Raw genomic sequence first — 55,162 nt, 5'->3', positions numbered from 1 at the left:
CGCTCCCGGCCCTCTCTCCGGAGTATTCCCAGCTCTCCCTGTGCTGTCCCAACACCTCCCCCCTCTCCCGGAGTATTCCCAGCTCTCTCCCCTGTGCTGTCCCAGACACCTCCCCCATCTCCCGGAGTATTCCCAGCTCGGTCTTCCCTGTGCTGGTCCCAGACACCTCCCCCCTCCCCCGGAGTATTCCCAGCTCTCTCCCTGTGCTGTCCCAGTCACCCCCCCCCTCTCCCCGGAGTAGTCCCAGCTTCTCCCTGTGCTGTCCCAGACACCCTCCCCCTCTCCCCGGAGTATTCCCAGCTCTCCCCTGTGCTGTCCCAGACACCTCCCCCTCTCCCCGGAGTATTCCCAGCTCTCGTCCCTGTGCTGTCCAGACACTCCCCCTCTCCCCGGAGTAGTCCCAGCTCTCTCCCTGTGCTGTCCCAGACACCTCCCCCCTCTCCCCGGAGTATTCCCAGCTCTCTCCCTGTGCTGTCCCAGACACCTCCCCCTCTCCCCGGAGTATTCCCAGCTCTCTCCCTGTGCTGTCCCAGACACCTCCCCCCTCTCCCCGGAGTATTCCCAGCTCTCTCCCTGTGCTGTCCCAGACACCTCCCCCCTCTCCCCGGAGTATTCCCAGCTCTCTCCCTGTGCTGTCCAGACACCTCCCCCTCTCCCCGGAGTATTCCCAGCTCTCTCCTGTGCTGTCCCAGACACCCCCCCCCCTCTCCCGGAGTATTCCCAGCTCTCTCCCTGTGCTGTCCCAGACACCTCCCACTCTCCCCGGAGTATTCCCAGCTCTCTCCCTGTGCTGTCCCAGACACCCCCCCCCTCTCCCCGGAGTATTCCAGCTCTCTCCCTGTGCTGTCCAGACACCTCCCCCCTCTCCCCGGAGTATTCCCAGCTCTCTCCCTGTGCTGTCCCAGACACCTCCCCCCTCTCCCGGAGTATTCCCAGCTCTCTCCCTGTGCTGTCCCAGACACCTCCCCCCTCTCCCCGGAGTATTCCCAGCTCTCTCCCTGTGCTGTCCCAGACACCTCCCCCCTCTCCCCGGAGTATTCCCAGCTCTCTCCCTGTGCTGTCCCAGACACCCCTCCCCCCTCTCCCCGGAGTATTCCCAGCTCTCTCCCTGTGCTGTCCCAGACACCCCCCCCTCTCCCCGGAGTATTCCCAGCTCTTCCCTGTGCTGTCCCAGACACCTCCCCCCCTCTCCCCGGAGTATTCCCAGCTCTCTCCCTGTGCTGTCCCAGACACCTCCCCCCTCTCCCGGAGTATTCCCAGCTCTCTCCCTGTGCTGTCCCAGACACCTCCCCCCTCTCCCCGGAGTATTCCCAGCTCTCTCCCTGTGCTGTCCCAGACACCTCCCCCCATCTCCCCGGAGTATTCCCAGCTCTCTCCCTGTGCTGTCCCAGACACCTCCCCCCTCTCCCCGGAGTATTCCCAGCTCTCTCCCTGTGCTGTCCCAGACACCTCCCTCCTCTCCCCGGAGTATTCCCAGCTCTCTCCCTGTGCTGTCCCAGGCACCTCCCCCCTCCCCTCCCCGGAGTATTCCCAGCTCTCTCCCTGTGCTGTCCCAGACACCTCCCCCCTCTCCCCGGAGTATTCCCAGCTCTCTCCCTGTGCTGTCCCAGACACCTCCCCCCCCCTCTCCCCGGAGTATTCCCAGCTCTCTCCCTGTGCTGTCCCAGACACCCCCCCCTCTCCCCGGAGTATTCCCAGCTCTCTCCCTATGCTGTCCCAGACACCTCCCCCCCTCTCCCCGGAGTATTCCCAGTCTCTCTCCCTGTGCTGTCCCAGACACCCCCCCCCTCTCCCCGGAGTATTCCCAGCCTCTCCCTGTGCTGTCCCAGACACCTCCCCCCCTCCCCGGAATATTCCCAGCTCTCTCCCTGTGCTGTCCCAGACACCCCCCCTCTCCCCGGAGTATTCCCAGCTCTCTCCCTGTGCTGTCCCAGACACCCCCCCCTCTCCCCGGAGTATTCCCAGCTCTCTCCCTGTGCTGTCCCAGACACCTCCCCCCCTCTCCCCGGAGTATTCCCAGCTCTCTCCCTGTGCTGTCCCAGGCACCTCCCCCCTCTCCCCGGAGTATTCCCAGCTCTCTCCCTGTGCTGTCCCAGACACCCCCCCCTCTCCCCGGAGTATTCCCAGCTCTCTCCCTGTGCTGTCCCAGACACCTCCCCCCTCTCCCCGGAGTATTCCCAGCTCTCTCCCTGTGCTGTCCCAGACACCTCCCCCATCTCCCCGGAGTATTCCCAGCTCTCTCCCTGTGCTGTCCCAGACACCTCCCCCCTCTCCCCGGAGTATTCCCAGCTCTCTCCCTGTGCTGTCCCAGACACCTCCCCCCCTCTCCCCGGAGTATTCCCAGCTCTCTCCCTGTGCTGTCCCAGACACCTCCACCCTCTCCCGGAGTATTCCCAGCTCTCTCCCTGTGCTGTCCCAGACACCCCCCCTCTCCCGGAGTATTCCCAGCTCTCTCCCTGTGCTGTCCCAGACACCTCCCCCTCTCCCCGAGTATTCCCAGCTCTCTCCCTGTGCTGTCCCAGACACCTCCCCCCTCTCCCCGGAGTATTCCCAGCTCTCTCCCTGTGCTGTCCAGACACCCCCCCTCTCCCCGAGTATTCCCAGCTCTCTCCCTGTGCTGTCCCAGACACCTCCCCCCTCTCCCCGGAGTATTCCCAGCTCTCTCCCTGTGCTGTCCCAGACACCTCCCCCCTCTCCCCGGAGTATTCCCAGCTCTCTCCCTGTGCTGTCCCAGACACCTCCCCCCCTCTCCCCGGAGTATTCCCAGCTCTCTCCCTGTGCTGTCCCAGACACCTCCCCCCCTCTCCCCGGAGTATTCCCAGCTCTCTCCCTGTGCTGTCCCAGACACCTCCCCCCTCTCCCCGAGTATTCCCAGCTCTCTCCCTGTGCTGTCCCAGACACCTCCCCCCTCTCCCCGGAGTATTCCCAGCTCTCTCCCTGTGCTGTCCCAGACACCTCCCCCCTCTCCCCGGAGTATTCCCAGCTCTCTCCCTGTGCTGTCCCAGACACCTCCCCCCCTCCCCGGAGTATTCCCAGCTCTCTCCCTGTGCTGTCCCAGACACCTCCCCCCCCTCTCCCCGGAGTATTCCCAGCTCTCTCCCTGTGCTGTCCCAGACACCCCCCCCTATCCCCAGAGTATTCCCAGCTCCCTCCCTGTGCTGTCCCAGACACCCCCCCCCCCTCTCCCCGGAGTATTCCCAGCTCTCTCCCTGTGCTGTCCCAGACACCCCCCCTCTCCCCGGAGTATTCCCAGCTCTCTCCCTGTGCTGTCCCAGACACCTCCCCCCCTCTCCCCGGAGTATTCCCAGCTCTCTCCCTGTGCTGTCCCAGACACCTGCCCCTCTCCCCGGAGTATTCCCAGCTCTCTCCCTGTGCTGTCGCAGACACCTCCCCCTCTCCCCGGAGTATTCCAGCTCTCTCCCTGTGCTGTCCCAGACACCTCCCCCTCTCCCCGGAGTATTCCCAGCTCTCTCCCTGTGCTGTCCCAGACACCTCCCCCCTCTCCCCGGAGTATTCCCAGCTCTCTCCCTGTGCTGTCCCAGACACCTCCCCCCCTCCCCGGAGTATTCCCAGCTCTCTCCCTGTGCTGTCCCAGACACCTCCCCCATCTCCCCTGAGTATTCCCAGCTCTCTCCCTGTGCTGTCCCAGACACCTCCCCCCTCTCCCCGGAGTATTCCCAGCTCTCTCCCTGTGCTGTCCCAGACACCTCCCCTTCTCCCCGGAGTATTCCCAGCTCTCTCCCTGTGCTGTCCCAGACACCTCCCCCCCTCTCCCCGGAGTATTCCCAGCTCTCTCCCTGTGCTGTCCCAGACACCTCCCCCTCTCCCCGGAGTATTCCCAGCTCTCTCCTGTGCTGTCCCAGACACCCCCCCCTCTCCCCGGAGTATTCCCAGCTCTCTCCCTGTGCTGTCCCAGACACCCCCCCCTCTCCCCGGAGTATTCCAGCTCTCTCACTGTGCTGTCCCAGACACCCCCCCCTCTCCCCGGAGTATTCCCAGCTCTCTCACTGTGCTGTCCCAGACACCTCCCCCCTCTCCCCGGAGTATTCCCAGCTCTCTCACTGTGCTGTCCCAGACACCTCCCCCCTCTCCCCGGAGTATTCCCAGCTCTCTCCCTGTGCTGTCCCAGACACCCTCCCCCTCTCCCCGGAGTATTCCCAGCTCTCTCCCTGTGCTGTCCCAGACACCTCCCCCTCTCCCCGGAGTATTCCCAGCTCTCTCCCTGTGCTGTCCCAGGCACCTCCCCCCTCTCCCCGGAGTATTCCCAGCTCTCTCCTGTGCTGTCCCAGACAACTCCCCCCTCTCCCCGGAGTATTCCAGCTTTCTCCCTGTGCTGTCCCAGACACCCCCCCCCTCTCCCCGGAGTATTCCCAGCTCTCTCCCTGTGCTGTCCCAGACACCTCCCCCCTCTCCCCGGAGTATTCCTGCTCTCTCCCTGTGCTGTCCCAGACACCTCCCCCCTCTCCCCGGAGTATTCCCAGCTCTCTCCCTGTGCTGTCCCAGACACCTCCCCCCTCTCCCCGGAGTATTCCCAGCTCTCTCCTGTGCTGTCCAGACACCCCCCCCCCTCTCCCGGAGTATTCCCAGCTCTCTCCCTGTGCTGTCCCAGACACCTCCCCCCCTCTCCCCGGAGTATTCCCAGCTCTCTCCTGTGCTGTCCCAGACACCCCCCCCCCCTCTCCCCGGAGTATTCCCAGCTCTCTCCCTGTGCTGTCCCAGACACCCCCCCCCCTCCCCGGAGTATTCCCAGCTCTCTCCCTGTGCTGTCCCAGACACCCCCCCCCCTCTCCCCGGAGTATTCCCAGCTCTCTCCCTGTGCTGTCCCAGACACCCCCCCCCCTCTCCCCGAAGTATTCCCAGCTCTCTCCCTGTGCTGTCCCAGACACCTCCCCCCTCTCCCCGGAGTATTCCCAGCTCTCTCCCTGTGCTGTCCCAGACACCTCCCCCCTCTCCCCGGAGTATTCCCAGCTCTCTCCCTTGCTGTCCCAGACACCTGCCCCCTCTCCCCGAGTATTCCCAGCTCTCTCCCTGTGCTGTCCCAGACACCCGCCCCTCTCCCCGGAGTATTCCCAGCTCTCTCCCTGTGCTGTCGCAGACACCTCCCCCTCTCCCCGGAGTATTCCCAGCTCTCTCCCTGTGCTGTCCCAGACACCCCCCCCCCTCTCCCCGGAGTATTCCCAGCTCTCTCCCTGTGCTGTCCCAGACACCTCCCCCCTCTCCCCGGAGTATTCCCAGCTCTCTCCCTGTGCTGTCCCAGACACCTCCCCCCTCTCCCCGGAGTATTCCCAGCTCTCTCCCTGTGCTGTCCCAGACACCCCCCCCTCTCCCCGGAGTATTCCCAGCTCTCTCCCTGTGCTGTCCCAGACACCTCCCCCCTCTCCCCGGAGTATTCCCAGCTCTCTCCCTGTGCTGTCCCAGACACCTCCCCCCTCTCCCCGGAGTATTCCAGCTCTCTCCCTGTGATATCCCAGACACCTCCCCCCTCTCCCCGGAGTATTCCCAGCTCTCTCCCTGTGCTGTCCCAGACACCTCCCCCCTCTCCCCGGAGTATTCCCAGCTCTCTCCCTGTGCTGTCCCAGACACCTCCCCCTCTCCCCGGAGTATTCCCAGCTCTCTCCCTGTGCTGTCCCAGACACCTCCCCCCTCTCCCCGGAGTATTCCCAGCTCTCTCCCTGTGCTGTCCCAGACACCTCCCCCCCTCTCCCGGAGTATTCCCAGCTCTCTCCCTGTGCTGTCCCAGACACCTCCCCCCTCTCCCCGGAGTATTCCCAGCTCTCTCCTGGTGCTGTCCCAACACCTCCCCTCTCCCCGGAGTATTCCCAGCTCTCTCCCTGTGCTGTCCCAGACACCTCCCCCTCTCCCCGGAGTATTCCCAGCTCTCTCCCTGTGCTGTCCCAGACACCTCCCCCCTCTCCCCGGAGTATTCCCAGCTCTCTCCCTGTGCTGTCCCAGACACCCCCCCCTCTCCCCGGAGTATTCCCAGCTCTCTCCCGGTGCTGTCCCAGACACCTCCCCCCTCTCCCCGGAGTATTCCCAGCTCTCTCCCTGTGCTGTCCCAGACACCTCCCCCCCCTCCCGGAGTATTCCCAGCTCTCTCCCCTGTGCTGTCCCAGACACCTCCCCCCATCTCCCCTGAGTATTCCCAGCTCTCTCCCTGTGCTGTCCCAGACACCTCCCCCCTCTCCCCGGAGTATTCCCAGCTCTCTCCCTGTGCTGTCCCAGACACCTCCCCCCCTCTCCCCGGAGTATTCCCACGCTCTCCCTCTGCTGTCCCAGACACCCCCCCCCCTCTCCCGGAGTATTCCCAGCTCTCTCCCTGTGCTGTCCCAGACACCTCCCCCCTCTCCCCGGAGTATTCCCAGCTCTCTCCTGTGCTGTCCCAGACACCTCCCCCCTCTCCCCGGAGTATTCCCAGCTCTCCCTGTGCTGTCCCAGACACCTCCCCCATCTCCCCGGAGTATTCCCAGCTCTCTCCCTGTGCTGTCCCAGACACCCCCGCCCCTCTCCCCGGAGTATCCCAGCTCTCTCCCTGTGCTGTCCCAGACACCTCCCCCCTCTCCCCGGAGTATTCCCAGCTCTCTCCCTGTGCTGTCCCAGACACCTCCCCCCTCTCCCCGGAGTATTCCCAGCTCTCTCCCTGTGCTGTCCCAGACACCTCCCCCCTCCCCGGAGTATTCCCAGCTCTCTCCCTGTGCTGTCCAGACACCTCCCCCATCTCCCCGGAGTATTCCCAGCTCTCTCCCTGTGCTGTCCCAGACACCCGCCCCCCTCTCCCCGGAGTATTCCCAGCTCTCTCCCTGTGCTGTCCCAGACACCTCCCCCTCTCCCCGGAGTATTCCCAGCTCTCTCCCTGTGCTGTCCAAGCACCTCCCCCCTCTCCCCGGAGTATTCCCAGCTCTCTCCCTGTGCTGTCCCAGACACCTCCCCCCCTCTCCCCGGAGTATTCCCAGCTCTCTCCCTGTGCTGTCCCAGACACCTCCCCCCTCTCCCCGGAGTATTCCCAGCTCTCTCCCTGTGCTGTCCCAGACACCTCCCCCCTCTCCCCGGAGTATTCCCAGCTCTCTCCCTGTGCTGTCCCAGACACCTCCCCCCCTCTCCCCGGAGTATTCCCAGCTCTCTCCCTGTGCTGTCCCAGACACCCCCCCCCCTCTCCCCGGAGTATTCCCAGCTCTCTCCCTGTGCTGTCCCAGACACCTCCCCCCTCTCCCCGGAGTATTCCCAGCTCTCTCCCTGTGCTGTCCCAGACACCTCCCCCCTCTCCCCGGAGTATTCCCAGCTCTCTCCCTGTGCTGTCCCAGACACCTGCCCCCCTCTCCCCGGAGTATTCCCAGCTCTCTCCCTGTGCTGTCCCAGACACCTCCCCCCCTCTCCCCGGAGTATTCCCAGCTCTCTCCCTGTGCTGTCCAGACATCTCCCCCTCTCCCCGGAGTATTCCCAGCTCTCTCCCTGTGCTGTCCCAGACACCCCCCCCCTCTCCCCGGAGTATTCCCAGCTCTCTCCCTGTGCTGTCCAGACACCTCCCCCCTCTCCCCGAGTATTCCCAGCTCTCTCCCTGTGCTGTCCCAGACACCTCCCCTCTCCCCCGGAGTATTCCCAGCTCTCTCCCTGTGCTGTCCCAGACACCCCCCCCTCTCCCCGGAGTATTCCCAGCTTTCTCCCTGTGCTGTCCCAGACACCTCCCCCCTCTCCCGGAGTATTCCCCAGCTCTCTCCCTGTGCTGTCCCAGACACCTCCCCCCTCTCCCCGGAGTATTCCAGCTCTACCTGTGCTGTCCCAGACACCCCCCCCTCTCCCCGGAGTATTCCCAGCTCTCTCCCTGTGCTGTCCCAGACACCTCCCCCCTCTCCCCGGAGTATTCCCAGCTCTCTCCCTGTGCTGTCCCAGACACCTCCCCCCTCTCCCCGGAGTATTCCCAGCTCTCTCCCTGTGCTGTCCCAGACACCTCCCCCCTCTCCCCGGAGTATTCCCAGCTCTCTCCCTGTGCTGTCCCAGACACCTCCCCCACTCTCCCCGGAGTATTCCCAGCTCTCTCCCTGTGCTGTCCCAGACACCTCCCCCTCTCCCCGGAGTATTCCCAGCTCTCTCCCTGTGCTGTCCCAGACACCTCCCCCCTCTCCCCGGAGTATTCCCAGCTCTCTCCCTGTGCTGTCCCAGACACCCCCCCCCCCCCCTCTCCCCGGAGTATTCCCAGCTCTCTCCCTGTGCTGTCCCAGACACCCCCCCCCTCTCCCCGAGTATTCCCAGCTGTCTCCCTGTGCTGTCCCAGACACCCCCCCCTCTCCCCGGAGTATTCCCAGCTCTCTCCCTGTGCTGTCCCAGACACCTCCCTCTCTCCCCGCAGTATTCCCAGCTCTCTCCCTGTGCTGTCCCACACACCTCCCCTTCTCCCGGAGTATTCCAGCTCTCTCCCTGTGCTGTCGCAGACACCTCCCCTCTCCCCGGAGTATTCCCAGCTCTCTCCCTGTGCTGTCGCAGACACCCCCCCCCTCTCCCCGGAGTATTCCCAGCTCTCTCCCTGTGCTGTCCCAGACACCTCCCCCCTCTCCCCGAGTATTCCCAGCTCTCTCCCTGTGCTGTCCCAGACACCCCCCCCTCTCCCCGGAGTATTCCCAGCTCCCTCCCTGTGCTGTCCCAGACACCTCCCCCCTCTCCCCGGAGTATTCCCAGCTCTCTCCCTGTGCTGTCCCAGACACCTCCCCCCTCTCCCCGGAGTATTCCCAGCTCTCTCCCTGTGCTGTCCCACACACCTCCCCTTCTCCCCGGAGTATTCCCAGCTCTCTCCCTGTGCTGTCCCAGACACCTCCCCCCCTCTCCCCGGAGTATTCCCAGCTCTCTCCCTGTGCTGTCCCAGACACCTCCCCCCTCTCCCCGGAGTATTCCCAGCTCTCTCCCTGTGCTGTCCCACACACCTCCCCCCCTCTCCCCGGAGTATTCCCAGCTCTCTCCCTGTGCTGTCCCAGACACCTCCCCCCCTCTCCCCGGAGTATTCCCAGCTCTCTCCCTGTGCTGTCCCAGAAACCTCCCCCCCTCCCCGGAGTATTCCCAGCTCTCTCCCTGTGCTGTCCCAGACACCTCCCCCTCTCCCCGGAGTATTCCCAGCTCTCTCCCTGTGCTGTCCCAGACACCTCCCCCATCTCCCCGGAGTATTCCCAGCTCTCTCCCTGTGCTGTCCCAGACACCCGCCCCTCTCCCCGGAGTATTCCCAGTTCTCTCCCTGTGCTGTCCCAGACACCTCCCTCCTCTCCCCGGAGTATTCCCAGCTCTCTCCCTGTGCTGTCCCAGACACCTCCCCCCTCTCCCCGGAGTATTCCCAGCTCTCTCCCTGTGCTGTCCCAGACACCTCCCCCCCCCCTCTCCCCGGAGTATTCCCAGCTCTCTCCCTGTGCTGTCCCAGACACCCCCCCCCTCTCCCCGGAGTATTCCCAGCTCTCTCCCTATGCTGTCCCAGACACCTCCCCCCCTCTCCCCGAGTATTCCCAGCTCTCTCCCTGTGCTGTCCCAGACACCCCCCCCCCCTCTCCCCGGAGTATTCCCAGCTCTCTCCCTGTGCTGTCCCAGACACCCCCCCCTCTCCCCGGAGTATTCCCAGCTCCCTCCCTGTGCTGTCCCAGACACCCCCCCCCTCTCCCCGGAGTATTCCCAGCTCTCTCCCTGTGCTGTCCCAGACACCCCCCCCCCCTCTCCCGGAGTATTCCCAGCTCTCTCCCTGTGCTGTCCCAGACACCCCCCCCCTCTCCCCGGAGTATTCCCAGCTCTCTCCCTGTGCTGTCCCAGACACCTCCCTCCTCTCCCCGGAGTATTCCCAGCTCTCTCCCTGTGCTGTCCCAGACACCTCCCCCCTCTCCCCGGAGTATTCCCAGCTCTCTCCCCTGTGCTGTCCCAGACACCTCCCCCCCTCTCCCCGGAGTATTCCCAGCTCTCTCCCTGTGCTGTCGCAGACACCTCCCCCTCTCCCCGGAGTATTCCCAGCTCTCTCCCTGTGCTGTCCCAGACACCCCCCCCCCTCTCCCCGGAGTATTCCCAGCTCTCTCCCTGTGCTGTCCCAGACACCTCCCCCTCTCCCCGGAGTATTCCCAGCTCTCTCCCTGTGCTGTCCCAGACACCTCACCCCCCCTCTCCCCGGAGTATTCCCAGCTCTCTCCCTGTGCTGTCCCAGACACCTCCCTCCTCTCCCCGGAGTATTCCCAGCTCTCTCCCTGTGCTGTCCCAGACACCTCCCCCCCTCTCCCCGGAGTATTCCCAGCTCTCTCCCTGTGCTGTCCCAGACACCTCCCCCCTCTCCCCGGAGTATTCCCAGCTCTCTCCTGTGCTGTCCCAGACACCTCTCCCCTCTCCCCGGAGTATTCCCAGCTCTCTCCCTGTGCTGTCCCAGACACCTCCCCCCTCTCCCCGGAGTATTCCCAGCTCTCTCCCTGTGCTGTCCCAGACACCTCCCCCCTCTCCCGGAGTATTCCCAGCTCTCTCCCTGTGCTGTCCCAGACACCCCCCCCTCTCCCCGGAGTATTCCCAGCTCCCTCCCTGTGCTGTCCCAGACACCCACCCCTCTCCCCGGAGTATTCCCAGCTCTCTCCTGTGCTGTCCCAGACACCTCCCCCCCTTCTCCCGGAGTATTCCCAGCTCTCTCCCTGTGCTGTCCCAGACACCTCCCCCCCCCTCTCCCCGGAGTATTCCCAGCTCTCTCCCTGTGCTGTCCCAGACACCTCCCCCCTCTCCCCGGAGTATTCCCAGCTCTCTCCCTGTGCTGTCCCAGACACCTCACCCCCCCTCTCCCCGGAGTATTCCCAGCTCTCTCCCTGTGCTGTCCCAGACACCTCCCCCCTCTCCCCGGAGTATTCCCAGCTCTCTCCCTGTGCTGTCCCAGACACCTCCCCCCTCTCCCCGGAGTATTCCCAGCTCTCTCCCTGTGCTGTCCCAGACACCTCCCCCCTCTCCCCGGAGTATTCCCAGCTCTCTCCCTGTGCTGTCCCAGACACCCCCCCCCCCCTCTCCCCGGAGTATTCCCAGCTCTCTCCCTGTGCTGTCCCAGACACCTCCCCCCTCTCCCCGGAGTATTCCCAGCTCTCTCCCTGTGCTGTCCCACACACCTCCCCTTCTCCCGGAGTATTCCCAGCTCTCTCCCTGTGCTGTCCCAGACACCCCCCCCTCTCCCCGAGTATTCCCAGCTTTCTCCCTGTGCTGTCCCAGACACCCCCCCCTCTCCCCGGAGTATTCCCAGCTCTCTCCCTGTGCTGTCCCAGACACCTCCCCCCTCTCCCCGGAGTATTCCCAGCTCTCTACCTGTGCTGTCCCAGACACCCCCCCCTCTCCCCGGAGTATTCCCAGCTCTCTCCCTGTGCTGTCCCAGACACCTCCCCCCTCTCCCCGGAGTATTCCCAGCTCTCTCCCTGTGCTGTCGCAGACACCTCCCCCTCTCCCCGGAGTATTCCCAGCTCTCTCCCTGTGCTGTCCCAGACACCTCCCCCCTCTCCCCGGAGTATTCCCAGCTCTCTCCCTGTGCTGTCCCAGACACCTCCCCCCCTCTCCCCGGAGTATTCCCAGCTCTCTCCCTGTGCTGTCCAGACACCTCCCCATCTCCCCGGAGTATTCCCAGCTCTCTCCCTGTGCTGTCCCAGACACCTCCCCCTCTCCCCGGAGTATTCCCAGCTCTCTCCCTGTGCTGTCCCAGACACCTCCCCCCTCTCCCCGGAGTATTCCCAGCTCTCTCCCTGTGCTGTCCCAGACACCTCCCCCCTCTCCCCGGAGTATTCCCAGCTCTCTCCCTGTGCTGTCCCAGACACCTCCCCCCTCTCCCGGAGTATTCCCAGCTCTCTCCCTGTGCTGTCGCAGACACCTCCCCCTCTCCCCGGAGTATTCCCAGCTCTCTCCCTGTGCTGTCCCAGACACCTCCCCCCTCTCCCCGGAGTATTCCCAGCTCTCTCCCTGTGCTGTCCCACACACCTCCCTTCTCCCCGGAGTATTCCCAGCTCTCTCCCTGTGCTGTCCCAGACACCTCCCCCCTCTCCCCGGAGTATTCCCAGCTCTCTCCCTGTGCTGTCCCAGACACCTCCCCCCTCTCCCCGGAGTATTCCCAGCTCTCTCCCTGTGCTGTCCCAGACACCTCCCCCCTCTCCCCGGAGTATTCCCAGCTCTCTCCCTGTGCTGTCCCAGACACCTCCCCCTCTCCCCGGAGTATTCCCAGCTCTCTCCCTGTGCTGTCCCAGACACCCCCCCCCCTCTCCCCGGAGTATTCCCAGCTCTCTCCCTGTGCTGTCCCAGACACCTCCCCCCTCTCCCCGGAGTATTCCCAGCTCTCTCCTGTGCTGTCCCAGACACCTCCCCCCTCTCCCCGGAGTATTCCCAGCTCTCTCCCTGTGCTGTCCCAGACACCTCCCCCCTCTCCCCGGAGTATTCCCAGCTCTCTCCCTGTGCTGTCCCAGACACCCCCCCCCTCTCCCCGGAGTATTCCCAGCTCTCTCCCTGTGCTGTCCCAGACACCTCCCCCCCTCTCCCCGGAGTATTCCCAGCTCTCTCCCTGTGCTGTCCCAGACACCCCCCCCCTCTCCCCGGAGTATTCCCAGCTCTCTCCCTGTGCTGTCCCAGACACCCCCCCCCTCTCCCCGGAGTATTCCCAGCTCTCTCCCTGTGCTGTCCCAGACACCTCCCCCCCTCTCCCCGGAGTATTCCCAGCTCTCTCCCTGTGCTGTCCCAGACACCCCCCCCTCTCCCTGGAGTATTCCCAGCTCTCTCCCTGTGCTGTCCCAGACACCTCCTCCTCTCCCCGGAGTATTCCCAGCTCTCTCCCTGTGCTGTCCCAGACACCCCCCCCCCTCTCCCCGGAGTATTCCCAGCTCTCTCCCTGTGCTGTCCCAGACACCTCCCCCCTCTCCCCGGAGTATTCCCAGCTCTCTCCCTGTGCTGTCCCAGACACCTCCCCCCTCTCCCCGGAGTATTCCCAGCTCTCTCCCTGTGCTGTCCCAGACACCCCCCCCTCTCCCTGGAGTATTCCCAGCTCTCTCCCTGTGCTGTCCCAGACACCTCCCCCCTCTCCCCGGAGTATTCCCAGCTCTCTCCCTGTGCTGTCCCAGACACCCCCCCCTCTCCCTGGAGTATTCCCAGCTCTCTCCCTGTGCTGTCCCAGACACCTCCCCTTCTCCCCGGAGTATTCCCAGCTCTCTCCCTGTGCTGTCCCAGACACCCCCCCCCTCTCCCCGGAGTATTCCCAGCTTTCTCCCTGTGCTGTCCCAGACACCCCCCCCTCTCCCCGGAGTATTCCCAGCTCTCTCCCTGTGCTGTCCCAGACACCTCCCCCCTCTCCCCGGAGTATTCCCAGCTCTCTCCCTGTGCTGTCCCAGACACCCCCCCCTCTCCCCGGAGTATTCCCAGCTCTCTCCCTGTGCTGTCCCAGACACCTCCCCCCTCTCCCCGGAGTATTCCCAGCTCTCTCCCTGTGCTGTCCCAGACACCTCCCCCCTCTCCCCGGAGTATTCCCAGCTCTCTCCCTGTGCTGTCCCAGACACCTCCCCCCTCTCCCCGGAGTATTTCCAGCTCTCTCCCTGTGCTGTCCCAGACACCTCCCCCATCTCCCCGGAGTATTCCCAGCTCTCTCCCTGTGCTGTCCCAGACACCTCCCCCATCTCCCCGGAGTATTCCCAGCTCTCTCCCTGTGCTGTCCACAGACACCTCCCCCCTCTCCCCGGAGTATTCCCAGCTCTCTCCCTGTGCTGTCCCAGACACCTCCCCCCCTCTCCCCGGAGTATTCCCAGCTCTCTCCCTGTGCTGTCCCAGACACCTCCCCCCCCCTCTCCCCGGAGTATTCCCAGCTCTCTCCCTGTGCTGTCCCAGACACCCCCCCTCTCCCCGGAGTATTCCCAGCTCTCTCCCTGTGCTGTCCCAGACACCTGCCCCCTCTCCCCGGAGTATTCCCAGCTCTCTCCCTGTGCTGTCCCAGACACCCCCCCCCTCTCCCCGGAGTATTCCCAGCTCTCTCCCTGTGCTGTCCCAGACACCCCCCCTCTCCCCGGAGTATTCCCAGCTCTCTCCCTGTGCTGTCCCAGACACCCCCCCATCTCCCCGGAGTATTCCCAGCTCTCTCCCTGTGCTGTCCCAGACACCCCCCCCCCTCTCCCCGGAGTATTCCCAGCTCTCTCCCTGTGCTGTCCCAGGGACCTCCCCCCTCTCCCCGGTGTATTCCCAGCTCTCTCCCTGTGCTGTCCCAGACACCTCCCCCTCTCCCCGGAGTATTCCCAGCTCTCTCCCTGTGCTGTCCCAGACACCCCCCCCCCTCTCCCCGGAGTATTCCCAGCTCTCTCCCTGTGCTGTCCCAGACACCCCCCCTCTCCCCGGAGTATTCCCAGCTCTCTCCCTGTGCTGTCCCAGACACCTCCCCCTCTCCCCGGAGTATTCCCAGCTCTCTCCCTGTGCTGTCCCAGACACCTCCCCCCCTCTCCCCGGAGTATTCCCAGCTCTCTCCCTGTGCTGTCCCAGACACCTCCCCCCTCTCCCCGGAGTATTCCCAGCTCTCTCCCTGTGCTGTCCCAGACACCCGCCCCTCTCCCCGGAGTATTCCCAGCTCTCTCCCTGTGCTGTCCCAGACACCTCCCCCTCTCCCCGGAGTATTCCCAGCTCTCTCCCTGTGCTGTCCCAGACACCCCCCCCCTCTCCCCGGAGTATTCCCAGCTCTCTCCCTGTGCTGTCCCAGACACCTCCCCCCTCTCCCCGGAGTATTCCCAGCTCTCTCCCTGTGCTGTCCCAGACACCTCCCCCCCTCTCCCCGGAGTATTCCCAGCTCTCTCCCTGTGCTTTCCCAGACACCTCCCCCCTCTCCCCGGAGTATTCCCAGCTCCCTCCCTGTTCTGTCCCAGACACCTCCCCCCTGAGGGGTGAGGGTTAAGGACGGAGGGTGAGGGGTGATGGTTAAGGACAGAGGGTGAGGGTTAAGGACGGAGGGTGAGGGGTGTGGGATAAGGACGGGGGGGTGGGTTAAGGACGGGGCGTGTGGGTTAAGGACGGGGGGGTGGGTTAAGGACGGGGGGGTGAGGGTTAAGGACGGGGGGGTGAGGGTTTAGGACGGGGGGTGAGGGTTAAGGACGGGGGTGAGGGTTAAGGACGGGGGGTGAGGGTTAAGGACGGGGGGTGAGGGTTAAGGATGGGGGGTGAGGGTTAAGGACGGGGGGTGAGGGTTAAGAACGGGGGGTGAGGGTTAAGAACGGGGGGTGAGGGTTAAGGACGGGGGGTGAGGGTTAAGGACGGGGGGTGAGGGTTAAGGACGGGGGTGAGGGTTAAGGACGGGGGGTGAGGGTTAAGGACGGGGGGTGAGGGTTAGGACGGCGAGTGAGGGTTAAGGACGGGGGTGAGGGGGGTTCTCACCTGAGCATCAGTCCGGTTCCGAAAAGCATCAAAGATTTTTTTCACAGCAACAATTTCTCCAGTTCTCCGGTCAATGGCTTTCCAGACGATGCCGTATGCCTGAGGGGACATGACAGTGTCAAAAGGGACAGCCTGAGATGAGGGGGGGGTGTGACGATAGAGCCCCTAAATAGTGCTGGGTCTGAAGGGGTAAATGTGTGAACTGTGTGTAATAACTTGCAATCCCCTTCACCATCTGAATTTGTCCCAGATTGCAGCTGAATTTCCCAGCTGCAATGCGTTTTAAACGGAGTGCCCCATAATCATCTTGGGGGGAAAGGGTTAACTGTATTGGGTGTATAATCCTGTGTTCCCTGCCCTAAAACGCGATTCACTGGAAAATGTATTTTAGAACTTGTCAATGTTTTTTCTATAAGTTATAATATAGCGCAGAGCTCACCAAATGGAGCGTTGATGGGTTAAGTGTATGCCAGGGGAGAACACTTAAAGTCCTTTTGTGATTGTCATGGGAGAGGGGGTTTGGCCCGGTATTAAAGGGGTTACACCCCTTTTGGCCACCCCCTGCTCTCACTTGGGAAGCAAGGGGTTAACTGGACTGCGGTCCAGTAATGTGTTTTTACTCTGCTTCCACAACCAAATGTGTTTTCCCCTGTAAATGTGTATTGTTCCCACTCTAGTGTTTGCACCAACACATACACTGGGATTGATGCGGGAGGGAAAGGGTTAAGGTTAATTCAGTGTTTATAGCCCTTTGTCCCATTTTCCCGCCTTATCAGGCTCCAGTTTGCAGCCTCCCATAGGTCGCCATTGCAGCTCCATTCAATCCAATGGCGGATCTAGTGGTTTTGGGCCTGTTTCCAGCGAAGACCAGCAAGTGGTGTCCAAGAGGAGGAGCGGCGATTTCCCATTGTAAGTCAATGGGGCCATTGACTTCAATGGGGATTCCTCGACGCCGACCTCCAGGAACGGGTTGGCAGCCATCCAAACCGCAGACCGCAAGAGCGGATCCAATGTCTTTAAAAAGAGCTTTTATCACTGAGTTCAAGTTCAAATACAATTGGCGTGGGAACCTTAGGTTCTAGGGCACCCAGAAATAAAATTATTTTTGCCCCAAGGAACCCCACACACGACCACCATCGGGCTCCAGGAATGAGGGACCCCCATAAAGGGTAGCACTCACGAAGAGGGTCGCGCCATTGACTCTAATGGCGGAGCGGAGGTCCCATTGAATCCAATGGCAGCGCTCGCCCATGCATTGTCTATGGCTGCGCCGGCCATTGATTCCAATGGGGAAAAGCCGCGTGGCGTTAAAACGGCTAAGTCTGAAAATGTAAAAGTGTGAGTCCATATCTCCGGTTCTGTGAGGACCAGAGGGCTGGGATTTGGGTCGCATGTAGTCACTGTTCCGGCATGAATGCATGGCCATTTCCAGCCCTCTCCGAACAACCACACGGAGTATGGGCAAATGTAAAAATTGTGGTTTTCCTATAGATTTCAATGGCGGAGTTGCTCCATTGAAAGCCTATAGCGGCGGATCCCGTTGATTTCAATGGGAAAGAGTGAAAAGCAGAGATTTATTCTTAGAGCGGAGAATCCTGCATTAAAGTAATAAGGGTTCTAAATTGTATTTGTGTATCTCCGGTTCTGGGGGTTGCAGAGAGCTGAAACTTGGCCACCAGGGATAGTCACCTTCGGCATGAGGGACTGGCAAGTTGTATTGTATTGTATGTCTTTATTTATATAGCGCCATTAGTGTACATAGCGCATCACAGTAGTAATACATGTGGTAATCAAATAAGTAACAGATAATATAAATAACAGATCATGGGAATAAGTGCTTCAGGCATAAAAGTAACATTAAGGAAGAGGAGTCCCTGCCCCGAGCAGCTTACAGTCTAATTGGTAGGTAGGGAGAACGTACAGAGACAGTAGGAGGGAGTTCTGGTAAGTGCGTCTGCAGGGGGCCAAGCTTTATGTATCCTGTGTTCAGAATATCCACAGTGCTATTCATACTGCTGCGGCCGAGTTTATTCGAGCATTTGCCCGTTCTCGGCCGCAGCAGTAACCTGGCGCGCGCCGGAGGGTGCCGGGCGCGCGCCGAAGCCTCGGAGGAGAGGCCCGCCGATCGGGGCTTCCCCCTCTCCTTACCGGGTCCGCCGGGTCCCCCGGAACGTCCCGCCGCCGTCAGTACATCCACGCGACACCAGGGCTCCCTCGGGGAGCCCTGGGCACGCGTACAGGCGGCACAGGCACCCGATGATGCGTGACCGCGCATCGGTGATGCGCGGCACGCTGAGGGAGTGCGGCTCGCAAGCCGGGACATTTCCCGGCTTGCGGAATGAGCCGCACTCGAATAAAGTGTGCCGCCTGTGTATGCTTTTTTAAGCAAGTGTGTCTTAAGGTGGGTCTTAAAGGTGGATAGAGAGGGTGCTAGTCGGGTACTGAGGGGAAGGGCATTCCAGAGGTGTGGGGCAGTCAGTGAGAAAGATTTAAGGCGGGAGAGGGCTTTAGATACAAAGGGGGTAGAAAGAAGACATCCTTGAGCAGAACGCAAGAGTCGGGATGGTGCATAACTAGAAATTAGGGATGAGATGTAAGGAGGGGCAGAAGAGTGTAAAGCTTTAAAAGTGAGGAGAAGAATGGAGTGTGAGATGCGGGATTTGATCGGAAGCCAGGAGAGGGATTTCAGGAGGGGAGATGCTGAGACAGATCTAGGAAAGAGTAGAGTGATTCTGGCAGCAGCATTTAGGATAGATTGTAGGGGAGACAGGTGAGAGGCAGGAAGGCCAGACAGCAGGAGGTTTAAGGCGGTGGAGGGCCATCCAGGATGATATAGCAGAGAGACATTCAGAAACTTTGGTTTGTACAGCAGGTGTAAGGTCAAGTTTCAGCCCACTGGGCCCAGCAGAACGGATTATTTTAATATGTGAAGGTATTAAAGTATGAATACTTTAATAAGGGTCTGTTATGAAAACTCAGAGCCCAGATGCTATGTTAATGATCCGGATGGGAGACAAATGGTTGATCATAAACTCCTGATCAAAGGCTCCCCCACCCTGCTTGTGTATGCGAGCACAAAGGAATGCAGGACATGGGTACTTGATATTAAGTGTTGTAATTCACACTCGGGAACAAAGGGTATCCTGGCAAAGCCAGACTTTAAGACGCCAGTCTTGTAGGAGGGGGGCTGAGTAAAGAAGCCCCCTGATTAGAATATTACCCACCCAGTGGGCAGGTATTACGTTCCCGTGACAGTGATGTCCTACACTTCCCGACCCCTGTAGATAAGTAACACCAGAGGTGAGACAATATGCTGATCAAAGGGGCTATGACTCACCTCATTGAATATACAGACCTTGTCTCACAACTAGGTGATAACCATTTTGCTTGTCAAAGATGACACCCTGAGACAAAGCTTTGACAGTCCACTGACACTTCAGCCAGACTTTCGGACTCCAGATATTCTGGGCCCTTTTTACTAAGCAGTGCTATCAAGCTGCTCACTGAGCATGCTCAGAGTTACCTGGGCTGGCCTTATGACCATTTCCCACGTTACCTGGCAGGATCTGATAGGTGCAAGATAATTCATTGCCAATCCGATGAGGCTCATGTTAAAAACCAGGTCCCTTAGCTTTAAAAGGTGCTGCAGCCCCATCCCTGTGCTGTTCGTGATGTCCTGAATTCACAGGTGCACTGCTATCCCTGCATCGGGATATTTCGCCCTATACCATCTTGTAATGAACTAAATGGAATAGATGAGGATACAAGGTGGTATGGAGGTAGAATGGGGGCAAGTGCGAGTTTGACAAGCAGTGAGACACCCATAGTAAATAGAGATAATACTAGAAAACTTCTAAAGTCTAAACCAAGTGGGAGCAGAAAGGAAGGAGCAGATAAGATAATAGTACAGGCTGAAAACAAACTTAAATGCATGCTTGCTAATGCAAGAAGCCTGACAGATAAAATGGGGGAGCTTGAATTAATAGCTGCAAGGGAGCAGTATGATATCATAGGCATTACTGAAACATGGTGGGATGAAACTCATGACTGGACAGTTAATTGAGAGGGTATTCTCTTTTTCGGAAGGATCGAACAAATAGAAGGGGAGGTGGAGTATGTTTATATGTTAAACCGGATCTAACACCTATTATAAGGGATGATGTCTATGAAGGGAATGATGAAAATGTAGAGACCTTGTGGATAGAAATTAGCAGTGGAGGTAAAAGTATAAAGAAAATGTTTGTGGGTATATGCTATAAACCACCAAATATCTGTGAGATTGAGGAAGCTAAAATACTTTTGCAAATGGACAAGGCATCAAAACTGGGTCATGTTTGCATAATGGGGGATTTTAATTATCCAGACATAGACTGGGGCAATGAGATTAGCGTCACAACAAAAGGAAACAGGTTTTTGGGGGTGCTTAAAGACAATTATATGACCCAAATTATTGAGGAACCAACCAGGAGAGGGGCAGTTCTGGATTTGGTCATATCAAACAATGTAGAAGTAATAACAAATATTCACGTCCTGGAACATTTGGGTAACAGTGATCATAACATGGTCTCATTTGAAATAAATTATCAAAAAACAGATTACTTGGGTTCAACAAAGACCTTAAACTTTAGAAAGGCCGATATTTAATAAACTGAGGTCTAATCTAGTAGTAATACAATGGGATGATGTTTTTGCAGGAAAAATGTAGAAGATAAATGGGCAGTCTTTAAAACATTGTTAGAAAAGCACACTTATCAGTGTATACCCTTGGGTAATAAGTATAAAAGAAATAAGTCAAAACCAATGTGGCTAAATAAACAGGTAGGGGAGGAAATGGACAAGAAGAGGAAGGCGTTTAGATTCTTTAAGTCAGAAGGGACAGAGACATCGTATCAGAATTATAAGGAATGTAACACAAATTGCAAAAGGGCAATCAAATTAGCAAAAATGGATAATGAAAAAAGGATTGCAATAGAAAGTAAGGTCAACCCTAAAAAGTTCTTTAAGTACCTTAAAAAAAAAAAAATGAGAAAAGAAAGTATAGGACCCTTTCAGTGTGAGATGGGTAGGCAGATTATTGGAGATAAGGAAAAAGCTGAGGTATTAAATACATTCTTTGCCTCTGTGTTTACCAGGGAAGAATCAAGTTCAATAGTAGTGCCGCAGGAGGAAGCCACAACCTCCATATTAATGACCAATTGGGTAACTGAGGAAGAAGTTCATAAGCGACTTGAAAAAATTAAAGTAAATAAGGCACCTGGCCCCGATGGCATACATCCAAGAGTTCTCAAGGAGTTAAGCTCAGTAATAGCCAAACCATTATATGTAATATTCAAGGACTCCATTTCCACAGGCTCAGTACCACAAGATTGGCGTAAAGCAGATGTGGTGACTATATTTAAAAAGGGAGCTAGATCACAATCGGGGAATTACAGACCTGTAAGCCTGACTTCAATAGTGGGGAAACTTCTTGAAGGTTTAATACGGGATAATATTCAGGAATACCTACTGTCCTGGCCAGCTTTAATCTAAAGCGGCTGCCTCCGCGGGTTAAAAATAGCCACGGACGACGCGCGGCTATCTTCGGCTGTTTTCGGCCGGTTTTCCCGCGCCGCGGGCGCTTTCAATAATAAGCGCCATTAGCGCTTATCTATTGAAGCGGCCGCCGCACGGGAAACTCCGTTCAAAACGGAGAAAAGCCCCGCGGTTGGCCCGCATTTAACCCGGCATGCTTTAGAATAAAGCTGGCCGTGACAGTAATGGAAAACAAAATTATTAGTAATAGTCAGCGTGGATTTATGAAGGATCGATCTTGCCAAACTAACCTTATTTGTTTCTTTGAGGAGGTAAGTAGGAATTTAGATCAGGGTAATGCAGTTGATGTGGTCTACTTAGATTTTGCAAAGGCTTTTGATACGGTTTCACACAAGAGGTTGGTGTACAAAATAAAGAAAGTTGGACTCAGTAATAATATATGCACCTGGATTGAAAACTGGTTAAAGGACAGACAACAGAGGGATGTCATAAATGGAACTTTTTCAGGTTGGGCTAAAGTCGTGAGTGGAGTACCTCAGGGATCGGTACTGGGACCCCTGCTTTTTAACCTGTTTATTAATGACCTTGAGGTTGGCACCGAGAGCAAAGTCTCCATCTTTGCTGATGATACTAAATTGTGTAAGGTAATAGAATCAGAGCAGGATGAAATTTCTCTTCAGAAGGACTTGGAGAGACTGGAAACGTGGGCAGGTAAATGGCAGATGAGGTTTAATACAGATAAATGTAAGGTTATGCATTTGGGATGCAAGAATAAAAAGGCGACTTACAAATTAAATGGAGATATATTGGGGGAATCATTGATGGAGAAGGATTTAGGAGTGCTTGTAGACAGCAGGCTTAGCAATAGTGTAGAGGGAGAAAGGGGGTGGCCCGGTATTAAAGGGTTTGCACCCCATTTGGCCACCCCTGACCCCACCAGGGAGACAAGGGGTTAACTGGACTGAGGTCCAGAAATGTGATTTCACCCCTGTTATAACCTGTAAATGTGTATTTTCCTGGTTCCCCTCTGTTATTGTACATCAGTGTCTGCACACACACACTAGAATCCATCCGGGAGCACAAGGGTTAATAGTCTGTTAATACTGTGTCTCAAGGTATGGACAAAGCTTCAGAGAAATTCCTTTGCTATCAGGATGACAGATGGCCCTAGAGACATGGCCCAATGGCTAGAACTTAAGTTTTGTTCAAAAGGTTTTATTACCCTCCCTGTCTGTGAGTATGGGGGAGGCGCATACCATAGCACTTTTTAAGTGTCCCACTTATCACTGTCCAACACAGGTTATCTTGTCCAAGATCCGGAGGGGTAGCTGGGCTGGCATTCCATTTGCACATGTGGGGCCTCAGAAAGGAGACCCCAGAGTTCTACTGCACATGTGCCAGCTAGCAGGGGGGCCTGTCCTAAAATGTGTCCCCCCATCAAAGATTGGCTGGAGATAATTGCAAACCAATCACAGGTTCTTAATGTTACAGATAGAGGGACAAAAGGTTTATAACCTGCTGTTCCCCATCTATCCTTTGTCTTCATTTTTGGTCTTCATTTTTGGTCTTCATGCAAAGTCTTCATTCGTCTTCGTTTGCTGATATGGTTACCTGATATCACCTGAATGATTTCCTGATTGCTGAGAGAAATGCTACATCTAACTTCTCATTCCCCAACCCCTAAGTAAGTGTACTTCTTGTTTGTTACTGTATTATCTGTTGTGTTCACCTTTATTCTAAGGAATAAATACAATTTATTATATCTTAAGCCTCGTTCAGTTCAAACCCAATTATTTTTGTGTAATATTAATAAGCCTGTGGAAGCTATCGTCACAAATAGTGCCCAATGTCATGCAGTAGCTGCAAAGGCAAACAAGATCTTATCTTGCATCAAACGGGCAATGGATGGAAGGGAAGTAAACATAATTATGCCCCTTTACAAAGCATTAGTAAGACCACAACTTGAATATGGAGTACAATTTTGGGCACCAATCCTAAGAAAAGACATTATGGAGCGAGAGAGTGCAGAGAAGAGCCACCAAATTAATAAAGGGGATGGACATTCTAACTTATGAGGAGAGGCCAGCTAAATTAGATTTATTTACATTAGAAAAGAGGCGTCTAAGAGGGGATATGATAACTATATACAAATATATTCAGGGACAAGACAAGGAGCATTCAAAAGAACTATTCATCCCACGGGCAGTACAAAGGACTCTGGGCCATCCCTTAAGGTTGGAGGAAATGAAATTACACTAGCAACAAAGGAAAGGGTTCTTTACAGTAAGGGCAGTTACAGTGTGGAATTCATTACCCATGGAGACTGTGATGGCAGATACAATAGATTTGTTCAAAAAAAGGTTGGACATCTTTTTAGATGGGAAAGGTATACAGGGATATACCAAATAAGTATACATGGGAAGGATGTTGATCCTGGGATTAAACCGATTGCCAATTCTTGGAGTCAGGAAGGAATTTATTTTTCCCCTTAATGGGGTTTTTTGTTTGCCTTCCTCTGGATCAATAAGTAAGTATAGATATAGGATAAAGTATCTGTTGTATAATTTAGCATAGGTTGAACTTGATGGACGTACGTCTTTTTTCAACCTCATCTACTATGTAACTATGTAAGTGTGTTTATCCCATGTTATTCGTTTTAATGTGTGCGTTATTCTGAAAACAAATAAACTTACAGGTTTATTTTATTGCAGTCTCGCTCCAATCAGTTCCCAGTCCCAGAAAGGGACAGCCTGGGGTGGGGGGGGAAGGGACAGCCTGGAGGGGGGGAAAGGGACAGCCTGGGGGGGGGGGGGAAGGGACAGCCTGCGAGGGGGGGGGGAAGGGACAGCCTGGGGGGGGGAAGGGACAGCCTGGGGGGGGGGGGAAAGGGACAGCCTGGGGGGGGGAAAGGGACAGCCTTGGGGGGGGGGAAAGGGACAGCCTGGGGGGGAAAGGGAAAGCCTGGGGGGGGGGGGAAAGGGAAAGCCTGGGGGGGGGGGGAAAGGGAAAGCCTGGGGGGGGGGGAGAAGGGACAGCCTGGGGGGGGGGAAGGGACAGCCTGGGGGGGGAAGGGACAGCCTGGGGGGGGGGAGAGGGAAAGCCTGGGGGGGGAGAGGGAAAGCCTGGGGGTGGGGAAAGGGACAGCCTGGGGGAGTACGGGGGGGGGGGAAAGGGACAGCCTGGGGGGGGAAGGGACAGCCGGGGGGGGGGAAGGGACAGCCTGGGGGGGGAAAGGGACGACAGTCTGTGGGGGGAGGGGAAAGGACAGTCTGTGGGGGGGAGGGGAAGGGACAATCTGTGGGGGGGGGAGGGGAAGGGACAGCCTGGGGTATGGGGTGAAGCGACAGCCTGGGGGTGGGGGGGGGCGTGACATACTGATAAGGAGCAGCCTGAGGGGAGCAGGGGGGTTTGAGGGGGGTGCAGGCCAGCGCACGGGAGCGTTTGATATCAATGACTCACCCCTTTCCCCAGGCGCTTCTTGATATCGTATTTCTGGGAGATGTGTTCCTCCACCTCGGGGACGCTCATTGTTTCGGGGGGTCAGCAGCGCAGAACCAGAGCTCCAGATAAAAGTGACGTCTTTAGGAGGCCATCAGTGTGTCAGGGACCCTGCAGAGCGATGTCCAGCGTCCTACAACCGGACACAGAACGTTACAATCCCACGTCTTATTCTTTACTGTGTGAGGAGAGCAGCACGAGGTCAGAGGAAGGGTCAGCAGGGAATGTGACCGGTGTGAGGAGAGCAGCACGAGGTCAGAGGAAGAGTCAGCCGGGAATGTGACCGGTGTGAGGAGAGCAGCACAAGGTCAGAGGGTCAGCCGGGAATGTGACCGGTGTGAGGAGAGCAGCACAAGGCCAGAGGAAGGGTCAGCAGGGAATATGACCGGTGTGAGGAGAGCAGCACGAGGTCAGAGGAAGGGTCAGCCGGGAATGCGACCGGTGTGAGGAGAGCAGCACGAGGCCAGAGGAAGGGTCAGCCAGGAATGTGACTGGTGTGAGAGCAGCACGAGGCCAGAGGAAGGGTCAGCCGGGAATGTGACCGGTGTGAGGAGAGCAGCACGAGGCCAGAGGAAGGGTCAGCAGGGAATGTGACCGGTGTGAGGAGAGCAGCACGAGGCCAGAGGAAGGGTCAGCAGGGAATGTGACCGGTGTGAGGAGAGCAGCACGAGGTCAGAGGAAGGGTCAGCCGGGAATGTGACCGGTGTGAGGAGAGCAGCACGAGGTCAGAGGAAGGGTCAGCCGGGAATGTGACCTGTGTGAGGAGAGCAGCGCGAGGCCAGAGGAAGGGTCAGCAGGGAATGTGACCGGTGTGAGGAGAGCAGCACGAGGCCAGAGGAAGGGTCAGCAGGGAATGTGACCGGTGTGAGGAGAGCAGCACGAGGTCAGAGGAAGGGTCAGCAGGGAATGTGACCGGTGTGAGGAGAGCAGCACGAGGCCAGAGGAAGGGTCAGCAGGGAATGTAACCGGTGTGAGGAGAGCAGCACGAGGTCAGAGGAAGGGTCAGCCGGGAATGTGACCGGTGTGAGGAGAGCAGCACGAGGTCAGAGGAAGGGTCAGCAGGGAATGTGACCGGTGTGAGGAGAGCAGCACGAGGCCAGAGGAAGGGTCAGCAGGGAATGTGACCGGTGTGAGGAGAGCAGCACGAGGTCAGAGGAAGGGTCAGCAGGGAATGTGACCGGTGTGAGGAGAGCAGCACGAGGTCAGAGGAAGGATCAGCAGGGAATGTGACCGGTGTGAGAGCAGCACGAGGCCAGAGGAAGGGTCAGCAGGGAATGTGACCGGTGTGAGGAGAGCAGCACGAGGTCAGAGGAAGGGTCAGCAGGGAATGTGACCGGTGTGAGGAGAGCAGCACGAGGCCAGAGGAAGGGTCAGCCGGGAATGTGACCGGTGTGAGGAGAGCAGCACGAGGTCAGAGGGTCAGCCGGGAATGTGACCGGTGTGAGGAGAGCAGCACGAGGCCAGAGGAAGGGTCAGCAGGGAATGTGACCGGTGTGAGAGCAGCACGAGGCCAGAGGAAGGGTCAGCCGGGAATGTGACCGGTGTGAGGAGAGCAGCACGAGGTCAGAGGAAGGGTCAGCAGGGAATGTGACCGGTGTGAGGAGAGCAGCACGAGGCCAGAGGAAGGGTCAGCAGGGAATGTGACCAGTGTGAGGAGAGCAGCACAAGGCCAGAGGAAGGGTCAGCAGGGAATGTGACCGGTGTGAGGAGAGCAGCACGAGGTCAGAGGAAGGGTCAGTCGGGAATGTGACCGGTGTGAGGAGAGCAGCACGAGGCCAGAGGAAGGGTCAGCCGGGAATGTGACCGGTGTGAGGAGAGCAGCACGAGGCCAGAGGAAGGGTCAGCCGGGAATGTGACCGGTGTGAGGAGAGCAGCACGAGGTCAGAGGAAGGGTCAGCCGGGAATGTGACCGGTGTGAGGAGAGCAGCACGAGGCCAGAGGAAGGGTCAGCCGGGAATGTGACCGGTGTGAGGAGAGCAGCACGAGGCCAGAGGAAGGGTCAGCCGGGAATGTGACCGGTGTGAGGAGAGCAGCACGAGGCCAGAGGAAGGGTCAGCCGGGAATGTGACCGGTGTGAGGAGAGCAGCACGAGGCCAGAGGAAGGGTCAGCCGGGAATGTGACCGGTGTGAGGAGAGCAGCACGAGGTCAGAGGAAGGGTCAGCAGGGAATGTGACCGGTGTGAGGAGAGCAGCACGAGGCCAGAGGAAGGGTCAGCAGGGAATGTGACCGGTGTGAGGAGAGCAGCACGAGGTCAGAGGAAGGGTCAGCAGTTAATGTGACCGGTGTGAGGAGAGCAGCACGAGGCCAGAGGAAGGGTCAGCAGGGAATGTGACCGGTGTGAGGAGAGCAGCACGAGGCCAGAGGAAGGGTCAGCAGGGAATGTGACCGGTGTGAGGAGAGCAGCACGAGGCCAGAGGAAGGGTCAGCAGGGAATGTGACCGGTGTGAGGAGAGCAGCACGAGGTCAGAGGAAGGGTCAGCAGGGAATGTGACCGGTGTGAGATCAGCACAAGGCCAGAGGAAGGGTCAGCAGGGAATGTGACCGGTGTGAGGAGAGCAGCACGAGGCCAGAGGAAGGGTCAGCCGGGAATGTGACCGGTGTGAGGAGAGCAGCACAAGGCCAGAGGAAGGGTCAGCAGGGAATGTGACCGGTGTGAGGAGAGCAGCACAAGGCCAGAGGAAGGGTCAGCAGGGAATGTGACCGGTGTGAGGAGAGCAGCACGAGGCCAGAGGAAGGGTCAGCAGGGAATGTGACCGGTGTGAGGAGAGCAGCACGAGGCCAGAGGAAGGGTCAGCCGGGAATGTGACCGGTGTGATGACAGCAGCACGAGGCCAGAGGAAGGGTCAGCCGGGAATGTGGCCGGTGTGAGGAGAGCAGCACGAGGCCAGAGGAAGGGTCAGCAGGGAATGTGACCGGTGTGAGAGCAGCACGAGGCCAGAGGAAGGGTCAGCAGGGAATGTGACCGGTGTGAGAGCAGCACGAGGCCAGAGGAAGGGTCAGCAGGGAATGTGACCGGTGTGAGGAGAGCAGCACGAGGCCAGAAGAAGGGTCAGCAGGGAATGTGACCGGTGTGAGGAGAGCAGAAAAAAGACAGAGGAAGGGTCAGCAGGGAATGTGACCGGTGTGAGGAGAGCAGCACGAGGCCAGAGGAAGGGTCAGCAGGGAATGTGACCGGTGTGAGGAGAGCAGAAAAAAGACAGAGAAAGGGTCAGCAGGGAATGTGACCGGTGTGAGGAGAGCAGCACGAGGTCAGAGGAAGGGTCAGCAGGGAATGTGACCGGTGTGAGGAGAGCAGCACGAGGCCAGAGGAAGGGTCAGCCGGGAATGTGACCGGTGTGAGGAGAGCAGCACGAGGCCAGAGGAAGGGTCAGCCGGGAATGTGACCGGTGTGAGGAGAGCAGCACGAGGTCAGAGGAAGGGTCAGCAGGGAATGTGACCGGTGTGAGGAGAGCAGCACGAGGCCAGAGGGTCAGCCGGGAATGTGACCGGTGTGAGGAGAGCAGCACGAGGCCAGAGGAAGGGTCAGCAGGGAATGTGAACGGTGTGAGGAGAGCAGCACGAGGTCAGAGGAAGGGTCAGCAGGGAATGTGACCGGTGTGAGGAGAGCAGCACGAGGTCAGAGGAAGGGTCAGCAGGGAATGTGACCGGTGTGAGGAGAGCAGCACAAGGCCAGAGGAAGGGTCAGCCGGGAATGTGACCGGTGTGAGGAGAGCAGAAAAAAGCCAGAGAAAGGGTCAGCAGCCAATCCACCCAGTATATATTTACACAAACACACAGTATACATCCCCACACGTGAGGTATATATTTACACACGGTACATATGTGTGTACAAATATAGTATATATATATATATATACACACATACATACATATACACACACAGACATACATACATACAGTGCAGAATAAATTAGTTCTTCAGTATTAGGCGATACCTTTTTTATTTGGACTAACACGCTTGCAAAATGATGCAGGACACCCTGTGCTCAGGGTTGGAGAGTTGGTGATGTCACCTCTCTCAGCGGCAGCGTGGACGCAGCCCAATTTTGCAAGCGCGAGCTGTTGAAAATGTGTAAGTATTTAGTATTTAGACATATTTGTATTTACATTGTATATACCGTTTAATAAAGGTTTTTTTTTTTTTCATGGGATTTTGATTACATCAGGCAGGGGGGGCCCGAGCAATTTCATGGATGAAAAGGGGGGCTCGGCATAAAAAGTTTGCTCACCCCTGTACAGTCTGTGCATATTCATTCTGCCCTGAAGTTTTTTGGCTGGTTTCCCCAATGTAGCACCCTTGGTCACATGTGTTGCACTGAATCATATAAACCACATTCCTGGATGTGCCGCAGTATGATCCTTTAACATTGAGAGTTCCATGGTTGTGACTGGCTGTGGGATCTTGGCATATATGTTTGCAGAGTTTGCAGCGTTTGTTGTTGCACGGTTTTGTGCCATTATCAGTGTCTTTAAAATCGTTGTGAAGTTTTCTGCTGACTAATTTCTGTTTGAGGTTTGGTGGTTGCCGGAACGCAAGAATGGGAGGTTTCGGAAAGATTTCTTTTACTGTCACATCCTCTGCCAGCATGGGTTGCAGATCTTTGATTATTTTTCGTACACCCTCTAGGGTAGGGTTGTATGTGGCCACATAATGCAGATATGGGGTTTCTCACACACTATCCCAATGGTTTGTAATTATCCTGCCTGCCTCTCTTATCCACACCTTCTCCCCCCCTATTCCCCCCCACAGCATCCCCCCCCCCATGCTGTTCCTTGTCACACTTCCATAGCTTCAAACACTTTTTCACCGCACCTTATCTACAGTACATCTCTGCTGGTTTTTTTTTGGCTCTCCCTTACTCTGTTTCAGCCATAGATTCCTTTGCAAATCAGTATTGCCGACCTGAGGAAGAGAGAAGAACTCTCGAAAGCTTGTCCTATGATATCAATTGTTAGTCCAAATAAAAAAAGGTACCACCTAATACTGAAGAACTCATTTATTTATTTACTTCGTTTTTCAAACATAGCTTCTCCATTTTGGCTTTATTTGTGTTAAATAAATCATGACACGGTGTAATATGTCATGTACACACACACACACACACACACACACACACACACACAGTGTAATATGTCATGTGTTGTTGTTCACCTGAGGTTGTATTTACCTAATGTTAAGACCTGCTAAGGAACAGATGATTGTTATTATGTCCTGATATGTAACACCATGGAATTCAGAGGGTGCACTTTCTTTTTCACATGATAATATACATACATACACACACACACACACAGTTTATATTCACACGCACACATACGTATATATTTACACACATACACAAAATTAATATTAACATGCACACACATATTTACACATAAATATATATATATATATATAAATATATATACAGCTCAACCCCCTTATAACGCTGTGCTTCGGGTCCAAAGAATCACATCGCATTATAAGCGGATCGCGTTAGAAATAACGTATAATTGTATGCATTGTACACTAAAGTATTTAAGATACCAATAATCGTATTGTAAAGTATTCATAAATATGAAAATTAGGAGCCACGCTTGCATCGCGTTATAAGCGGATTCGCGTTGTAACGGATCGCGTTATAATGGGGCTGAGCTGTATTTACACAGTTTTATATTCACACGTATATATTTACACAGTTTTATATTCACACACGTATATATTTGCACACACACACAAACAAAGCAAGTCCTCTATAAAGCACTCAAATTGATCAAAATAATATATGAATAAATAGATGTACATTATTAGTAATCACAGAAAAAAACAAAAAACACATAAAAAATAATTAAAACAAGAAAAGTGACGCCTCTAAAATCCTATTATTTACTATAGACCAAATGGAAATAGAACTTAATAAATATGAGTCAGAGATCTCAACATTAAAAAATGAATAAGTTTATGCGTGATCGTTCTGATTCCAAACAGGATAAAGTGTATAAATGGTGTAATCAAAAACAAAATACTAGAAGCCAAAACAAGAAACAAGGTGGCTCCGTGGTATCACCATCTGGAGCAACCACTCCTGATACTATGCCCAAAAAAGGTTCAAAATATGGTAGGCCTTTTTTATCCAAGGGAGCAGCGCATGCCACGTGGGGAGGACAAGACGGGGAAGAAAAAAGGCTAAGGGACAGAAACACGGATGGCTACAAGGGTCAAAAAGAACAGAAGAAGAAACGGAAATGAATCCCTTAACCATTTTGAATTTGTCAGAAATTGTTCTGACACCTGTACAGACCCAGGTATCACAGGTCTGTCTTTTGCGCTAACCCACAAATGTGACAATTTTGAGTTGATAAAAGACGTACAAACTCTTTTGCAGGAAACTTGTTACACAAATATTATTTAAAATCATCAGTGGAAATGGAAAATATGATTCCTAACGATGTGATATTAAAGTGGTGCAGGAAGGAGGGGTTTGGGTTTTTAAAGCACTGGGACTCCTTTTCTGAGAGGTGCCATCTATATTCTAGGGACGGATTGCACCTCAATGAAGAGGGATCTTCTGTGCTAGGGGGGAGAATGCTAAAAAGGTTGTAGGAGATTTTAAACTAGGATGGAGGGGGGAGGGGAATGAAACAGATAATGAACTAAATGGAATAGAGGAGGATTCAAGGTGGTATGGAGGTAGAATGGGGGCAAGTGCGAGTTTGACAAGCAGTGAGACACCCATAGTAAATACAGATAATACTAGAAAACTTCTAAAGACTAAACCAAGTAGGAGCAGAAAGGAAGGAGCAGATAAGATAATAGTACAGGCAGAAAACAAACTGAAATGCATGCTTGCTAATGCAAGAAGCCTGACAGATAAAATGGGGGAGCTGGAATTAATAGCTGCAAGGGAGCAGTATGATATCATAGGCATTACTGAAACATGGTGGGATGAAACTCATGACTGGACAGTTAATTTAGAGGGTTATTCCCTTTTTCGGAAGGATCGAACAAATAGAAGGGGAGGGGGAGTATGTTTATATGTTAAACCGGATCTAAAACCTATTATAAGGGATGATGTCTATGAAGGAAATGATGAAAATGTAGAGACTTTGTGGATAGAAATTCGCATTGGAGGTAAAAGTATAAAGAAAATGTTTGTGGGAATATGCTATAAACCACCAAATATCTGTGAGATTGAGGAAGCTAAAATACTTTTGCAAATGGAAAAGGCATCAAAACTGGGTCATGTTTGCATAATGGGGGATTTTAATTATCCAGACATAGACTGGGGCAATGAGATTAGCGTTACAACAAAAGGAAACGGGTTTTTGGGGGTGCTTAAAGACAATTATATGACCCAAACTATTGAGGAACCAACCAGGACAGGGGCAATACTGGATTTGCAAGAGAAACAAAAACTGTATGGTCCTCAAACATAAGCCACTGGCTGTGTAAGCCTATAAAGAATAAATACTGTGTAATGTGCCTTGAAGTATCCCACATGAATGATCAGACCAAATATCAAAATGATGACCACACCAACCTCCACTATATTCCGAATAGCTGGATAGAGTTCCACTTCTTGATTAGTGAGAACTCTCGCTGGCTAGTGACCAGACATAAACATCTATGTGGATAAGTATAAAAGGTGTAAAGAGTAGAATAACTTGACAAGGTGCACCCTGATAAAGAGCGTGTAGCTCGAAACGCGTTGGTGGGGGCCTTTGGGCGCGTTTTTGTAGCATATGCACTGATCCATTAAATAGTTTTATTCTTCTGCAGTTTTTTCTACTGTTGTAAGTAGTGCTCCAATTCTCCTTCACTTGCTCGTTTCAATGCTGGATTTGGTCATATCAAACAATGTAGAAGTAATAACAAATATTCAAGTCCTGGAACATTTGGGTAACAGTGATCATAACATGGTCTCATTTGAAATAAATGATCAAAAAATAGATTTCTTGGGTTCAACAAAGACCTTAAACTTTAGAAAGGCAGATTTTAATAAACTGAGGTCTAATCTAGTAGTAATACAATGGGATGATGTTTTTGCAGGAAAAATGTAGAAGATAAATGGGCAGTCTTTAAAACATTGTTAGAAAAGCACACTTATCTGTGTATACCCTTGGGTAATAAGTATAAAAGAAATAAGTCAAAACCAATGTGGCTAAATAAACAGGTAGGGGAGGAAATGGACAAGAATAGGAAGGCGTTTAGATTCTTTAAGTCAGAAGGGACAGAGACATCGTATCAGAATTATAAGGAATGCAACAAAAATTGCAAAAGGCCAATCAAATTAGCAAAAATGGATAATGAAAAAAGGATTGCAATAGAAAGTAAGGTCAACCCTAAAAAGTTCTTTAAGTACCTTAATAACAAAAAAATGAGAAAAGAAAATATAGGACCCTTTCAGTGTGAGATGGGTAGGCAAATTATTGGAGATAAGGAAAAAGCTGAGGAATTAAACAAATTCTTTGCCTCTGTGTTTACCAGGGAAGAATCAAGTTCAATAGTAGTGCCGCAGGAGGAAGCCACAACCTCCATATTAATGAACAATTGGTTAACTGAGGAAGAAGTTCATAAGCGACTTGAAAAAATTAAAGTAAATAAGGCACCTGGCCCCGATGGCATACATCCAAGAGTTCTCAAGGAGTTAAGCTCAGTAATAGCCAAACCATTATATGTAATATTCAAGGACTCCATTTCCACAGGCTCAGTACCACAAGATTGGCGTAAAGCAGATGTGGTGCCTATATTTAAAAACGGGGCTAGATCACAATCGGGGAATTACAGACCTGTAAGCCTGACTTCAATAGTAGGGAAACTACTTGAAGGTTTAATACGGGATAATATTCAGGAATACCTAATGGAAAACAAAATTATTAGTAATAGTCAGCATGGATTTATGAAGGATAGATCTTGCCAAACTAACCTTATTTGTTTCTTTGAGGAGGTAAGTGGGAAATTAGACCAGGGTAATGCAGTTTATGTCGTCTACTTAGATTTTGCAAAGGCTTTTGATACGGTTTCACACAAGAGGTTGGTGTACAAAATAAAGAAAATTGGACTCAGTAATAATATATGCACCTGGATTGAAAACTGGTTAAAGGACAGACAACAGAGGGTTGTCATAAATGGAACTTTTTCAGGTTGGGCTAAAGTCGTGAGTGGAGTACCTCAAGGATCGGTACTGGGACCCCTGCTTTTTAACTAGAGAAGAGCCACCAAATTAATAAAGTGGATGGACAATCTAACTTATGAGAAGAGGCTAGCTAAATTAGATTTATTTACATTAGAAAAGAGGCGTCTAAGAGGGGATATGATAACTATATACAAATATATTCAGGGACAATACAAGGAGCTTTCAAAAGAACTATTCATCCCATGGGCAGTACAAAGGACTCGGGGCCATCCCCTAAAGTTGGAGGAAAGGCAATTTCACCAGCAACAAAGGAAAGGGTTCTTTACAGTAAGGGCAGTTACAGTGTGGGATTCATTACCCATGGAGACTGTGATGGCAGATAGAATAGATTTGTTCAAAAAAAGGTTGGACATCTTTTTAGATGGGAAAGGTATACAGGGATATACCAAATAAGTATACATGGGAAGGATGTTGATCCAGGGATTAATCCGATTGCCAATTCTTGGAGTCAGGAAGGAATTTATTTTTCCCCTTATGAGATATCATTGGATGATAGGACACTGGGGTGTTTGTTTGCCTTCCTCTGGATCAATATACTGTAAGTACAGATATAGGATAAAGTATCTGTTGTCTAAATTTAGCATAGGTTGAACTTGATGGACGTACGTCTTTTTCAACCTCATCTACTATGTAACTATATGTAACTACTATGTAACTATGTAACAATGTAACTACTATGTAACTACTATGTAACTATATGTAACTGTGTAACTATGTAATGTGCGAATGTTTTTTCCTAGCTCACTCTTTGACTTTTTACATGCATTTTATATCACGGCGGTTTAGTTCCACCATATGCAGCTGAGCGAGTATCTGTTTTACCTGGTTGGTTTCCCTTCTATCTGAGGGTTATTTACGCTTTACCTAGTTCAGTATCAGCCTATTATTTATTTAGGTAGATCTTTTATGTATAGTTTATACATCATCTTGGCATTTAATTTACTTGTCTCATTAGGCTATTTACATATAGTATTTTCTCCTGTTATTCTTTATATCCTTTTTTGACTTTGGTTATCGGCATCATTCTAATAGGAGTTTAGCACCATCACTTTTCATCTTTTACTTATTTTTTCTGTGATTACTAATAAAGTCCATCTGTTTATTCATATATTATTTGAGTGCTTTATAGAGGACTTGCTTTGTTCTTTTTGTGTGTTCTATATGCTACTTGTCCTTAGCATAACCAGAGGCAATTATTGCCTGATTTCTGGGATATTGACATATCTGGGATTGGTAAGGGTGATAAGATTGCGACACGACTTCATGTGTTTGATACACACACACACACACACACACACACACACACACACACACACACACACACACACACACACACACACACACACACACACACACACACACACACAAAGCCAGCAGTACAACCAACTTCACACTGATGATACCCATTAAGGGTGAAACATGTCTGTGAGTGGTTCCTCTGGCTCTGCATCTGATTCCCATGCTGTGCTTTAAAGCTGTGTTAACAGCGAGCATTCGCTTATATGGGCTCCATGTAACAATGTGTTTTCAGACAAAAGGTGACGCATTGTGTGCTCATTTGCATGTCATTTCCCAGAATCCCCTGCTGCAGTGGAAGCACTGTATGCTGGGTGGTAATGGTGAAAGGCAGGGCTGCAGACCTGAGACATGTGAATGTGCTCACAAGTGAGCTTTTTATTTGCGCTATATATAGTTTTGTATGTCTTTATTTATATAGCTCCATTAATGTACATAGCGCTTCACAGCAGTAATACACGTGGTAATCAAATAAATAGCAGATAATATAAATAACAGATCATGGGAATAAGTGCTTTAGACATTAAGGAAGAGGAGTCCCTGCCCCGAGGAGCTTACAGTCTAATTGGTAGGTAGGGAGAACGCACAGAGACAGTAGGAGGGAGTTCTGGTAAGTGCGTCTGCAGGGGGCCAAGCATTATGTATCATGTGTTCAGAATATCCACAGTGCTATTCATATGCTTCTTTAAGCAAGTGTGTCTTAAGGTGGGTCTTAAAGGTGGATAGAGAGGGTGCTAGTCGGGTACTGAGGGGAAGGGCATTCCAGAGGTGCGGGGCAGTGAGATAGGTTTAAAGGCGGGAGAGGGCTTTAGATACAAAGGGGGTAGAAAAAAGACATCCTTGAGAAAAACGCAAGAGTCGGGATGGTGCATAGCGAGAAATTAGGGCTGAGATGTAAGGAGGGGCAGAAGAGTGTAAAGCTTTAAAAGTGAGTAGGAGAATTGGTGAGTGTATGATACAGGATTTGATAGGAAGCCAGGAGAGGGATTTCAGGAGGGGAGACGCGGAGACAGATCTAGGAAAGAGTAGAGTGATTCTGGCAGCAGTGTTTAGGATAGATTGTAGGGGAGACAGGTGAGAGGCAGGAAGGCCGGACAGCAGGAGGTTACAGTAATCAAGACTGGAGAGAATGAGGGCCTGAGTCAGAGTTTTAGCAGTCGAGCAACAGAGGAAAGGGCGTATCTTTGTGATATTGCGGAGGAAAAAGCAACAGGTTTTAGAAACGTTTTGAATATAAGAGGAGAATGTGAGAGAGGAATCGAGTGTGAACCCTAAGCAGCGTGCTTGGGCTACTGGGTGAATGATCGTAATTCCAACAGTAAAATCGGGGGTTGAAAAGTATATTTGTGTGTCGTCAGCATAGAGGTGATATTTAAACCCAAGAGATGTTATTAGGTCACCTAGAGAGAGTGTGTACAGAGAAAAGAGAAGAGGTCCCAGGAGGGAGCCCTGGGGTACCCCCACAGAGAGATCAATAATATAGATTATCTTTAACTGTGCATGCAATGTCTTGTATATACACTGGCGACACACTTTATTCGAGCTTGGCTAGTCCCACGAATTCGGGTATACCCGGGTGTATTGAGGTTTGTGACTGTTTTCTGCCCGAGTGCATTGAGTTATTTTCCAAGCAGGGATTGAAGCATTTTATTCCCGCTGGCTGCAATACTGCACAGTATATATATATATATACTGCATTACAATTCATGAATTTATGCCATCTGGTAGACACGCGAAGCATTGCAGCCTATTAAATCCTAATCATTATCATTTAACAGATCAGCCGCCCATCAGCCAGGCATGAACCCAGGCTGGGAAGGCAAACGCAACGGGGCTTGTCAGAGGTGAGGAGCGGCGCATTCCCGTTATCTGCCAGGTACATACTGGGTATTTGCTCGAATAAAGTGTGTCGGTGCAGTAATGTATACCCTGTTCATTTATGTAACTGTACTTGTAACCATGTATTATTTGTTTTACTCTGTGCCCTGGACATACTTGAAAACGAGAGGTAACTCTCAATGTATTACTTCCTGGTAAAATATTTTATAAATAAATAAATCAATAGAGGAGGAGGTGTTAGCAGAAGAGACACTGAAAGTACGATGGGAGAGGTAGGAGGAGATCCAGGAGAGAACTTTGTTCTGAATACCAAGAGTATGGAGAATGTGAAGGAGAAGAGGGTGGTCCACGGTGTCAAATGCTGCAGAGAGGTCGAGTAATATGAGCAGAGTGTAATGACCTCTGTCTTTGGCAGCATGGAGGTCGTCAGTTATTTTAGTGAGGGCTGTTTCCGTGGAGTGAGCCGTGCGGAAGCCAGATTGTAGAGGGTCTAGGAGAGAATAGGTGTTCAGAAAATGGAGCAAGCGAGAGAATACAAGACGTTCAAGGAGTTTAGAGGCAAAAACCAGGAGGGAGACAGGTCGATAGTTAGAAAGACAGGTAGGGTCAAGCTTGCTGTTTTTGAGTAATGGTATAACTGTTGCATGTTTGAAGGAGGATGGAAAGGTACCAGAGCAGAGGGAGGAGATAAAAATGTGTGTGAGCGTAGGGATTATAGTAGGAGCAAGAGGTTTTAGGAGATGGGAGGGAATGGGGTCAAGAGGGTAAGTGGTAGAGGGAGAAGAGGAGATCAACAATGACACATCCTCCTCTGAGACAGTGGAAAAAGAGTCAAGGAAGGCAGGAGGAGAGTTAGGAAGAGGTGTAGGATGGGAGGAGGAAACAGAGGGGATGTTCTGATGTATGGATTCCACCTTTTGCTTAAAATAGTCAGCAAAGTCCTGAGCCGAGATGGAGGAAGAAGAGGCAGCAGAAAGTGGTTTGAGTAGAGAGTCAAAGACAGAGAAGAGTCGACGTGGGTTAGACTTGTGCGTGTTCATTAGAGAAGAGAAGTCGGCTTGTTTAGCTTGCGAGAGGGCAGAGTTGAAACAGGATAGCATAAATTTGTAGTGAATGAAGTCTGCGGGAGTATGAGATTTCCTCCAGAGGAACGAGTGGAGGAACACAGCATGCGCGTGTGGGAATTTAGCCAGGGTCTGGGGTTAGAAGGACGAGGACGGCAGAGAGAAAGTGGGGCATGTAGATCAAGAGAGGAGGATAAGGCAGAGTTGTAGTTCCTAACCAGGTTGTATATATAGATATAGCTATATATATATATAGAGAGAGAGAGAGAATCAAAAAATAAATAGATGATACCGTTCTGTGGCTAACGAAATGCTTTTATTTGTACGAGTTTTCGAGATACACTGATCTCTTCTTCCGGCGATGTTACAATGAATGAAGCAAGCAAAGGGTATACTTAAAAACAGTGTCTCCCGCTCCACACACACCTTTTGTAAAGCACTGTATACACTGTGGGCTCTCCATTCATTTATATTCACACACACACACACACACACACACACACACACACACACACACACACACACACACACACACACACACACACACACACACACACTCTTGCATCACTAACTTTCAGGAACCATTTAACACCTCTAGCCATATATCACATCCACACAGGGGGAGGGACAAGCACAGATAACATTCCAAGAGACACTGTTTTTAAGTATACCCTTTGCTTGCTTCATTCATTGTAACATCGCCGGAAGAAGAGTTCAGTGTATCTCGAAAGCTCGTACAAATAAAAGCATTTCGTTAGCCACAGAACGGTATCGTCTATTTAATACATACATACATACATACACACCTCACCTCGGGTCCCAGATACAGTCAGAGAGGTGGGTGTGTAACATACACACACATATTTATATTTACATACATATATTTACATTTATATTTAAACACAGAGAATTGAACTGCAGGGAAGAACAGGCTGGGTTTAGACCAGGAAGAGGGTGTACGGACTGTGGAGAAATTGTGGGTAACCAGTGCATTAATAAAGGCAGTGTGCTCGGTTGGTTACCCCTATTTCGTATTGGGGATGAAGGAGTTAATTGGATGTGCACTGTACATGTGTGATTTTTCCCTCTGCCCTTATTGTCCCCATTTTGCAGGAGTGTATGTGCCTGCAATAGTGTATAGCCTAATACACCGACGTTACTGGCTTTGGACACAAGATGCCGCTGCGAACGCTAAACCGCAAGTTAAGTGGATAAGCGTGGCGCGGTCTCTTTGTTCCATTGCCAAGTATAGGTATCCGTTGCTGAGACTGGAAGCCGTAACCGCAGAGTCAATTGAATCAAAGGCTTGCGGTTTCCCGTCTCAAGTGGTGCGCGGATACAATGTATCTCCGTCCCGGTTAGTAAGCGTAACTTCAATGGCGGCTGCTCAATTGGCGTTGGGACTAGATCAATTGATGTGGGAGAAACCGCAAGTCAATTGACGGGAGAAACCCATAGACCAGCATTGCCAGTCAAGGAGAAGCTATAACTCGGGAACGGAAAGGGTTCAAACCCTGAAATGTGGTGTGCAGTCCCAGAGTAGCATCCCAAGCACACACACATAAAAATTATACCTGTGGGATAAGGGGAAAACATATTTTTAATAAAGTGGAATTTTGGTTGCAGATTTAAAAGGACAGGCAGGATGCATTTTTTCTATTCGTCTTTGAAATGCAGCCAGTGACCAAATGTTTTTACATACATGAGCTGGGGGCTCTTCCTACCCAAACTTCACAGACAACCCCCCACCCCCCCCCCCCCCCACTTGAGGCAACACCTATGGGTCTGGGGAAGATTTGCAGTTGAAAGACCCAAGAGCTGCAAAGTGAGAAATAGCCAGGATGGTTGCTCAATGAGAGATCCTGGGCTAGTTCACACCTTGGGGGACAAACCCTAGCCTGGGAGACGCCAGGTAAACAGGGGAGTGCACCTATGCCAAGTAGCCCAGGTGGCGATGTCGCACCGGCGCTGTAGTAACAGGAAATCCCAGATTGCCACTTTGCAAACTGTGGGCAAGTTGGGGATTGGGGAATGAGAACATTCCCACGAGGGGGATTGGGTGGGCATGTTGGAGATAGGCTCTCAAACCCTATAAACATGCTGCCCAAGCTATCCCCGTTGTCTTTCGTTTTCCATTCTACAATGTGAGCGGATTTCCATCAGTTTTCTAACAGCGGAGAAGAGCAGCAACGATCCTGGGACGCAAAGAGTCTTATCAGCACCGTAACCAAAAACCTAACTCTGCGCCAGGACTCCGCTATTGCTGGGGGTATCTATCAGACCCCAACGGACCCGAAAGAACTTTGCACTACTCACAGAAGGATCGGGCTGGCAATTTGCACCTTTAAAGGACAATTTAAAGGACAATATCCTGCTGCTTTGCACTTTTCTGGACATGCTACCCCGTTCCCCTATTCAGGAAGTGTTTGTTAAGTATATTCTGAGGTTGTCGTGTGTCTGTCTGGTAAGGAAATAAATGACAATTTATTTTGCTCAACTTGTGTGCTAAATGTAGTGCCCACAAAAATAAAATTGTATTACAGGTCTGTCCCAGTGACACGGACCAAATTTTCACACTCCGACAACAAGCAGAAATACGACTCTGCTACAAAAAAAGATACCTTTATGGTATTTTTTGACTTCTCGTGCGCTTTTGACAGTGTAGATCACCCATCGCTATGCTGCGCCCTCAAGGCTGATACGGTACCACATGCCACACTCAATGTGTACGAGCTTTTTATGAAGGAGGTACAAGCAGAGGGGCAACATATCCGCGCCACTCTCCATACCCATGGGAGTCAGAAACATGGGCAACATATCCGCGCCACTCTCCATATCCACGGGACCCAGAAACATGGGCAACATATCCGCGCCACTCTCCATACCCACGGGAGTCAGAAACATGGGCAACATATCAGCGCCACTCTCCATATCCACGGGAGTCAGAAACATGGGCAACATATCCGCGCCACTCTCCATACCCACGGGAGTCAGAAACATGGGCAACATATCCGCGCCACTCTCCATATCCACGGGAGCCAGAAACATGGGCAACATATCCGCGCCACTCTCCATATCCACGGGAGTCAGAAACATGGGCAACATATCCACGCCACTATCCATATCCATGGGAGTCAGAAACATGGGCAACATATCCGCGCCATTCTCCATATCCACGGGAGTCACACACATGGGCAACATATCCGCGCCACTCTCCATATCCACGGGAGTCAGAAACATGGGCAACATATCCGCGCCACTCTCCATATCCACGGGAGTCACACACATGGGCAACATATCCGTGCCACTATCCATATCCACGGGAGTCAGAAACATGGGCAACATATCCGCGCCACTCTCCATATCCACGGGAGTCAGAAACATGGGCAACATATCTGCGCCACTCTCCATATCCACGGGAGTCCCACACATGGGTAACATATCCGCGCCACTCTCCATATCCACGGGAGTCAGAAACATGGGCAACATATCCGCGCCACTCTCCATATCCACGGGAGTCAGAAACATGGGCAACATATCTGCGCCACTCTCCATATCCACGGGAGTCAGAAACATGGGCAACATATCCGCGCCACTCTCCATACCCACGGGAGTCACACACATGGGCAACATATCCGCGCCACTCTCCATATCCACGGGAGTCAGAAACATGGGCAACATATCCGCGCCACTCTCCATATCCACGGGAGTCAGAAACATGGGCAACATATCTGCGCCACTCTCCATATCCACGGGAGTCCCACACATGGGTAACATATCCGCGCCACTCTCCATACCCATGGGAGTCACACACATGGGCAACATATCCGCGCCACTATCCATATCCACGGGAGTCAGAAACATGGGCAACATATCCGCGCCACTCTCCATATCCACGGGAGTCAGAAACATGGGCAACATATCCGCGCCACTCTCCATACCCACGGGAGTCACACACATGGGCAACATATCCGCGCCACTCTCCATATCCACGGGAGTCACACACATGGGCAACATATCAGCACCACTCTCCATATCCACGGGAGTCAGAAACACGGGCAACATATCCGCGCCACTCTCCATATCCACGGGAGTCAGAAACATGGGTAACATATCCGCGCCACTCTCCATATCCACGGGAGTCAGACACATGGGCAACATATCCGCGCCACTCTCCATATCCACGGGAGCCAGAAACACGGGCAACATATCCGCGCCACTCTCCATACCCACGCCACTCTCCATACCCATGGGAGTCAGAAACATGGGCAACATATCCGCGCCACACTCCATATCCACGGGAGCCAGAAACATGGGCAACATATCCGCGCCACTCTCCATATCCACGGGAGCCAGAAACATGGGCAACATATCCGCGCCATTCTCCATATCCACGGGAGTCAGAAACATGGGCAACATATCCGCGCCACTCTCCATATCCACGGGAGCCAGAAACATGGGCAACATATCCGCGCCACTCTCCATATCCATGGGAGTCACACACATGGGCAACATATCCGCGCCACTCTCCATATCCATGGGAGTCACACAAGGTTGTATAATATCGCCTATATTATTCAATATTACCATGGATTGGATTCTCAGAAAAACATTTAAAGACAGGCCTGGCGTACAAGTGGGAAGTGAGTTTTTTCTCACGGACCTTGTATACGCCGATGACATTGTGTTCTTATCGGATACAGCCCAAGAAACTTTGAACGACATGCAAGCCAATGCAAAGAAGCTCGGATTATCCATGAGAACGGAAAAGACGAAATACATATTTACCGGTACCCAACAGATTCAACTTCAACAGGACGGCAACCCAAACGAGCGAGTGGACTCATTCAAATACCTAGGGTCTATTATTGATAGCCAAAGCATAGCAGCTACGAACGACAGCAAAAGCCGCATCGGTAGCGCACCTGCAGCGTTCGCCTCCTTAAAGAAATGCTCATGGAACCAACAGGACGTGACAAATGTAACACACATGCGAATTTTTAACGCCTCAATACGCACCATTTTAGTGTATGGCTCAGAAACAGGGACACTACTCAAAAGCGATATGAACCTACTCTAACGATTCCAACTAAAATGTCTACGTAACATACTCCATATTACGCTACGAGACCGATGGGAAAATGAAGATGTACGGTTAGCCTGTCAAAACCAATCCACAATCGACCAGTACAATAAGCGACAAAGACTTAGGTGGTTTGGCCACGTCTGCCGTATGGACATCACCAGACTACCACACCAGCGCCTCAACACCCCACGACCCATAGGCTGGAAAGTGGACTGAAATGCTCCAAATAAAATGTGGTCGAACCAGGTGGTGCAAGATCTCAAACCGCTCCACTTCAGCCGTAGCCCAAAAAGCCGCCCTAAATCTAGATCAATGGCGCGGAATCACTAGAGACGTATTGAACATTCTGCCGCGGCCTCCACAACGCATCACTCCTTACCTTATACAGGATGGAGCAATGTCCTTTACGGATTGCATCCATCCATATATTTACACACAGTTTATATATACACACACACACACTACATATATTTACACACAGTTTATATACTCTCACACACACACACACACGATACGTATATATTTACACACAGTTTATATATATATATATATATACACACACACACGATACGTATATATTTACACACAGTTTATATACACACAACCATATATATTTACATACACACACACCACACATTTACATACTTACACGCCACACACATATATTTAGATACACACACACACACACACACACACATATATATTTACACACACACACACACACACACACACACACACACACACACACACACACACACACACACACACACACACACACACACACACACACACACACACACACACACATATATATTTACATACATACAATATAAATATATATATACACCACACACAGTTACACAAATACACAGTTACACAAATACACAGTTTATATATACACACACACACAATACGTATATATTTACACACAGTTTTTACATACATCCATATATATTTACATACACACACACACATATATATAAGACAAATCACCAAAAAATCTACTCGCCACCTAGTACCAAACGTGTGCTGCTTGGGCCAATATTTACTCGCCCGGGGGTTAAATCCACTCGCCCGGGGCGAGCAAATGTATAGGTTTGTCGAACACTATATATATATAAACTGTGTGTAACTGTGTATTTGTGTAACTGTGTGTGGTGTGTATATATGTATATGTATATCTATACATACATACACACCACACACAGTTACACAAATACAATTACACAAATACACAGTTACACACAGTTTATATATATATATACACACACACACACACACACACACACACGATACGTATATATTTACACACCGTTTTTACACACACATCCATATATATTTACATACACACACATTTACATACTTACACACCACACACATATATTTAGATACATAAAACACACACACAAACACACACACACACACACACACACACACACACACACACACACATTTACATACACACACATATATATATATATTTACATACATACACACCACACACAGTTACACAAATACACAGTTACACACCACACAGTTACACAAATACACAGTTACACACCACACACAGTTACACACCACACACAGTTACACACACCACACACAGTTAGTTACACACCACACACAGTTAGTTACACACCACACACAGTTACACACCACACACACAGTTACACACCACACACAGTTACACACACCACACACAGTTAGTTACACACCACACACAGTTACACACATACAGTTACACACCACACACAGTTACACACCACACACAGTTACACACCACACACAGTTACACACCACACACAGTTACACACCACACACAGTTACACACCACACACTGTTACACACCACACACCACACACTGTTACACACCACACACTGTTACACACCGTTACACACCACACACCGTTACACACCACACACCGTTACACACCACACACTGTTACACACCACACACAGTTACACACCACACACAGTTACACACCACACACAGTTACACACACCACACACAGTTACACACACCACACACAGTTAGTTACACACCACACACAGTTACACACCACACACAGTTACACACATACAGTTACACACCACACACAGTTACACACCACACACAGTTACACACCACACACAGTTACACACCACACACAGTTACACACCACACACCACACACTGTTACACACCACACACAGTTACACACATACAGTTACACACCACACACAGTTACACACCACACACAGTTACACACCACACACAGTTACACACATACAGTTACACACATACAGTTACACACCACACACAGTTACACACCACACACAGTTACACACCACACACAGTTACACACCACACACAGTTACACACCACACACAGTTACACACCACACACAGTTACACACAGTTACACACCACACACTGTTACACACCACACACTGTTACACACCACACACCACACACAGTTACACACCACACACAGTTACACACCACACACTGTTACACACCACACACTGTTACACACCACACACAGTTACACACCACACACTGTTACACACCACACACTGTTACACACCACACACTGTTACACACCACACACTGTTACACACCACACACAGTTACACACCACACACTGTTACACATCACACACTGTTACACACCACACACTGTTACACACCACACACAGTTACACACCACACACAGTTACACACCACACACAGTTACACACCACACACAGTTACACACAGTTACACACACCACACACAGTTACACACCACACACAGTTACACACCACACACAGTTACACACCACACACAGTTACACACCACACACAGTTACACACCACACACAGTTACACACCACACACAGTTACACACAGTTACACACCACACACTGTTACACACCACACACAGTTACACACCACACACAGTTACACACCACACACTGTTACACACCACACACTGTTACACACCACACACTGTTACACACCACACACAGTTACACACCACACACTGTTACACACCACACACTGTTACACACCACACACTGTTACACACCACACACTGTTACACACCACACACTGTTACACATCACACACTGTTACACACCACACACAGTTACACACCACACACAGTTACACACCACACACAGTTACACACCACACACAGTTACACACAGTTACACACACCACACACAGTTACACACCACACACAGTTACACACCACACACAGTTACACACCACACACAGTTACACACCACACACAGTTACACACCACACACAGTTACACACAGTTACACACCACACACTGTTACACACCACACACTGTTACACACCACACACAGTAACACACCACACACAGTTACACACACAGTTACACACCACACACAGTTACACACCACACACAGTTACATACCACACACAGTTACACACCACACACAGTTACACACCACACACAGTTACACACCACACACAGTTACACACAGTTACACACCACACACTGTTACACACCACACACGGTTACACACCACACACTGTTACACACCACACACTGTTACACACCACACACTGTTACACACCACACACAGTTACACAGTTACACACCACACACAGTTACACAGTTACACACCACACACAGTTACACAGTTACACACCACACACAGTTACACACCACACACAGTTACACACCACACACACAGTTACACACCACACACAGTTACACAGTTACACACCACACACAGTTACACAGTTACACACCACACACAGTTACACAGTTACACACCACACACAGTTACACACCACACACACAGTTACACACCACACACACAGTTACACACCACACACACAGTTACACACCACACACACCACACACTGTTACACACCACACACAGTTACACACCCCACACACAGTTACACACCCCACACACAGTTACACACCCACACACAGTTACACACCACACACACAGTTACACACCACACACACAGTTACACAGTTACACACCACACACTGTTACACACCACACACTGTTACACATCACACACTGTTACACACCACACACTGTTACACACCACACACTGTTACACACCACACACTGTTACACACCACACACTGTTACACACCACACACTGTTACACACCACACACTGTTACACACCACACACTGTTACACACCACACACTGTTACACACCACACACTGTTACACACCACACACTGTTACACACCACACACTGTTACACACCACACACTGTTACACACCACACACTGTTACACACCACACACTGTTACACACCACACACAGTTACACACCACACACTGTTACACACCACACACTGTTACACACCACACACAGTTACACACCCCACACACAGTTACACACCCCACACACAGTTACACACCCCACACACAGTTACACACCCCACACACAGTTACACACCCCACACACAGTTACACACCCCACACACAGTTACACACCCCACACACAGTTACACACCCCACACACAGTTACACACCACACACTGTTACACACCACACACAGTGACACACCACACACAGTGACACACCACACACAGTTACACACCACACACAGTTACACACCACACACTGTTACACACCCCACACACAGTTACACACCCCACACACAGTTACACACCCCACACACAGTTACACACCCCACACACAGTTACACACACCACACACAGTTACACACACCACACACAGTTACACACACCACACACTGTTACACACCACACACACAGTTACACACCTGGTGTGTCGGTGCCGCGGGGAATGCTGGGACAGTAAAGGAAAAGACGCTGTTGTCCGCGGTTGCCGTGGCAACGACCGGCTCCAAACTTTGCGCAGGCGCACAGGCCTGTTCTGGCAAAGAACCAATGGGAATGCAGGGGCGGGGCTAAAGGTGATAACACGGGAGAGGGGCGGTGTGATGCCCATGTCCCCGCCTCCACTGCCGTGACGTATTGACGTTCAGCCAGATGTGATGCCTCATGTAGCGTGACGTGATGACGTTTCCCGGAAGACGCTTTGGATTTAGCCCAGCAGCCCACAGGGACAGAGAGTGAATACCTCCACCCCACAGTGCGCATACCTCCCCCTCACACTGTGCATACCTCCACCCCACAGTGCGCATACCTCCATCCCAGTGCGCATACCTCCACCCCACAGTGCACATACCTCCCCCTCACAGTGCGCATACCTCCCCCTCACAGTGCGCATACCTCCACCCCACAGTGCGCATACCTCCCCCTCACAGTGCGCATACCTCCCCCTCACAGTGCGCATACCTCCACCCCACAGTGCGCATACCTCCCCCTCACAGTGCGCATACCTCCCCCTCACAGTGCGCATACCTCCCCCTCTCAGTGCGCATACCTCCCCCTCACAGTGCGCATACCTCCCCCTCACAGTGCGCATACCTCCACCCCACAGTGCGCATACCTCCACCCCACAGTGCGCATACCTCCCTCTCAGTGCGCATACCTCCCTCTCAGTGCGCATACCTCCCCCTCACAGTGCGCATACCTCCACCCCACAGTGCGCATACCTCCCTCTCAGTGCGCATACCTCCCTCTCAGTGCGCATACCTCCCCCTCACAGTGCGCATACCTCCCTCTCACAGTGCATATACCTCCACCCCACAGTGCGCATACCTCCCCCTCACAGTGCACATACCTCCACCCCACAGTGCGCATACCTCCCCCTCACAGTGCGCATACCTCCCTCTCACAGTGCGCATACCTCCCCCTCACAGTGCGCATACCTCCCTCTCACAGTGCGCATACCTCCCCCTCACAGTGCGCATACCTCCCCCTCACAGTGCGCATACCTCCCCCTCACAGTGCGCATACCTCCCCCTCACAGTGCGCATACCTCCCCCTCACAGTGCGCATACCTCCCCCTCACAGTGCGCATACCTCCCCCTCACAGTGCGCATACCTCCCCCTCACAGTGCGCATACCTCCCTCTCACAGTGCGCATACCTCCACCCCACAGTGCGCATACCTCCCCCTCACAGTGAGCATACCTCCCCCTCACAGTGCGCATACCTCCCCCTCACACTGTGCATACCTCCACCCCACAGTGCGCATACCTCCCCCCTCACAGTGCGCATACCTCCACCCCACAGTGCGCATACCTCCCCCTCACAGTGCGCATACCTCCACCCCACAGTGCGCATACCTCCCCCTCACAGTGCGCATACCTCCACCCCACAGTGCGCATACCTCCCCCCCACAGTGTGCATACCTCCCCCTCAGTGTGCATACCTCCACCCCACAGTGCGCATACCTCCCCCTCACAGTGCGCATACCTCCACCCCACAGTGCGCATACCTCCCCCTCACAGTGCGCATACCTCCATCCCAGTGCGCATACCTCCCCCTCACAGTGCGCATACCTCCCCCTCACAGTGCGCATACCTCCCCCTCACAGTGCGCATACATCCACCCCACAGTGCGCATACCTCCCCCTCACAGTGCGCATACCTCCCCCTCACAGTGCGCATACCTCCCTCACAGTGCGCATACTTCCCCCTCACAGTGCGCATACCTCCCCCTCACAGTGCGCATACCTCCCCCTCACAGTGCGCATACCTCCCCCTCACAGTGCGCATACCTCCCCCTCACAGTGCGCATACCTCCCCCTCACAGTGCGCATACCTCCCCCTCACAGTGCGCATACCTCCCCACTCACAGTGCGCATACCTCCCACTTACAGTGCGCATACCTCCCCCTCACAGTGCGCATACCTCCCCTCACAGTGCGCATACCTCCACCCCACAGTGCGCATACCTCCCCCTCACAGTGCGAATACCTCCCCCTCAGTGTGCATACCTCCACCCCACAGTGTGCATACCTCCCCCTCACAGTGCGCATACCTAACCCCTCAGTGTGCATACCTCCCCCTCACAGTGTACATACCTCCCTCTCACAATGTGCATACCTCCCCCTCACAGTGCGCATACCTCCCCCTCAGTGTGCATACCTCCCTCTCACAATGTGCATACCTCCCCCTCACAGTGCGCATACCTCCCCCTCACAGTGTGCATACCTCCATCTCACAGTGCGCATACCTCCCCCTCACAGTGCGCATACCTTCACCTCACAGTGCGCATACCTCCCTCTCACAGTGCGCATGACCTCCCCCTCACAGTGCGCATGACCTCCACCCCACAGTGTGCATACCTCCCCCTCACAGTGCGCATACCTCCCCCTCACAGTGCGCATACCTCCCTCTCACAGTGCGCTTACCTAACCCTTCACAGTGTGCATACCTCCCCCTCACAGTGCACATACCTCCCTCTCACAGTGCGCATACCTAACCCCTCACAGTGTGCATACCTCCCCCTCACAGTGCGCATACCTAACCCCTCACAGTGTGCATACCTCCCCCTCACAGTGTGCATACCTCCCCCTCACAGTGCGCATACCTCCCCCTCAGTGTGCATACCTCCCCCTCACAGTGCGCATACCTAACCCCTCACAGTGTGCATACCTCCCCCTCACAGTGTGCATACCTCCCTCTCAGTGCGCATACCTCCCCCTCACAGTGTGCATACCTCCATCTCACAGTGCGCATACCTCCCCCTCACAGTGCGCATACCTTCACCCCACAGTGTGCATACCTCCATCTCATAGTGTGCATACCTCCCCCTCAGTGTGCATACCTCCCCCTCACAGTGCGCATACCTTCACCCCAGTGTGCATAACTCCACCTCACAGTGTGCATACCTCCCCCTCAGTGTGCATACCTCCCCTTCACAGTGCGCATACCTCCATCTCATAGTGTGCATAACTCCACCTCAAAGTGTGCATACCTCCACCTCATAGTGTGCATAACTCCACCTCAGTGTGCATACCTCCACCTCACTGCGTGAATACCTCCCCCTCACTGCGTGAATACCTCCCCCACACAGTTTGCATACCTCCAACCCACAGTGTGCATACCTCCCCCTCAAGGAGGACATACCTCCACCTCACTGTGTGAATACCTCCCCCTCAGTTTGCATACCTCCAACCCAGTGTGCATACCTCCCCCTCACTGCGTGAATACCTCCCCCACACAGTTTGCATACCTCCAACCCACAGTGTGCATACCTCCCCCTCAAGGAGGACATACCTCCACCTCACTGTGTGAATACCTCCCCCTCACAGTTTGCATACCTCCAACCCACAGTGTGCATACCTCCCCCTCAGTGTGCCTACCTCCACCCCACAATGTGCATTCCTCCACCTCACAGTGTGCATACCTCCCCCTCACAGTTTGCATACCTCCAACCCACAGTGTGCATACCTCCCTCACAGTGTGCATACCTCCCCCTCATAGAGGACATACCTCCACCTCACTGCGTGAATAACTCCCCCTCACAGTGTGCATACCTCCACCTCACTGCGTGCATACCTCCCTCAGTGTGCATACCTCCACCTCTGTGCATACCTCCACCTCACTGCGTGAGTACCTCCCTCTGACTGCGTGAAGTAGCTTATACTGTATACGCAATATAACTAAGATATACTGTATATGCTGCGTCATCGCTACCTTCAGATCCGTGGCACTGAACAGAAGTATCTTATACTGTATATGCTGCGTCATCGCTACCTTCAGATCCGTGGCACTGAACAGAAGTATCTTATACTGTATATGCTGCGTCATCGCTACCTTCAGATCCGTGGCACTGAACAGAAGTATCTTATACTGTATATGCTGCGTCATCGCTACCTTCAGATCCGTGGCACTGAACAGAAGTATCTTATACTGTATATGCTGCGTCATCGCTACCTTCAGATCCGTGGCACTGAACAGAAGTATCTTATACTGTATATGCTGCGTCATCGCTACCTTCAGATCCGTGGCACTGAACAGAAGTATCTTATACTGTATATGCTGCATCATCGCTACCTTCAGATCCGTGGCACTGAACAGAAGTATCTTATACTGTATATGCTGCGTCATCGCTACCTTCAGATCCGTGGCACTGAACAGAAGTATCTTATACTGTATATGCTGCATCATCGCTACCTTCAGATCCGTGGCACTGAACAGAAGTATCTTATACTGTATATGCTGCGTCATCGCTACCTTCAGATCCGTGGCACTGAACAGAAGTATCTTATACTGTATATGCAGCGTCATCGCTACCTTCAGATCCGTGGCACTGAACAGAAGTATCTTATACTGTATATGCTGCATCATCGCTACCTTCAGATCCGTGGCACTGAACAGAAGTATCTTATACTGTATATGCTGCGTCATCGCTACCTTCAGATCCGTGGCACTGAACAGAAGTATCTTATACTGTATATGCTGCGTCATCGCTACCTTCAGATCCGTGGCACTGAACAGAAGTATCTTATACTGTATATGCTGCGTCATCGCTACCTTCAGATCCGTGGCACTGAACAGAAGTATCTTATACTGTATATGCTGCGTCATCGCTACCTTCAGATCCGTGGCACTGAACAGAAGTATCTTATACTGTATATGCTGCGTCATCGCTACCTTCAGATCCGTGGCACTGAACAGAAGTATCTTATACTGTATATGCTGCGTCATCGCTACCTTCAGATCCGTGGCACTGAACAGAAGTATCTTATACTGTATATGCTGCATCATCGCTACCTTCAGATCCGTGGCACTGAACAGAAGTATCTTATACTGTATATGCTGCGTCATCGCTACCTTCAGATCCGTGGCACTGAACAGAAGTATCTTATACTGTATATGCTGCGTCATCGCTACCTTCAGATCCGTGGCACTGAACAGAAGTATCTTATACTGTATATGCTGCGTCATCGCTACCTTCAGATCCGTGGCACTGAACAGAAGTATCTTATACTGTATATGCTGCATCATCGCTACCTTCAGATCCGTGGCACTGAACAGAAGTATCTTATACTGTATATGCAGCGTCATCGCTACCTTCAGATCCGTGGCACTGAACAGAAGTATCTTATACTGTATATGCAGCGTCATCGCTACCTTCAGATCCGTGGCACTGAACAGAAGTATCTTATACTGTATATGCTGCATCATCGCTACCTTCAGATCCGTGGCACTGAACAGAAGTATCTTATACTGTATATGCTGCATCATCGCTACCTTCAGATCCGTGGCACTGAACAGAAGTATCTTATACTGTATATGCTGCGTCATCGCTACCTTCAGATCCGTGGCACTGAACAGAAGTATCTTATACTGTATATGCTGCATCATCGCTACCTTCAGATCCGTGGCACTGAACAGAAGTATCTTATACTGTATATGCTGCATCATCGCTACCTTCAGATCCGTGGCACTGAACAGAAGTATCTTATACTGTATATGCTGCATCATCGCTACCTTCAGATCCGTGGCACTGAACAGAAGTATCTTATACTGTATATGCTGCGTCATCGCTACCTTCAGATCCGTGGCACTGAACAGAAGTATCTTATACTGTATATGCTGCGTCATCGCTACCTTCAGATCCGTGGCACTGAACAGAAGTATCTTATACTGTATATGCTGCGTCATCGCTACCTTCAGATCCGTGGCACTGAACAGAAGTATCTTATACTGTATATGCTGCGTCATCGCTACCTTCAGATCCGTGGCACTGAACAGAAGTATCTTATACTGTATATGCTGCGTCATCGCTACCTTCAGATCCGTGGCACTGAACAGAAGTATCTTATACTGTATATGCTGCGTCATCGCTACCTTCAGATCCGTGGCACTGAACAGAAGTATCTTATACTGTATATGCTGCGTCATCGCTACCTTCAGATCCGTGGCACTGAACAGAAGTATCTTATACTGTATATGCTGCGATCATCGCTACCTTCAGATCCGTGGCACTGAACAGAAGTATCTTATACTGTATATGCTGCATCATCGCTACCTTCAGATCCGTGGCACTGAACAGAAGTATCTTATACTGTATATGCTGCATCATCGCTACCTTCAGATCCGTGGCACTGAACAGAAGTATCTTATACTGTATATGCTGCGTCATCGCTACCTTCAGATCCGTGGCACTGAACAGAAGTATCTTATACTGTATATGCTGCATCATCGCTACCTTCAGATCCGTGGCACTGAACAGAAGTATCTTATACTGTATATGCTGCATCATCGCTACCTTCAGATCCGTGGCACTGAACAGAAGTATCTTATACTGTATATGCTGCGTCATCGCTACCTTCAGATCCGTGGCACTGAACAGAAGTATCTTATACTGTATATGCTGCGTCATCGCTACCTTCAGATCCGTGGCACTGAACAGAAGTATCTTATACTGTATATGCTGCGTCATCGCTACCTTCAGATCCGTGGCACTGAACAGAAGTATCTTATACTGTATATGCTGCGTCATCGCTACCTTCAGATCCGTGGCACTGAACAGAAGTATCTTATACTGTATATGCTGCGTCATCGCTACCTTCAGATCCGTGGCACTGAACAGAAGTATCTTATACTGTATATGCTGCGTCATCGCTACCTTCAGATCCGTGGCACTGAACAGAAGTATCTTATACTGTATATGCTGCGTCATCGCTACCTTCAGATCCGTGGCACTGAACAGAAGTATCTTATACTGTATATGCTGCGTCATCGCTACCTTCAGATCCGTGGCACTGAACAGAAGTATCTTATACTGTATATGCTGCGTCATCGCTACCTTCAGATCCGTGGCACTGAACAGAAGTATCTTATACTGTATATGCTGCGTCATCGCTACCTTCAGATCCGTGGCACTGAACAGAAGTATCTTATACTGTATATGCTGCGTCATCGCTACCTTCAGATCCGTGGCACTGAACAGAAGTATCTTATACTGTATATGCTGCGTCATCGCTACCTTCAGATCCGTGGCACTGAACAGAAGTATCTTATACTGTATATGCTGCGTCATCGCTACCTTCAGATCCGTGGCACTGAACAGAAGTATCTTATACTGTATATGCTGCGTCATCGCTACCTTCAGATCCGTGGCACTGAACAGAAGTATCTTATACTGTATATGCTGCATCATCGCTACCTTCAGATCCGTGGCACTGAACAGAAGTATCTTATACTGTATATGCTGCGTCATCGCTACCTTCAGATCCGTGGCACTGAACAGAAGTATCTTATACTGTATATGCTGCGTCATCGCTACCTTCAGATCCGTGGCACTGAACAGAAGTATCTTATACTGTATATGCTGCGTCATCGCTACCTTCAGATCCGTGGCACTGAACAGAAGTATCTTATACTGTATATGCTGCGTCATTGCTACCTTCAGATCCGTGGCACTGAACAGAAGTATTTTATACTGTATATGCTGCATCATCGCTACCTT

The 55,162-nt window shown here is 52.2% G+C and overlaps 1 long non-coding RNA gene across 2 annotated transcripts; it reads right to left on the bottom strand.

Moving 5' to 3' along the window:
- Nucleotides 1-15,350: 15,350 nt before the first annotated feature.
- LOC142485184 (uncharacterized) lies at nucleotides 15,351-47,677 on the bottom strand. Of its 2 annotated transcripts, none has more exons than XR_012798361.1 (3): nucleotides 47,589-47,677; nucleotides 24,337-24,508; nucleotides 15,351-15,444 (listed from the first exon to the last, which is right to left on the bottom strand). It is a non-coding gene; the product is annotated as an uncharacterized LOC142485184 (long non-coding RNA). The 2 variants fall into 2 exon arrangements; XR_012798362.1 differs by lacking the exon at nucleotides 47,589-47,677 and adding an exon at nucleotides 29,190-29,274.
- Nucleotides 47,678-55,162: the final 7,485 nt, after the last annotated feature.

This window comes from Ascaphus truei, unplaced genomic scaffold (assembly GCF_040206685.1).
Source record: "Ascaphus truei isolate aAscTru1 unplaced genomic scaffold, aAscTru1.hap1 HAP1_SCAFFOLD_538, whole genome shotgun sequence".
In the NCBI taxonomy this organism is placed as follows: Eukaryota; Metazoa; Chordata; class Amphibia; order Anura; family Ascaphidae; genus Ascaphus; species Ascaphus truei.
The sequence above is the reverse complement of the archived record's forward strand: the minus strand, read 5'-3'. Positions and strand labels throughout refer to the sequence as shown.